Source organism: Bidens hawaiensis, unplaced genomic scaffold (assembly GCF_021521415.1).
Source record: "Bidens hawaiensis isolate Kalapana, Puna unplaced genomic scaffold, B.hawaiensis_p1.1 tig00011661_1, whole genome shotgun sequence".
In the NCBI taxonomy this organism is placed as follows: domain Eukaryota; kingdom Viridiplantae; phylum Streptophyta; class Magnoliopsida; order Asterales; family Asteraceae; genus Bidens; species Bidens hawaiensis.
In genome coordinates, this window is record NW_027491918.1 from 1 (window position 1) to 72089 (window position 72089).

The window sequence follows — 72089 nt, forward strand, 5'->3', positions numbered from 1 at the left end:
GCGACGGGTGTATTACCAGAGTCAAAGAACATAGGCAAGAAAGATACGTTGTAAATCACTGAACTATCAACTTGTCGATGACATACTTTACAGGCGTAATTTTCTTGGCCCACTCCTCAGATGCGTTGACGACCAAGATGCCGACTACCTCCTAAGGGAAGTACACAAAGGCATCTGTGGAGTACACGCAGGTCCACGCGCAGTTGTAGCTAAGCTAAACAACGCGGGATACTTTTGGTCGGGGGATGCAGACGGATGCGCTGGCCTACATCAGAAAAATGTAGGTCCTGCCAGCTCTACGCACCCAACACGCATCGCCCGAAGAACGAACTTGTTCCAGTCACTTCTTCGTGGCCATTCCAGAAGTGGGCTATCGATGTTACAGGCCCATTTCCCACAGCAGCAGGGAACGTTCAGTTCCTAGTGGTAGCCATCGACTACTTCACCAAGTGGATAGAAGCAAAACCCCTAGCCCAAACAACCGCAAAACATATCAAAAAATTTATTTGGGAATTTATTATTTGTCGTTTTGGACTTCCACAGAATTTGGTGATCGATAACGGCACCAACTTTGCTGACCAGAAGCTACAAAAGTGGCTGAAAGAGCTTCAAATCACCCACACCTTTACCTCAGTGGCACACCCGCAGGGTAATGGTGAGGGTGGAAAGAGCAAACAAGAGCATCGTCGACGGCATAAAGAAAAGACTCTTGGAGCATAGATCCGGCTGGGTGGACGAAGTTCCACATGTCCTTTGGCAAACAGAACGCTGAAAAAAGCAAGCACGGGCGAAACCCCGTTCAGCCTCACCTATGGCACTGAAGCCATGGTTCCAATCGAGATTGGTTTACCCTCACCAAGAGTCATAACTCAACCAGAAGACAATGATGCGGAAAGACGGTTAGACCTTATGCTAACCGAAGAACGCAGAGACTTAGCCGCAATGCGTGAATCGAACTACAAGCGACAAATGCAAAAGTACTACAACACGCAGGTGAAACTCTGCAACTTCAATGTCGGAGACTACATACTGCGTAACAACGAGGCTTTCGAACCAGAGCGCCCAGGAAAACTGCCCCGGTCTGGGAAGGGCCATACATTATTAAAGAAGTTCTGGGAAAGGGCGCATACCGGCTCGAAAGGCTCGATGGCACCCCCATCCCAAGAACATGGAATGGAGCTCAATTACGCAGATGTTACATGTAGATCAATTCCAAACTTGTAAAGAAAAGGCCTAGAGCCACTTCTAATGGAAATGATTCTCTTATCCACTTGATGTTGATAGCCTTACCTTTATACTTATGAACTGACCACACTGATATGCCTGTATTCACCGCATAAATAAGTGAGGGAGGAAGTAAGTCGTTGCGTGTGGAAAGCGGCACAACCCGCATAAACACAAAAACAGTAAAAATTTCTAAGGGGAAGATGAGGAAAACCATCACGCAGGTTAGATATAGATGAAGTTTGGTCATCCTACTAAGTGAAAGTGACGGTCCTACCCGCACAATCATGATAGAGGAAACAGAACATTAACCTATTATCTGACACACGTCGAAAGGTTAACTTATTCAAAACACTTAGAAAATTGCTAAGTTAAACTAAATATGCATGAGCAAATCATATAATGTTTACAAGACAAGGCATTTACAAAACATTTATATTCACGATAAAAGCTGTTCAAACATTACAAAAATGGCTAAGGTATCTACCCGCCTACAAAAAGTACAATTCTATCCTAACGGCTTGGAAGAATCAAGGTTCAGGCTTCAGGACCACTCCCTCCAAACCCACTTGAACCCACACCATCAGTTGGCTGCGGCTGTTCAAGGAAAGCTTTGAGAACAGCTAGCCCGTCATCAGCAGCAGCAACTTCATTAACCTTCTCCACAACCGGATGAGAGAAAGCAGCATACTGGTTCACAGCTTGGTCATAGGCAGCCTTAGTATCAACATCGTGTCAAGGAAATTTGGAAGGCGAGATGCCTTTCTCTGCAAATCCTAGACCAAGTAAGAAACCAGCTTTCTCTCCATCCTCATGAGAAGCGTTGAGGGCTGCGCTCATGGCATCATCATAGGATGTGTTCGCGAAAATTCGATGCACAACCTACAAAAAAAAAACTTTTCTAAGTATAAAGAAAAAGAGCAAAAAGTAAAGAATAATGGAGCTATGCGTACATGCGGAAACGCTTCTCGTAGAAGCCAATCCTTATTGGACAGAGCCTCCTGAAGGGTAGCTTAAGCTTGATCGTGGGCGCGTTCGGCCTCATTCTTGCTAAGGTTGGCTAGCAACACCTCCTTTGCAGCAGCCTCCTCAACACCTTTAAGCTTACACTCAGTGCGATCAAGCACACCCTTCTGGTCCAAGAGCTCCTGTAGCTTCTTGGCGTCCTCCGGAGCCAAAGCCTCATGAGCCTGCTGAAGCTTCTCTAGTTTAGCTCTTAGTTCTTCATTTTCAGCGCGTAGAGACTCAGCAACAGCTTCAGCTTTTGAGGCCCTTTCAGTCGCATTGCGCGCAGCTTCCTTGGCCAACCTAAGCTATTCGTTAACAACTTGAGTAGCCTTGGAACGGGCCTCATGCCTAGCTTGCATTTCGGTCTCAAGATCCTTGAAGGCCTTCTCTTTCTCAGCAGCGGTGGCGGCAAGCTTCTTATTTTCCTCCCTCAGCGATCGCACCTGAGCCCCCTCCAAGCTACGCGCAGTCCTTAACTTATCGTTTTCATGAAAAGTAACTCGACACGCGGCTGCATCCGGGCGAGGAGAATTCGGAGCTCGGTGGACAACCTACCTTCCTGGTAGCTAATCATTGCCTCCCCCAATGCACCACTTGGAGCGGCATGGCGCGCCCAATCGACGCAGTCTGCAGCCGTCCTTAGAGTTGTTCCTCGGCGGATATTCCGCCTTGGAGCATACACCTCATTGGAATCCGAAACTGCAACAACAAAAAACAGTTAAGAAAAAATGACTAAGGATGGATAACAGGCTAAAGTAACCCCACGCACCTGTAGGGTCGATAACAGGCCGATAGCCGCTAAACCCATCACCCGAACCTAAAGGATATCCATCCAAGAGGTCAAGGAGATGGGAAGGAGGCAAAGATCGGACCCCCTCATCAACAGAGGTAAGTCTAAAGGTCCCAACTCCAAACATACCTGAAGAACTGGCCAAGGACGAAGTAGTCGTTGACGCCGAATGTGACACCGTAGAAGTCACAAAGGTAGAGACCGTTGGGGATGAACTCATATGAGATGAACTCATAGCCGCTGCAGTCGCCGCAGATGAGCTCATCGCAGAGGAGCTCATGGAAAAAGTCACCGCCGGTCCGGTGAATGACATGGTAAATATGGCACTGACGGCCGGCGATGAAGTTGAACTGCTCAACGCAGCAACAAAAGTGGACGCCATCGTCGGCACAGCAGCCACGACAGACGACGTCATAACCGGAACAGTTGCTTCAACAGTATAAGCAACTGAACCAGTACCAGAAACAGGCGCAGCCGCCTGGGTCATCACCTCGGATAGGTTGACCAAACCTATCGTCGTGGGTCCTGAACTAGCTCCTCCCGCACCACTTTCTTCAAAAGCAGATAAGTCCACTCCTGCATAAAGAACAAATATATAAAAAAACAAATGCGGAAGGAAATGCGGAAAAGGTACACAAAAAGTATACTTACTGGTTTTCTTGATCTTGAAAGCCCTGACAGGCGGAGATGAACCCGATGAAACTGGCCTCTTCACGCCAGTTACCTTCGCAATGGTCTCGTCACCACCACCAAGGTTCCCCGCCGCCTCCTCACTTTCAGTCTCGGAATCAGACTGATTCCCCAGGTCAACGATGGTAGCAACCTTCGTTTTGCCCTTCGCGCCAGCCGCCTTCTTTTTCCTCACAATAAAAGGCCCATCTGCGAATCCCTCATCAGAAGATGACAAGATCAGAGGAATTCCAGCGGAAGTTTGAGCATTAAGAGGACGAGGATTAAAGAACTTCTTACCTGGCCGAGCGGCGCTTAAAATGTCATGGCCTGGCGGATAGACCTCTACGAATCTATCCGCAGTCTTCTCCAAAATGGGCAACTCGTTCTCATCAAGGTCACGAGTACCCAACCGCGCGGGACCACCTGTCTCCCGCGGGTGCAAGAGCGACTGTAAGTCGTTCCTCTCTGAAATAAAAATGATAACAATGTTAGAAGGAAATCCTAAACCAACACAAAAGACGGAGCATACCATAAGGAATATAGTTCAAACCGTATTCAAGAACGATGGGTATCTGCGGCATCCCAGACCCGGCATCCTTCCACACGCGGCTCATCCCAAGCATAACCATCCCAGACTCCGCGAAACGATAAACAGGAGTCCGAATCTGGGAAATCTTGGTGAACCACTCCGTCTCCTGGTAATTGGAAGCCGGAAGATTAGGGAGTGCCCTCCCATTCTTGAACGTCATCGCAATGGGAACGACGCGAGCGGAAATGTAGAAAAATTCACGCTTCCATGAGCGAAGACTACGCTCAGTAGCGCAGATCTTCAAACCCTTGATCCGAGTGACAATGGTATACCAACCCTGGATGCACCTCCAAGTATAGAAGGTCATCAGGCGGTCGACTCGAGGCTCGATATCCAAAATACGGCACACCCATTGGAAATGGCGAACCTTAGCAATTGCCATTGGGTGCACCTCTATCAAATGAACATCGTGTTTCTCCAAAACACGGTATACGAACTTCGTTAATGGGAATCTTAGATTCCCATATAGGAAGAACGAAGCGTAAACCCCTATCTTGCCCTTAGGGGCGTCGTATACCGCCTGGTTGGCCTCTGGAAACTCCGGCTCATAGGGCTCCAGCATAAACTTCTTGACAATGTAATGGTATACATCGACAGAAAGAGTACACTGACACTCGCCAGCAGTTCTCTTATCGTCCTTATCGGACGTTGACGTCGGGTTCTCGGAGAAAACATCAGACTCTTCGACGTTAACCTCTGGGTCATGAGAAGAAGACATTTTTTAATGTTAATGAAAGAAAGCGGTTTCAAGAGAATGCTCGCCGGAAAAGATGAGTATTCGCCGGAAATCGCTTAAAAGAAAGAAGAGTGAAGTGAGGATATTGGACGAAATACCCCCTCTCCGCCTTATATACTCATCGCAATGAATGCGATGAATTTAATGCGGATGAGAGAGAGATAGCGTAGGAGCAATGACACGGCGACACGTGGAAAAAGTAAGCTCGCAACAGATGTAAGAATGAGGCGTGCCATGAAGCTCGCGCCCACGCGCCTGAAAAAGCGTCCGGATTGACCACATGCTGTCACGTCGTCATAACTTCCTGCACGTCCTGAAACCGTCAGAAGACGCCAACGTCCTTTCAACCGTTTGGACTGTCCTTATCTTTTCACCAACCCTTCGAATTTCAAAAAGATTCAAAAATAAGAGGGAATATACCCCCCTTACCTTGGAAACAAGAAACCATAAGACAAGTGCGGGTACAGTGTCAAGGCGAAACCCTTCACATACTTAGCACTTGCAGAGAATTGAAACCAAGAAGATCAATCTTATGGGCCATGCTTGCGGAAAGGGAAATAACACCCCCGCATGGCGGGACGTTGAGAACTAGATTGTTTGAAGCTTCAAGGTGGAATTGGTTGTTTAACATAACTGATCACTATGTCTAAAACTACCAAAACCTCGTGGAGAATCTACACAAGTGAAATTCAACGCTCCCGACTTGCGAAGAGGTTACACACTTACCCGCATCATACCCAAAGATCAAGCAGAAAAAGTCGGGAATTTTCTGCAAGTGACATTAGGAAAACTGCGGGAAGAATCCCCACAGAGAATCTTAAAAAAAAAAAACGAAAACCCCCTTTTAAAGCCCCTTGTTTAAAGTCCAAAAGTTCCCCTCACTTATTAACAATTCATGAGAGGAACAATGGATTGGGGGGACTTGAAGAGGTAGGTCCCCGCAAAGCCCAGTTGGACCCGCAAGACTCACCTTGAAGAGGTACGTCTGCGCAAAGACCAACTGGATCCGCAGGACCCACCATGCTCAGAGAGATGAAGACCTTACACGCAGTAAGCCAACTGTTCCCGCAGGAAAGCCTCCCTTGGTACAGTACCCTGCCTGTCCCCGCAGCTGTGGGTACAAGCCAAGAAGGAAGGCTACCCGCACTAACAGTAAGGCTACACGCATAAGGCACTAACTCTTAATACTTCAGTAATGTCACCTGAAGAAGGAATGAGCAGGGCGGGAATAATCCCGCCCAAAAGAGCCAGTCCGTACGCTTCTAGAAGATCTTTTGTACTATACCTACCAAGGTATGGACAAATAGACAAGATCTGACAAAAGCAACCGATGAACCAATCACAGGGTGACAGCTCACCGACAATAGTACGAGGAGGAGCACGCTCCAGTACAAAATGTCACTATCAGCCGCTGCCTACCCACCAACTCCCATCGTGGCACGAACGTAGCCTATTGTTGGTGGAAAAGGAATATTATATACAGCTGGCTGTACCTGCTTGGAAACCTACATTCGGCTATAAATACTCCAACACCTTGGAACGGTATCATCATCTTCTCTCTAGCTATTTCTCTCTATATACACTTATATTCAGAGCAACTTAGTCTGATTCTCACGCCGGAGGGTGGTCACAAGGTGGAACCCCCCCTTCTCAGTGACGATCTTACGGTGTCTGTTTTGCAGGTTGAGAAGAATAACCATCTTCGCCGGACCTAACCCTCGTGGGAAACATCTACTTAACCCTAAGATTATCCTTAATCTGTCGGGGTCATTTAGTGTTTCTTCAATTGGTTAAACGATTTAACCCGCTAACCTGATATTGACATGATTAACACCTATTATGTAACGAAAAATAGAAAATTGAAACCATTTTATTTTATATATTTATGGGAGCTCATGCAAAGCGTGGCGCAGAATGTTAAAAAGTTATTGGAAGTGTTAAGTGTTCAAAATCTAAAAGAATAACCCTTAACTTTCAAGAATGTGATTTCCCATAACACAAAATATTAGAGAAATTTTGAATATAAGTGAATGGATGACGAAGTATGACCTTAAATAAGGTTTATATTTCAATGCTCGTTTCAACTTGAGGCACAAAAAAAAAATACAAGAAGGATGTTCAAAAATGCAGACATGTTCTTTTATGAGATGAAACGTAGGTTGAGCAAGACCCCCCCCCCCCCTCACCCAGATTACAATTTTGGGTTCATATGACTTTCGGTACTCGTGTTGGTTGAGTGAAATGTAATATTTTTTTAAAACAAAAGGTTACGTATAAGTTTAATAACGTATTATTAGTTTAAATGTGAATATTTTTTCAATTGCACATTATCTGATTATCTTTTATTTCTAAATGATCAAATACAATAAAGTTTTATCAAATATTTGTAAATGCAAATATTCATTATCAAATATTTTTCTTTAATAAGTTGCCTTCACTAACTTCAGATAAAAAAGAACACGATTATGATAATTTTTTCTCAACGTTATGATATAATTTTATTAAATTTGGAGTTGCACCCAAAATAAAACACTATTTTCTTTTTATAAACTATACCAGGTGTTTGCACCTTGACAAACTGGACCAATACCAACAAAGTAATATAGGTTTGCTGGTGTTGATGTTATGAGGACTAGTATCGTTTTTTTATATATATATATATACACACGTATATATCTAGATCAATGTAAAACATATATGAAATAAAATATCAAAAACTAAATGTGCGGTAATCTTTAATTTAAGTTCAAAAGGCTGGAAATATTTATTCTATAAAAGTAAAGTATTAATGGTTAAATTTTGGTAATAGAAAAAGGTGACAATAAGATGTTTTACAGACTTCAAAAATACAAAAAGTATGCGCATCCGGAGAATCGAACCCCGGTCAGTACCGTGGGAGGGTACTATGATACCACTACACTAGATGCGCTTTTGTTCAAATCCTCTTCCAAAAACATAAATAATAACATGTCATAATAAGACTCTTCATTCACCTTATTATCATGTCACATATATGAGTTTTATGTTGAAGCATAATAAATTATAAATTATCACTTAACCATCTCCTCAAAAACCAAGTGTATCTTCAGTCAATAAAAATCAATGCATGTCTTGCTCTTGTGTACAATTTGAACCTTAAGTTTTTATTCGGGAATTTAACACTCTTTAAAACCTTATTACAAAATTCAATTTGTCTGGAAGTTTTAGTGATTCCCTCCCAAACTTTAATGATTTTTGCATTGTTACATATGTCCCTTTTTTTATCGAAACAAATAGATTATACACTGCGAGATTTTATAGAACAAATGTACACAGGGGCGGATCTATAATGGGCTCAGGGGTTACCCGGGTTACCCCTCAACTTTCTTGGCGCAGTATAAAACTAGTGGAAAATTTCTTTTATGCTTCTTCGTATTATGCATTAGGTTACCCCTAAGCTAATATTAGGATACCTCTAAAGATTTTCACATAATAATAAGTTCATCAAATTTTGTTTTTTCCGGCAAGAAGAAGTTACAGTGGCTCATTTGACATAGGAGATGATCGAATGAATTAAAATTTATTATTTGAAGGTACATTTAAGTCTAATATTTATTAAATAAAGGCCCGTCAATTTCTTTTTACTCCCATTTCAACCCTACATTTATTGAAAAATGAAAAAACTATATTAAATAAAATTCTATTTACTTCAGGTGTTTTATTTCATTTATTACCTTTACTTTATTATGTTATTATTTTATTTTAAATTAGTAAAACAATATTATATAATATGGAATGTGAAAAATATATACGGTGACACCCTAGTTTAAAAGTTTTTGGTTTTGAATTTACACACGTAAACAACATAAATTTTTATCAACTACGTATCCTTCGTATATATTTAATTTTGTTCAAAAGTAAGTTGTGTAAATTAGATTTTTTATACATATATATTAGTTATATATATTAAATCATAACAAAGCTTATACATATTATATTTCATACGCAAACCATTGTACTTTTGCTCCTCGGCTTTGGGCCTTGTCGAGTTGTTGCTTTGGTGTCTCTCGCGATTGACGTAATTTTGCTATGTACTTATAAATTAATTTTCTTTTATCTTTTGTTTATGTGACCCGGCCTAGACCTACCCTATCCCATCTGAATGGACCGAAAAAATTAATATATAATGGTTGACAATTGACCTTCCAAAACTTCCGACCCCATAAAAAAATTCGTATACCACTAGTCCACTAGGTTCAAAAAAATTTTAGGTTACCCCTGAATTTTTCTTCTAGATCCGTCATTGAATGTACAATTACAAAACAGCATAAGAACAAGTTACAATATATTATAGATTTAATTATTAAAGCATGCGTGCATTTCTTTTTGTTTGTGTTTTTTTTTTTGAATGACAAGCATGTGTTCGTTATATGATGTCAAGTTGAAAAGCCTAATCTTGATACTTAAAGCGAAATATACGTCTACTACTAAGTATTCAAAGTAGCCACTACATTCATGTTTATATACAAATTCAATGTTAGTTGTGAAGCACATCACAATGCTGATAGTTATTGTTGTTGCGGCAAGTAAACACATGATACAAGCTGGTTCGATAAAGTCGGTACTGTGATGAACTTGTACCTCCAGTGAATGTTGTTGTACTTCGGACTCTCAATCCTAAGTTCTCGGATCGGTAAAAAAAGTACATGCATGTTAATATCACTTCGAAGCTCATCTAAAATAGATAAAATAAATTAAGGGATATTGATTTTTAATACTCCAAACTTTCACTCATTGGACAATAACACTTTCAATTAACGACTTGTCTCCCACCACTCCCAACTTGTAACTTATTTTCTTATATCACTCCTGAACTTAACGGACCCTAACCTCGTTAGTTTTTTTTGCTAACGTGGCATGTTTTTGCTGATGTGGCATGCTATGTGGAAAATACCTTCTTAAAAAAATGAAAAACATAACAAATACTATATATATACACACAGATATACACCACCACTGTTTACACCGTAACAACACCACCATAGACCTCCACCACTTATGGCCTTTATCGCAACCTTCACCACCACCGCTAGCCTTATTACCTTCACCACCACCAGCCTCCACCACCTCCATCACCGCAGGTCAAAATCCCAAACTCAAATGTGGTTGCCGACGTCTCTGTGTTTTTCGGCGAGTTCCACCGTTAAAAACAGAGCAACAATTCAAGGTAATCCTCTGCTTGTCGGAAAAACGAGTTGCAGGTTTCCTGTCAGCACCATATCCATCATTTCACCGCCCACCGCCACAACAACCACAACCCCCACCCTCCACCACTACTAGTGTCTCAGCCAACCACCTTTTGGAATTGTTTGCTTGCAGGAAAAATGAGTTGCAGGTTTCCGGCGAGCACCATCTTCATTGTCTTTCTACACCTCTGCACCGTCTCCATTGTTAGAAAGACGAGATAACCGGAAAAATCAAATTCGTTGGAAAACCGTGGTCTCCGGAAATGGAGGTTGTTGAGGTTTTATGTTGAAGAAAGGAGATGGTGTGGGACCAACAACCTACTTTTTATTAATAAAAAAATCCAAGTCATCAAGAAAACTAACTGTGTTAGGGTTCGTTAAGTTCGGGAGTGCCAGCAACAAATAGGGTGAAAGTTTAGAGTGGTGGGAGACAAATCGTTAGTTATGAGTGTTATCATCCAATGAGTGAAAGTTGGGAGTATTAAAAACTAATATCTCATAAATTAATAAATCGAAGTATAGTGCTGCTAGTCTTGATTTTATTTGTGTGTGTTTATACACTAGTGCATAAAATTCTGAACATTATGTTATGTGTAACAACTAACAACCTAATGCCCTATGCCAATTCAGCTCGTTTGGGCGTCGAACACCATGTCGCCTAGGCCTTTTTTTGGGGTGTTTAAGATGGGTGAGTCGAACAACGGGCGTCAGGCACATGCAAAGAGCCGTTAGGATCGTCTTCTAATTAAACAAGCGCTTAAGCTCAATTTAAAATTAAAAAACTTTTAATGTATAAATAATTTTATTATTCATTCGATCTCACACACTAATTCATCCATTTTTCTCATTATCTACATACATTACACTCTTCATACACTATTCATCCAACCTACAATCATGAATCCTTACGACCTAAACAACTCATTATTGAAAACCGTCAATCAAACAAAAACCAACATTGAGTAGAGTCCTGATTCTACCACATGTACACATGAAAGTTGGACTCTAGAATAAGGCATTGCATTGGCATAAGCTTTGGTCATGTATCACACGACTTAGGGGTGTGCAAGAAACCGAAAAAAACTAATCCAGATCCGAAAAACCGAAAAATCCAAACTGAAACAAAAACCGACGGTTTGGTTTTATGTTTTTGTAAAAACCGAACCGAACCGAATACCTAAATTTTTGTTTTTTTATATTTTATATTTAATAACTTATAAGAATTTAATAAACATTGGTAAAATGTTTAATACTCTATTATTTTACAATTAACAAAATTTTTATAGCTAAATTAATTATTTTTTAAAAACTTGCTTTTGAACTAAAATTTTCAAGATCAAATGGCAAAAACAAAAAAAAACCGATAACCGAACCGAAACCAAAATGAAAACCGAAAAACCGAAACCGAAAAACTAAAACCGAACGGTTTCAAATACTCCAAAAACCGAAGTTCTGGTTTAACTAAAAACCACACCACGCACACCCCTAACATGACCCCAAGATTGGTGATATTTGTTTTATATCACTTATTATTTTGTATATTTTTTTTTAGTAATGTTTATTTAATATTACTTATTCCTTTTTTGTATATACTTTTAGTAATGTTTATGATTTATTCGTGACGTGAAATAATCAAACGAGCTCAGTTGGTGAAAAAATTCACAAAACAATGGGTCGGGGGAGAATACAAAATCCTTGTTATAAGGTTGGAAAATATCCATAACAAAGATTCTAACAACTGTTGTAGTCGTGCTTCAGTGACTACGATGTTTATCTAGATACATGTCAAGAATATAAAAATGACATGGGAATGGTGTTTAATGTTGAGTAACCTTAGGAGGTTTTGAGGATAAAAAAACATACAAAGAGGCCGTTCAGTTGATGGGACAATCGTGTAAACGAACAAAAACATCACCGTCCAATGATCATATTCATATTCTATCTCAAGTTGTATAAATGAAACAGATGGCGAACTTTAAAACCCCATAGGAAACGATTTGTCAGCCCTTGAGAAATAGCAACAGGAAACAAGCAACATCTTAAAGCAAACCGAAACGTACCCAACTGAACACCGGTACCGGTAATAGTATTAAATTTTATAGTTTTCTGTGTCAGTATGAGTCGGTTTTTTCACTACTAGTTTCAAAATGGTATCGTGCCGTCATAATCTGTATGGCATTCAGTTTGTTTTTACTCATTTAGTAGTTAGTACCAATACATTAATACTGAACAAAGGTTGTTAAAAGAAAACAAATACTTTCTTTTGGAAGTAAGTAATGCAAAAATAATATTAATGAACAGCTGACAAAATAAATTGCTTTTAAATATATTTGACAAGAAAAAAAAAGATATAATGATACCACTACACTAGATGCGCTTTTTTGTTTTCAAACTTTCGATTAAATATATAATTATATAGATGTTAAGTTCTTTATTTTTTTTAATCATGTGTTAAACTTTCGACTACATGTATAATGTGTTTCTTCAGTTTAATGATTAAATCGTTATTTATATCTAAACACAAAACGACTTTAACTAACTTCATATACTTTATAAATAAATTGATAAACTTGGACATGTTATATATTTCATTGTGTTTTTAATTTTATTTGTTAGACCTCTTATCAGTAAACTATAGCACAAATCAACCAATTGTTTAGGTAAACAATTTACAAAATAGTCATACTAACATTTTCCTTTTAGGTGTGTGTCGCTGTGCCGGAAGCAATGTTTTTGAAACTACCAGTTGGTTCGAAAGTACACTGGTTAGTTTCGAGAGTAATGAACTAAATGAACAGACCAATTTTAATTAGCTAACAAATATTCAAGTTCAACACTTCACACGATTTTAACTTAGATTGACATAAACTATTCAAGCTCCAAAGTTAAAAGAGTAATAATACAAAAACTTGTAGCTAGGCTGCTTCAGAAGCTCCCGCCTCTATCCGAGAAAGCAAGTGCCCGATAGCATTTGAGTAGTTAAAAAACTACACACAGCATGAAAAACAAGTAAAGAAAATATTATATAAAAAAATTAATAAAATAAAGAAAACTACCTCTTTACTGATCTCTTCACATTTAGCGAGTAGCCTTTGCTCTTTGGCTGTTGCTGATTCTTTCTCAGTATTGATCTTTTCAATTATAGCAGCCCCCTTTAAAAAGTTTAAAAAAAAGGTCAAAAACGAGTTTTTAAATTTTATTTTATTTTTTTATAAAAATTTGAAACACACATACCTCTGCAGCAAGAGCTTCCACTTCACGATGCCTTTGTTGCAGACCGTGACTGTTATATTCAACTTGTGATCTCACGTTGATTAGTTCTTTTGAAGCCTCTTCACATTTAAGATCTCTTTCTTTTTCTAACTGCTTTAGTAGTTCTTCTAACTGATCAACTGATAAAAAAACAATATGATATTAAAATTTTAAGTTTTCGGTGGTTTATGAAGTTAATATAACAAGAAGCACCTCTGCCTTGAAGTTCAAATGATTTGGCTTCAAGTGATTTGTCCAACACGGCGTCATCACTATTCTTAGCTTTCAGGATCTTTACATCTTTCTCAACCTGTTTTGCTGAATTCACCTGTTCTAGAAATAGGTAACGTCTTTAAAATTACTATAATTTGAATCTTAAAATAATAATAAATTAGGAGGTTGTGTGAACTTTAATAAACATGAAGTTTTCTTGACATGTACTTCTTTTAGCCAACTCTTTTTCTAATGTAACCCGTTTGAGATAAAACACAGCCTAAATTGACCAATTTATAAGTAAATGAATTGTAGTTGACGCTTGTAATGAAACATAACCTGCTCTTGTAATGCCTGCATTTGCTTCAAATGCTTGTTCATTTTCTTGCTAGCCTGAGAAAATAACATACATACAAAGATTTCATTATCTTTTTACATCAAACTATATAGGCAAGGACATTAGTATTAATGTGTCTAATTGCAATTGGAACATAATCACGCAGATAAACTTTATGAGCTTTGAAAATGTTGCTTTCTGATCAATGGATGTGCCTGTGTGAGGATTTAACAAAAAATTCAAGCAAGTTTAATTGTACTTCCCTCATAAAGAAAACTACTGCACTATGAATCAACCTATTTCGGTACTCTAATTTGACTTTACCGATCTACGTAAGCAACTGTAAAGTTCTAGTCGCAGCAATCCATGTTGGATTCAAAGGTATAAGCCAGTGTTTGGATATTCACAAAAAAGAATAAAATTGTTTTGATGTTCAATATCTCTACACTTACTATTGAGGGGGTCTTTGGTCTTCAGTGTTCAGTTAGTAATATCTTAAAATAATCGACTAAATGCAGACTAATGTTCAGTTAATAATATCTTAAAATAATCGACTTAAATGCAGATTAAATGGTTATGAAAAGTTTAAGCCTTTTTCAAAGGTTATCCAAATTAAGGACTAAATGCATAACGAAGTGCAAACTACATGAATCATTGGTGTCATTTATTATACCTAGGGACCATTTCAAAATTCTGACCAAAATATCAAGACCGTTTGTGTAATTTGAACTAAAATATCGTCAGTCTGTTTGAAGTTTGAACAGGTTCCCAATGGAAGCAACTTGATCCAAAAGTCTTCTAATATTTATCTTATTACGAGATAATTAGTAATTTTTTGTGACAACTGACAAATCAACCAATTCATTGTTTTGGGCACAGAAAAAGCATTAGTTTGCAAAATCCTGCTTTCAACAGACAAAACAAATCTATCACATATACGATGTGATATTTATTGATTTGCAACACTTGACAACATACATAAGTCAAATCAATACAGTTAAACTTAGAGATCCCAGAACTCTAGAGGACTCAAATTCATATGTCCAAATTTATTACATGGCATTGCCAAACTTCAAGATAATCATTAGATATATTCATATCACAAAAAGAAAAGCAATTTCACAGGTGAAGCCCTAAGATTTGAAAACCAAGAATAGCTACAAAAAGAAGAAAAACCATAACTATCAAAATACCTTTGTATATAGTTCGAGAGTGGCAGTTTTTTCATGAAAAGACTGCATTGCTGCTCTTTCTGCATTCTTTACATCAACTTGAGCCGCTTTCTTCTCCTCCAGTGCCCTCTTTCAAATGTTAAAACAAGTTAAAAAAAAGTTTGAAAATGTGTGTAGTGAGGTGTGTGTGAGCGCGCGTGTGTGCAATGAAGAGAGGTGTTTGGGCTTCCAATTTTCATAAATATGTTGTTAGATCCTATCTCCAAAAAACATGACTTAGCTAAATGAGGCATTCCTTAAAATATCTAAGCAAGGATGGAAGACAATGCACAAGTCTTTTGAAAATGTTCAGTTTGACCTATAGATGCATTTCAACAGACTTACAATCCCAGGTGGGAAATTGTACATTTTCTACTCATAGAAAACCTACAATAACTTAAACATGCAAAAGAAGAATAACTTGTACCTGTAGCTTATCCGGAGACTGAACAATTTTGGAACGCAGACTAGCATTTTCTTGAATACTTTGTACCAAAGCAAACTCAGCACTAGAAATCTGAAGAACATCATAAGAGATTGTAAGATGTTAACAATAGTTATCAATTTAGTATTTTTTTAGGGTTTCTTTGTATTTGACCCATGGCCCAAGGACATACAAATTAATTAATTATCATCGCAAGATGCTAGTTTCAACATAAAATTCAATACCAATTACATTGATTAGACCCCATAACATAGTTCATGTAGAATGTTCATTGATGACACATGTACATGGGTCCGTCAAGACAGAGTCAAAAACCACATAGTAGACCATCAAGAAATGTGTGTTCATTGATTAGAGTGTGCAGAACATGTAAAAAGACTACACAAATAAGATTCAAGACATTTACTATCAGTTAGTGATAAATAGTCTTTACTCTTTAGTACCAAAGTTGCAATAGACAGATTGTTGAAGTAGTGGCATTTGAGTATCATGATTCAATCTTTTCACTTATTAATGAGTTGGAAAATATCATGATACTTTATCTAAAAATCAAAGCGCCAACAACAAACATACCCTCTCATCACGTTCTTTAGATTCATCCTTCTTTTTACCAATTGCAGCTTTTAAAGACATTTGGTGTTTATTCAGAGCTGTAATGGTCTGTTGCAGCTCTTTGATTTTGACTTCAACTTCTTGAACAAGAGGCATATCCCTTTCTTTCAATTCATTGAACTCTGATATCTCTGCATTTAACTACAACAGATACAAATTTAGTTGCCTCAACTTGTTTCAATCTGATTGATTATCTAAAGAAGCATGTCTCTTCTACCTACATTTATTATTTTAGCCTCCAGTTCTTGTCGTTGTGTGTCAATAGCTGTCAGCTCCTCCACAACTGGTTTTATTATATTCATTCTTGTATCTCTAGAATGTTTAAAGAAGATCAAAGAAGTTACAAAGATGACAATGGTATAACATTTATTATTGTTAGAAGTGGATAGTACTTACAGCTTAGAACAGGCCCATACTAAGTTCAAAAGAAACTTACTAAAATCACATTCATAAAACTATCATTTTTAGCTATGCCTGTAAATGAACCAACTGAACACAAACATATAATCGAATAAATTTTTGTGTTCATGTTCACTCGTCTAAAGCCTAAATGAACAGTTCACGAAGACAAACGAATATAAACAAACAAACTTAAACAAAAACAATTGAGCGGGTGTTCGGGATTCCTTACTTTTTCTCTTTATAACTTTTTGTCATAAGTTAATAAGTCAGAATATCCTGACTTACCAAACACCTTATTAACTTATTAACTTTTCTCAAAAGTTAATAAGCTAAAAGAAGCTTAAATAAGCAATCCCAAACACCCCCAAAACAAACTTAAACGAACACAAATGAACATAATTGACCAAACATAAACGAAATCAAACAATTATTAGTTAGTACTCCCTCTGTCCCTCTACAAGTGTCATGGTTTGAAAAACACAAATTTTAAGAAAGTTTGAATGATTGCATTTTTTGCTTAGCAAATGTTTATAATGCCCTTGACATATATAAAAAGACAAAATTTAAAGTTTGAATGATTGTATTTGTGTAAGGGTAATTTTGGAAATTAGTTAATCAATTTTGAAAGCGGACATTTGTAATGGGACAAACTAAAAAGGTGTGGACACTTTCAAAGGTACGGAGGGAGTATTAACGAATACAAACGAACAAGTCTAATACACCACAATTCATAAAAAAAAACACACATCTATACACACGCAATTTAAACGGGTCCCTTTTATGCTTATATTTATATAAATAAAACTACTTACATATTTATTAAAATTTTATCAAACATAAACGAATGAACACGAATAAACAAAACGTTCACGAACATAAATGAATGAACAGATTAATCATCCAATTCCAATACACACCACTCAAATAATAACAATAATAATAATAATTGAAACAACAATAGGATACCTATGAAGCGAAAAATTGAGAATGGCACTAAGAAACAACTCGGTTCGATCAGCATCGGGCTTAACGATATCCTTGAGCGTAAACTTCTTCGGACAATCGAGTGCAACCACAAGTTCCCTAACCTTATTAAACAGATTAATCATCCGAACCGAATCGACATGTGAGTCCGGGTTCTCGAGTTGCTCTAGGTCAGTGAACTCCACCAGTCCGTTATCCTCCCTGCAAATTAAACAACAAATAATTAAAAAAATAACTGAACAAATAAATTAGGGCATGTACTTACTGGATGATGCCGATGTTGATGAGGATTTGAGTGTAGAGGTTGTATATGAAGTCGGATTTAGGGTTTACGAGATCGGATTCCGTTACGGAGATCTGGAAGTCGGCGAGTACGCCGATTATGTCTCGCCGTGGCAGCCGAGGGTAATCGTACTTTGACATCTTGTTAATAATTTTGATTCGTACACTCTGTGTGTGAAAGAGAAGGAGTATAACAATTGAAAAGGTTTTGCAGGCGCTTTTCCCGCCAGAGGAAATTCAGTTTTTTCTAATTTGTTGGGGGCCTGAAAAAGCGGTAGTTAGCGGTATGGTTTTCGAAGTTAATGTGGGCGGGTTAAGTCAAAGTAACGGACTCTTCAAATTAGAGAGTGTGGTGGCCTAAACACAAAAAAGGTATATACAAAAAGTCTTAATGGAAACCCGTCTTTGCTGGTCATGAACTCATTCTTTAATACCGGGTCACATTGTGTTGACTAGATGTAGATTTGAATTAGGATATAGCTCATGCTTGCTCACTTGACGTCGTTGTGGATAAAGACCCTATTCACGAGCCACTTTGCTGAACATTGCCCTTCAATTTTGGCCATTAACGTTGTAAGTGGGCTGAAGCCTAGCCAATAGAGTCCCCAATAACCTGACCCTGTTGTGATATGCACGAGTAACGTGGCAACGAACATGGTCTAAGATATATATTATCTTTGTTATGTTTTGAACTTTTGATACATTAAATAACCTTAGGCCTATTGATGCCTTCATTTAAATCACTTATCTTCAAATACAAATCTTTTGTGGTTTAAAACTATAGGGGGGGGGGGGGGGGGGGGGGGGGGTTGACTAAATGTGTGCATAAAAGAAGTCTATTATGACCTCTTAAACACATACTACAACAAGTGTACCGCTAACAATAAATGTTTTATTATTGAATCTTTAAGATGTCAATTTGGTGCTATATTGTAATATACTCTGGATTAATAGTTTGCTTTTAGAGAATATATTACGACCTATACGAGAGATTATGTTTTTATGGAGTTAGTTTTGAGTTTTGACTGTGAGAGAAGTAGAGTTATAACATGCTAGATGTATTTTCATGTAATCATGTTTTTAAGAATCACTACTATCTTTTGTGGTTTAAAAATAAAGGAGGGGGGTGGGGGGTGGGGGGGGGGGGGGGGGTGTTAACTAAATGTGTGCATAAAAGAAGTCTATTTTGACCTCTTAAACACATAAGTGTAGCGCTAGCAATAAATGTTTTATCATTGAATCTTTAAGATGCCAATTTGGTGATATATTGTAATACTAGTTTTTATTTCTCGTATTACGGGTGTTGTTTTATATTATTTGTTTCTAATATTTATTTATTTTTTGAATTGTATGAAAGTTAATAATATACTTATGGTTTAATAATAAATTGTTTTACAAATAAATGAGATCTTATAACCGGGTTTAAAAGCTATACGGGTTTGATGAGGCCCAAGACTCGTTTATTTTTTACTATAAAACTGGTTTTTTTATTATAAATAATATATATCTTTTAAAATAAATCAGATACTAGTTTTTAGTATATCCCTACTTTATAAGATTTTTATATCAAATAATTGATGAGATTAGTTTTTAGTTATAATCCGTTTAAGAAATATTTGGGTTTGATGAGACTCATACCTGTGAATTCGGGTCAAATGCATGAGAAACCTCCATTTAAAAATCAAGCAAATCTGGTGACTCCAAAAAAGGGGAAGCGACCACATTACGACACATATAATTTTTATGTTTTCGTTTATATATATATACGGAGTTGTTTTATATTATTTGTTTCTAATATTTATTTATTTATTTTATTGTATGAAGATTGATAATATACTTATGGTTTGATGATAAATTGTTTCACAAATAAATGAGATGTTATAACTTGGCTTAAAAGCTATATGCGTTTGATGAGACCCAAGACCCGTTTATTTTTTTTACTATAAAATTGATTTGTTAATTATAAATAATATATATCTTTTTTTTAAAATAATTTATATATTAATTTTTAGTATCTTCCTACTTTATAGGATTTTTATATTAAATATTTGGTGAAAATATTTTTTAAATTAATGAGATGTTATAACCCGTTTAAGAAATATATGAGTTTGATGAAACCCATACATGTGAATTCGGGTCAAATGCATGAGAAACCTCCATTTATAAATCAAGCAAATCTGATGACTCCAAAAAAAAGGGGAAGCGACCACATCGCGACACATAGGATTTTTATGTTTTCGTTTATATATGTTATAGATAGATAGATACTATGGAGTCTATGGATTAATAGTTTGCTTTTAGAGAATAGATTACGACCTATATGAGAGATTATGTTTTATATGGAGTTAGTTTTGACCGTGAGATGAGCAGAGTTCTAACATGCAGAGTTCTAACTACGATGGTGTTAGTCTGATGATCATCCTTCAGTGAGAGGGAACAGGTCATTCCTGACCATCCCAAACCCCTCATCACGATTTCCTTCACAAAGTTTCATCCCGATCATATGACCATTTTTCGGATTATTCGGCTTCGTAATTTGAATGTTTCTCATGTGGCCCGTGTTGTAGACCTCATTAAGCTAGTCGGACGATGGAATATGGACTAGCGATTAATAGGAGTGAATCAGATTACAATTGATATGTAATTTTTCCAATAGTGTGCTAGCTTTCTATACATCTATAACAAAATGTAAACATATCCAGACTTTTAAAAATAAATGTAAGGTATCAAATAACCATAAGTTATAATATAACATCCAAGATTCCAAGTACACTCACACAAAGATGACGACGAGGTCAATTATGTAATTTGACTAGAAAATTGCAACAAAACAAATAAGAAACATTGCAAAGTATACATTTAGGGTGCCTGTCTTCTTATAGAAAAGCATCTTTTTCCAGCAGCTTCAATACATCATGATGGTTGTTCAGTTTAGCCACATCAATAGGTGTTTTTCCATCCATGTTTTGCAGAGTACTAAATCCATAAAAAATAAAAACTTTAAATTCAAACTGAAATTAAATTCAACTAATTATGCAGATGGTTTGATAAGCTTACACTGCTGCACCATTGTCGAGCAAAACGGCCACACACTCTTTCCTGCCATAACCAGCTGCATAGTGGAGAGCAGTGTTCTTGTTCTTGTCTAATGCATCCACTTTTGCCCCGGCTTCAAGAAGCACTTGAGCACATTTCAACTACAATCAAAGTTAAATCCATCACAGGTCGGTTTGAGTTAAGTTTATATCTCTATGAGCGAAACTGTCCTTAGTAGACAAGAAGTGTTTGGGATCAACCTGAGTCAACCCGTAAAACAAAATCACCCGTTTTGACCCACTGCCTAATGCCTATATGCCCAATTTGTCACAAAACCTTACCTCGCCATATCCACAAGCAAAATGCAACGCTGTCCTTCCCTCAGAGTCTTCTTCATCTTTATTGGCTCCAGACTCTAAAGCCGCCTTCAAACCCTAGTTATTTATAAAACCGTCAATAAACAACAATTTTTCGCTAAAAGGTAACAAGTTGAATGTTCAAAAACTGCTAAAATGTATTTTTTAATACATAAAATTATTTACTCAAAAACGCCTTAAACATTGTGAACAAAAATGCTTTGTAGGGTTTTTAGTCAACCCAACCAGCCCATTTCAACCTCTGCCCATCCTTTCTGCCAACTTGCTTAGAAGCTAAGAAACTACTGGGTTATAAAGAGGTGGTTCAGAATTGATTGTATGATGATGACACACAAGTTAGAAAAATAAATAAATACTCCTTGCCCATTTCAACCCAAACATGTTTTGACCCGAATTATTTTCACCCAAACCCATTCTGACCAGAACCGTTTTGACCCGACCTGCCTGTTTTTCCAGGCTCACTTATAGATGAATTACCTCAACATCACCAATACTAGCAGTTTGATGAACAATAGACTCGTCCTCATTTGCATCTTCCTCAGCTTCATCTGCAACTGGATTCCCAGTGGAAGCAGTAGCATCTTCAGTGGCTGCAAGACCCATTGCTTCACCAAGTTTCTTTAGAACATCTGGATCATTCCAGTACCTATTTTGTGGTGGATTAATAAGTAATATTATATTTCAGAATATATATGTATATAATGATTCATAAGTCACCATTCACCCACACAAAAAGAACTTACTTCATCATTGCTGTTGGACCACCAGATTCTATCTCTTCTAAGATCGGTTTCAAAGATGAATCTTCTTTGATACGTGCCATGCGTTCTTCAAGCTGGTCCTTTTGAGCTGGGTTAGATAAACTTTCAAGCATCTGAGACATTGATGGATCCTGCAAATAAAATGCTTTTGATAGTCATATGGTGTACAATCGTTAAACTGTTAAAAAAAGAATCAACAAGTTAACAATAATGATAATGATAATAACAATAATAAGAGTAATTTACAGTTTTTGTCCTTTATGTATAGGGTAACATGCAGATCATGTTCTTTTAACTTCAATGATAATAATAAAATAATCGTCCCTAAGTTCATAGGTTGTAATACATTACATCCTTTTCAGTAACTTGTGTTAATCTTGTGAAAATCACGTATTTGTCCTTTAGTTGTAAAGGATAATGGTTATTTTTAAAAAGCTAGCAGAAAAGGTTAACACAATGTATTACAGCATATGAAATTTAGGGACGTATTTTGATACTTATTGAATTAAAAGAACATGAGCAAGTTACCTTATACATAAAGAATGAAAACTGTTAATTATCCTAAAAACAATAATAATAGTACTACTAATAAATAATAATTATCATAATACCTGCATCATGGCACTGCCAAGGCGCTCAGCCATGTTCATGAATTGTGGGTTTTGCATGACCTGCTGCATGGTGGAATAATATTGCTGTGTGTCAAACTGGGGAACACTGTCATTAGCACCATGAAAAGTTTGTTGGAGTTGCTCGGCCATTTGGTTGAATGAAGGGTCTTTTGCGATTTGTTAGGCTAATTCCTTAATGCTGGATCCTGTAACCGCAACAACAATGCATAAATCAAAGCTTTAATGTGGGTTAGGTGTAGAAATGGTAGTACACATGGCTATGTAACTGGTACGCTAGATTCTTTTAATTTCATTAAAGGTAAGTCCCATATAGACAACATGATACGCCAAATTCAAACATGTAACACGACTTTTATGTGAAGGAATCGTAAACCGTGTTGAGTGTTGGTTGCATATATTTTCTCTTCATTTAAAGGTCGAAACCAAATTATTTGTAGCCGAAAGGCCGAAACCATATAGTTATGAAAATACAAATAAAAACATCGGTTATAAGTTCAGATTTAACCCATAATCGAACCAAGCCATGCTCAGCCTTACTGTACACACACATATATATAAACTATTATTAAGCAATCAATGAGAATGAAAGAATGGTTTATACATTAAGTAGACCAGCCATAGATAAGAAGTCAAAAGGATTTCCAGGAAATCCAGCTCCAGGAATGGAGCTCATAGGAGGTACAGGTGGCGTGGAGCTTGATTCTGAGGAAGTTTTCTTCGTGGCTGAATCAGATTTCTCGTCTGCATATTTAAAACCAAATAAATATATTTTTTTATAAATCATGCTTTAAACCACACTTCCATATTTTCAAAGGTTCAAAGACGCGATTCTTAAGAAAAAAAAATCAAACAAGATATTAAGAAATAACAAACTTAGGTAGGCTATTAGATCATTATAGACTCATATCATCATCATCATCGTACTCAGTATATCCCACCAATAGCAAAGCTATGGTAGGGTCTGAGGAGGGTAAGATGTAGACAGCCTTACCTCTACATCTTAGCCTCCTCAGACCCTACCATATGTTATTTGATATTTGATTTTTTTGCTCAATTTTCTAATCAGATTTATTTTTTAGTTTTTAAAGTTTGACCGCGATCTTAGGAGGTAGAATAATATGCTTTACAATGCTGCAAAAATCGCTATTTAAGTAGTCGCTAATCATATCCTTGCCAATTCTATTTTAGTTAATCAACAACACTAATCATTAGTTAGTCAAACCCGTCCCTAATTCCGGCGAAGCCCTATCAATTCTGGAGATTCTAATGACAGTATTCCCCAGTTTTAAACATGGGTTAAAACTTACTTCAAAAAAATACATATAAAAAAGTGTTATTTGTGCTTTTTGTAACTGAAATTTACATAAATATTCCGATCCGATTAATCACTAGTCGGTACCCCATACAACACTGATGTCGTATAATACCTTCCGACTATCTTTGTCCAATTCCTTAAAATTAAAAAAAGAATGTTTTGCCTCTTTAAACTCTTCACCCTCTTGCACACTCAAAGTATCAAAAAAGCAAAAAGAAAAAAAAAAGAATATTCATTACACTTTCGTACTAGCATGTTCTCATACCATAAATCATGACCTCCATGAAAGCAAACTCAACCTTCATAACTTCATAATTTACGAACCCAATCCAGTATTAATTCTTAAACAAACACATAATTTCATAAAATAAAACTAATTTAATTACAACAAACAAACAAACTAGTAATCTAACATATCATCAATCAATCAAACTTATTCATTAAAATCATCTTCATCACTAAGTAACATAAGATAATAATCGAACACATACCGCCGGAGGTCTCGGGTTTGACAGCAGCAGCAGCAGCAGCAGCAGGAGCATCTTTCTCATTCACCTAACAAAACACACACACACACCAATCCAAATCAATAACAAAACTAAACCCTAACATAAGTCAATCAACAGTTCTACAGATCAAGATTCAATTTTTTTCAATTCAGAAACCCTAATTAGTAAATACGAGCTAAACCTACACGAATCAAACGGCGAGAATTAAAATAAAGCAGTCGCAATCATAAAATTAAGATTAATAACAACAAATTGAGAGGTTTGTTTACCTTAGACATATCGATTGAATTGAAGTGATGAAAACAACAATAATACTAATAATAATATTAATAATAATAAGATAATGTGTTATTGATAATACTCAGGGAAGAAGAAAGAGTATATATTATAGAAGGTGTGAATGTGTGGGCCACATCATTGGGCCTAAAGATAAGTCCAATGACAATTTTTTATTTTTTATTTTTTTCAATTGTTTAGTGAACTAAATTACTCATTAAATAATTAACCAAAAAATAAAGAAAAAGAACAAAAGTACTTTTAATTAGAGGTGAGAAAAAAAACCAAACTCGGAACCGGACCCAGAAAAAAAAAGCTGAATCAGGTTTTTGTACTCGGGTTTTTACTACCCGAACTAGTACACGACTCTACTGGTAAGATACGAATATGGTATGCATTTCAATACCAAAACTGGTACCCGGAACTAGACCCGATGTGTACTTGGTAATAGGGGTGTGCACGGTTCGGTTATTAGAATTAACCCAACCTAACCGATCGGTTATCGGTTCGGTTCGGTTAATTTCGGTTAATAACAAGTATCAAACTTGGGCTAAAATTTTGCTTAAAAATACATGAATGAATGTGTTAAATGCATGAAATGAATGCATAACTACATGAAATGAAGGTTTTAACATATGAAATTGAGATATTAATACATTAAATGGAGATATAAATACATAAAAATGATAGTATTAAACTATTAATGCATATAATACATGAAATAGAAGGAAAAAAGCTTGAAAATATTTAAAAATGAAGAGTACGGTTCGGTTCGGTTAATTTCGGTTAATTCGGTTTTCTGTTATATTGGTTCGGTTTCATCGGTTTTCGGTTCGGTTACGATTAACGATTATGTTATTGCTCACCCCTACTTGGTAATACCCGAAAACCGGGTTTTATCGAGTTTTTCCAATACCCGTAACCATGTTTTTCAAATACCTGATTTATATCCGAAATTACTCGAAAAATACCCAAAATAAAGTGCAGGCCCTTAAAAAACTCAATCTATACCCGAAAAATAGCCGGGGAAAAGCACGAAAATAGGGTTTTTGCAATACCCGAAAATAGGGTATTCAAATACCCAGTTTTAAAATGCCTAATTCTATACCCGACCCGAACTCATTGCATAGGGTATGGTTTTAGAGACGATACCCAAACCCCAACCCGACCCGGGTATTGCCAATACCCAGTAATACCCGAACACAGTTCCATATCCGATACAAAGTAGAAAACCCTGATTTGTGCACCTATAGTTTTAATGTATGGTTAGTAGGAAAATGAATAACTGAATCATATTGGAAATAAAGCAGTAACTGAATCATAGGTTCCGCACTTACGCTAGATTACACTAACAGTTCTTTTTGGAATCACAATTTAATCCTTGAAGGGACACACTCTAATCTTTAACCTAGACGAAAAAATTGAGATCACTAGTTTGATTTCGGACCTAGGGCGGGCAAATTCGGTTTTTTCGGGAACCGGAACCAGTTTCGGGTTTGGTTAACAAAAGTCAAGAACCGGGTCGGGTAGGAACTAGTTCCAGGTATGATCGGTTTTTGACAGGTTTTGCTGGGTTTTTATCGGGTTTTGGGCTGGGTCAGGTTTGGGTTTTGACTGATCAACTATATATAGGAGTACAATATGTAGAACAATGAAATCCCTTAAGGTGTAGTGCATTACTTATCAATTACATATAAGTGCACAATAAAGATAAACACGAGGAAACATAATCAAATACAATCTCCTGACTATAGTAGTAGAATAATAATTGAACTCTAATAATATATTCTATCATATTCACCTTAAGGTGAATATGATATGAATAAAAATGTGAAGATTGTTTAAAGTGATAGGCTTGAACTTTAAGATCAATATAATTGTTGTGTTGTTTGACACATAACTGTGAACAAATGTGAATAATGGTTGTACTATAATGGTTCATTTGTTTCATGGCCATGTGTTTACAACTTCTTATCTTACTTGACTTTATACCTTCGAAATTGATGTGTACTTGCATTTTCGTTTTGATGATTGCGCATGGCATTGGTGAATGGTGAGGAACGAGTATAAGCATTATAACGAACTTAGTTGACTCGTGGTATTTATTGTACGATATAGCGAATTATATTATCACTTTATGGTTTAAGATTCTACTCCAATGAACACAAGCAACACCAATCTTAGCTCGTTTACAAACTGAGACAATATTGACCCACCTTCGAGCCGCGAGCTATTTGTACAGCCATACTATCAAATGGTTGCTTTAGTAGTTAATTAAATACTATCTGAATCATAATGACACAACCAAAAACTATACAATGTTACAAACTACCCATAACAATGTTAAAATGATTTATAATTAATATAACACAACTAAACTTACTGTTTTCTCTTGGTTCTTTCTACATTAAGCAAATTATTATTTCTTTCCTTGTTTTTGTTCATGGTGTCAGACTTGAATGGCAAGACCGTAACAGGTGTAGCGGGAACAGTGTCCCAACGGTCGCTTAGAAACCTCATGAACTTCTTAACTGTTTCCTTTCTGAACTCGAGTTCACGTGTGAAAAGATCAAATATGAAAAAAGAAAGAATATACTTGAAAGGGATGATGAGGAGAATAGCAGAGCCAAACAAGAGCACCATCGCGACTTCGGTTGTTATCTGCAAATTTTTCAAACAGTTATCCAATAAAATGATTATTTGGCCCTTAGATAATCAAACAATTAGAAGCAGCATGTTTGTTTGTATAAAGATTGAGATAATCAGTTAAACGTCCCGGTAACATACTTGTCAGGTGTTAAATGAGTCGTGTTCACGGGTTAAACTCGACATAAACCTGGAAATATTGTCAAATACGTGAACCCAAACACGGCACGAGTTTAACCCAACTTTTTGTTTTTTTTCCTTTTTTTTCTTTTCGCATATTAATACTCAAAAATTACAATAAAAAATACTAATGTATATAAATGACTTTTAAACTATAAAAGTGATGCTCATTTCTCTTTAATGTTTTAAATTTTGGCATAAAATACTCGATCAGTTTTAAGTTAGGACACAAAGCACATATATTAAAAAAATAAACAAGTCAACCCGTGAACCCATCAGGTCGATCTAAATATGACCAGTTTAGCTTAGCATGTTAACAGGTTCAACCTGCAATTGACCGAACCCGTATAGTCTAAACCCAAACCCGCAAATTTCACGTCAGATTCATGTTTTCGAGTCAGTTTTGGACTTGAACCGAGCCAAAAACTGAAATTTAGGTTTTTAAATTTTTGAAAACTGTTTGGTTTTGGTCTTTTCAGTTAGGTTCGGTTTTGGTTTCCAGGTTTTGCCATTTGGGACGAAAAAAATTGGCCCAAAAAAGGAATTTGGACCTAAATCTTTTTGTTAATTACTAATTATTTGATCAGTATACATACATCCAGGCTTAAATATTTGGGTTACACTGTTTATTAAACTCTTATAAATTACTTATAATTCATAATAAAAATCGAAAATCCAAAAATTCGGTTCGGGCCATTTTATTTTTTAACTATATGCAAAACCGAAACTGAACAAAAGTTCAGCTTTTACGAAAACATAAAACCAAACCATTGGTTTTTGCTTGCGTTCGGTTATTCGTTTTGTTTTTCAGTTCTTTTTTGTTACAAATCGGTTTTTTGATTTCATGCACACCTCTAAGATTGTCATTTAAGAAATTCACACCCCTACCTGTGGTTGGCCCGCAAGAAGAATCGTACGGATTTTTAGAAGGGAAACATTAACGGTCTGCATATACTTCTCTAAATCACGCATGGCTTCTTTTACAGCTATGATCTTCTCTATTGTATTCGACGGTGGTTGATCATGTATGGTAACTTTACCAAAATATCTTCCTAAGCGGCCCAGTTCCCTCAATCCTTTAACTACCAACATAAAAGCTGCTGATGCCATTAACGTTGTCGGGAACACATATGACAGCAGATTTCTAAACACAAAAAGATTAGCATCATAAGTTGCAAAATGAGCTTATTTAATAAGTCTAGGTGTTTAGCGCGTTGTTTTAGATGTTTAAGTAAATCAAGGAAGAAACTTTAGTTTAAGTTACCGATTTATTTTATATAAAAAATAGGTAGTTTTAAAATCCATTGATGATTTTTTTATGTTTGAAAATGATTTACGTATTGGTAGATTTTTCCAATTTTCATTTAACACATAATTTAGTTTTTCTCTGATAATAAGTAATATGTAACATTTCAAAAAAATCAAAATACAAAGTTTGGTTTTCTTGGTCTACATTTCGATGTAAATTTTTATTAAAAATCGAGTTGTATCCCATAAACCAAATGTAAACAAAAAAGACTCGTTAGTCATCAATGAGTTTTAAAACAACCCATTTTAAAAAAGATCTAGTGTACCTGAAAATGATTGCGTAAATAAATGCAAGAAAAGATGCAGTCAAGAGTGGTTCTTCCCATCTTCTAAGTTTCTCAAAGTTCTTGGCTGCCATTGTCAAAGGAAGTAGAAGCTCCTGAATACAAGTTGGAAAATACGATTTGATCATCGTCGTCAGAACAAAAAATAATCCATACCGACGACGTGACCAATAACCCTCCTAACTATCACATTGCCATTATGGATTATTATTGACCACTGATTAAAAATTTGGATTTTTAAAATAAAGAAAGATAAAAGCTTAACCTTAAAAAGGTCGATGTTACTAGGGATCCCTTCAATCATGGCGGCATCAATGGTGGCTTGTGTACTTTCAACCACCTTGTATCTATCCTTGCAAATAACCGCCGCCTTTTCCACCAAATTCTTATCACCAACAACGTGATCTTTACTAACCACAAGATCTTGTCTCACCAAAGAGTTCTTCCAAAACACAACCGAACCATTAGAATTCCATGATGAATGTTTCATCCACCTCCTTAAATACACACTTCCATCAATATCATACACATGGTTATTGTAACCTTCCGATACCTCAGAGTTGACTTGCTTCAACCTTGTGATCAACGGTCCACCCCAAAAGTTGACCGCCAATGTTTGGCGGACGATTTCACCATAAGGCGCGTTTTGTAAATATGAAAATTGAACAAGCTTTGTAGGCTCGTCTAATAGTTTTCTAACGAGTTGTAGAGCTTGAAGTCTTGCAATGCCATTAATAGCACAAGCTATTGCCTTTTGTTTACCGTTTTTAGCACCATAAACGTTATGTACTAATTGATCATTTTCCTTGGGTCCAAAGTCTTGTATGAATTGGTGTACACAGATGACTTCTTTAATGAAAGCATACCATACGTCTCGTCTCATTTCACCTCCAAAATCAACATATTCAAGTATCCATTTTTCAGAGCTAACAAGAAACACAAGATAGATTTATGTGACTTTATAAAGATTTAGAAAAAGTATAAATATAAACAAGAATCTTGGTTGGTCAAGATGGATCATTGAAGCTTACTCACTCGGAACCAGAAGAAATGGAAACAGCTGAGTCAAAAAGGTCAGAGCCCAATGGTCCAACTCTAGCTTTCTCTACATGTGAACCGGTGCCACTAAGATCCAGTCTTATTGCATCTCGTTGGCCCCTCAATCGAATTTCCTACAAGTTTAGAGTGTGAAATGGTGAAAATGTGAAATTCGAGAGGTCGTTTAGTAACCCGTATATGTAAAAAGGAGTCAACTTGGGTCATGCTTTATTGATAAATATAAGTAAAAACAAATTAAAAAAAGAAACGGGTCAATAAATTTAAAAGGTAAAAGCTTATTCAAGTTTTTACATCCTTTTTATAGAAAAAACTGGTCACGCTTGTAATAAATTTTGCACTTATTTTCAATGTATTAATAAAAAAGAAAAAAAGTGATGAGTTTTGCTCATAAAAAGACAAAATGTTTTCGAACGGGTCAGAACGGGTCAAAACGGGTCTGGTCAGATTGACCTGCATAAAGCCTCAAAGTTCCGTTTAACCAAAAAAAATTATAACTTGTAACAATGTAGACTTTTGTGATCAAGATTAACACATTAATTATTTAAATCAAAAGGATAGAATAAAAAAGTGATGTGATTTGGCCCAACCCAACCCATTTTGACCCGTTATCCAATCTACCAGACCCGTCCATTTTCCAACCTCTAGATGATTAAATTGTTAGAGATTTAGTTACTTGGAAGTAAAGTGCTTTATCGGTCAAAGTTAGCTTTCCGGGCCACGCCATGTTATTCTCCCATTTAAGAACAGGTCTTTTTCTGCTTGAACCGAGGCATAAGATTCTCTCACCAGAAGAAATAAAAAGATTCTCCTCAAAAACATTTGATTTGTGACCTTCATGAACTCTGCAATACCAGAAAAACCGTCATGTATAGTTGGCAAAAATGAATAAAATCATTTAGTTTTTATCTTTTGAGCCAAAACACTTTTTTTTTCCTTATTGAACTTTAAAAATAAGTTTACTAAACCATTAAGGAAGTTTTATGCATTTTTAAATACACTTCTCCATTCATTGTCCCATTCAACCTGTAAAACCAAAATAACTGATCCGAACCCAAAACCGATGGTTTGGTCTTCTGTTTATGAAAAACCAAATTGCCAGTTTGGTTTCGCTTTTCATGTTGGAAGTCTAAATAACAGAATCGAACCGACTTTCATAACCAAACCAATCCCGTAAAAACTGACTTTTTATAGATTATGGTCTTTATATTTTAATGTCAAGTAGTTTATAAGAAATTAATAAATAGAGTAGCCCAAAAATATTATCAATAAATGTGTAACTAGACGGGTGCCCGCGCGATGCAGCGGGAAACACATACCTTAGTAATCATGTGATAGATTTATGGGTGTGTATTGTTTATTTGAAATCGTGAAACCGTTTGTTGGTATATTTGGATTAATCATTCTTATTTTAAACTCAAATTGTTATCAAAGTGCAAACCAAGTCGGAACAAAATCGTTGATAATGATTCGGTTTGGTTGGTTTCAATTTTCAACGTTTCGGTTTCAGTTTCCAACGACAAAATACAATTACTAATGATTTGGCCCACGGTTTAATTCAAAACGATCAAAATTGGATCACAAAAAATGTCATCTTTATAACTTAACAAACTATGGCAATACCATACTCAAATTAAAGAGAATAAAACGCTCATTTATATAGTGCAATTTAAAAAAAAAATTATCATACGAAAAAGTTATGACCGTTTGAAAATCGCGGGGAAAGTTGGGTTAAAAGTGAAATTAAAAAGAGTAAAAAGGCAAAAGATAGAGGTTAAATTTGTAATTGTTCTCTAAATTTACAAAAACCTGATTAAAGATGAAGGACTAAGATTGTAACTATCATAGAGAAAGATGTAAAACACGTGATATTTAAGTGTTAAATTACCACTTTGTCCCTATTTATAGTTGTACCATGTGCTTAAGCAATTGTAAATCCCTTAAAATCTACCGTCTTAATTTGCCCTTGTTTGGTGTATTATATACAATATAGATAATTAATTAACAAAAAACTTAAGGCCCAAAGTTTCAGGCCCAATTCATTATTTTGGGCGGTTTTTTTCAGCCAACAAATTTCTAGCCATATGGCAAAACTGAACAGAACCAATTGTGAAAACAAAAAACCGAAACCGTACAATATTCAAAAACACAAAACCGAATTTTGGGTTTTTGGTTCGGTTTGAGCCCAAACTGACCCATGCACACCTCTACATAAAGGGTAAAAATTGCTGCATGTGATCGAAGATGAAAAATAAGAAGAGTCCAGGATTGTAAAAGAAAATGGTAGCATGGAGCTCACTTGAGAAGTTGATGAATATATGTTGACCACACATGGAATGAGATGCCACTTTGACCATTGGCAAGAGCTTTGAAAAGGTTATTGGCCGTTGACCAGTCAGCTAGCCGGGAAATATGAGGAGCAATGCGAACAAATGCTTCTTCTCCTACAACCTTCCTCTTTGAGATTAAAAAAAAAAAAAATTTAAATTTGTAATATCTTTTGATTGTGTAACTATTTAAGAACTTCCTAATGCATAACAAATCACATATCCTAGTGGTGGCAAAATGGCTAGGTCAGGTAACAAATAAAAAACATGTGATTTTGTATCGGGTCAAACAGGATATGTTGACCCAGAACACACTAACTTAATTTTGTAAATAATATCAAATAGGCAAATACAATTACAAAACTCGTATTCTAATCGATAAAAATCCTTTTTTGTCAATTAAATGATTTTGGAGATATTTCAACCCGTTCGATCGATTTGACCGGTTTCCTTTCTAGCTAATTTTTTTACACTACTTGGCCCGTTAAAGATAAAAGCACAATCTGAATACAATCTGTTCATAAGTAAATTAGTAATAATTATCATAATCTTTTTAAGACACACAAACTGAATCCTATTATATGTGTGTATAGCGCTAGCATAAATCTTGATTATGAACATATTAATTAAAGAGAAATGAACCTGAAATGAAACTTTATCGGTGATGTTACCCAAAGAATCTTTCCCGTAGCTGTAAGGATTCTCCCACGCAAGCATGGTTACAAATATCAGTCTTTGAAAGGCTTGATCCTAAACAAAAATCCAAGATTAATATATATACGACCAACTTTATATATATTTATGGTGCATATGATAAAGTTCAATGTAAGTACCAAACTTTTCTAGTGATTTAGAAATTTATATCAATTATGAAAATTTTGAATTAAATCTACAAACCTTAAGGCAAGGATGAATTTCAGAGCCGTCTCTGCACAAAAACTTAAAGCAGCAGTACTCCACCAAATTACGAGCATTGTTAAACACATTTTCAGGGACAAGAGCTTTAAACATCATCTGCATTTTCTTCCCAGTCAACCCATTCATCCTGCGATTTCAAGTTCCATTTACAACTTATTAAAATTACAATTTTCTTGAATAAGCATATAGTTTTAACTATTGAAAAATAATTTAAGAACTTCATTCAAGTCTATGGTTACCTACTAAACTGCTCAATGGAAATAATGGCAGCTAAAGAAAGATTCCCCATTGGTGTTCTTGTGTCGATGGTGTGCTCTGTCATTAAAAGCTCCTCCATGTCATCAATCTCATATGTATTTCTGATTGTGGGATTATTATCCTGAACATTTTTTACGAGTGGAGAAGCCAAATCATTCACAAACCCTGTAGTCTTTGAAACCCATATGTTTATCTTGTCTTTCCAAAGACCTGTCACAAAAAAACTTTATTTTTACTGCTCGTGCTTAAGATAGAGCATCACCATTGCCTTTGATAGCTGATCAAATGCAAACTTTTATGCGTTTTTAAAACAAACAACACAACCATAGTTTAACAAGAATATGACTACATCCCTACCGATTTTGGTACTTAACCCCCCCCCCCCCCAAAAAAAAAAATAATAATAATAATAATTAGAATAAATAATAATAATAATAATAATTAATAATGAAAATAAATAAATAAAATCAAACCAAAAATCAAATCTTTTAGTTCACAACTGTATGATAAATCTCTCATTTTTCACTGATAAATTAGGCGAATTAGCATAAAAAATAACAAATAGCAGAACCCACAAACGAAATTGAACATAAAGAAAGCATATTTACTGCTATCTAAATCATGTTCCTGAATCCAATCTGATAAATTTCACATTTTTCACTAACCCATTAATCAAAACTTTGTTTTTAGTCGGATTGGGTTTGCTATCCAAAAGGGGGTTGCGGCGCAGCTTGTTGCCCGCTTACCTGCCACTTCATTGTAAATCGTTTGGATGTTTCTATGAAATATAAAAGGAGGAAATTTAACATAAAAAAATCAACAAATAGCAAGAACCCACAATCAAGAAACAGAATTTAAGCAAATAGGTCAAGAAACTGAACATAAAGAAAGCATACCCACTGCTGTTTATATCATGTTCTTGAATCCAATCCAATAAATTTCACTTTTTTCACTAACCCATTAGGCAAATTAGCATAAACCACAACAAGTAGCTGAGCCCACATAGAATTGAGCATAAAGAAAGCATACTCACTGCTATTCTTGAATCTAATCTGATAAATTTAACTTTTTTCACTGACCCATTAACCAAATTTAACATAAAACCAACAAACAGCAAGAACCCACAATCAAGTAACAAAATTTAAGCAAATAGGTCAAGAAACTGAACATAAAGAAAGCATACTCACTGCTGTCTAAATCATTCAGCTTTATCTTATAATCATCCAAAGATTTGCGGAGAATCTTGAACCCATTTTTGTTATCTGGTGAAGATGAGTTCTTGGCACAGGAAACAATAGTATCCCTGTGCTGAGAGATTGGTTGGAATGGTTTTAAGAATCTTGATTGCATTTTTGGGGATTTTCTAAAAAAAAATGTGAAAGTAGTTAAGATTCATGCATATTTGAGTGTATAGCTTTATGAAGAGGAAATGGTGGTTTTGGCAACTTGGATATTTTATAACATATTTGTTTAGGTAAAGTGAAGGGATTGTGGATTTATGTTTGTTTGTTAATAAAAAGACATTGTTTATTTCTTTGATTATTATGCATTACTCAACTCGCATTGATGTGGAAGTTAAGATGTTAATAAGGTTTCTATTAAAGTGGGATTTCGGACTTGAGGATTTTCTCGAGACATGTGGTGGGCTTGGGCTACCTGGCGCTGTCTGTGATCGCGACGTATAAAGTCGTTTTATATTATTGGGTTATCCCAATTAGACGGGTTATATTTATTTTCTTTTTTTATTTGTTAAAGAAAAATATGTTCACTTTGTGAAATTCATATATATACTCAATAAAATGAAATAAAATGTTATATATACCTCTAAAGATTTCGGTATTTCATGTTGAAGAGGTAGGTCCCCGCAAAGCCCAGTTGGACCCGCAAGACACACCTTGAAGAGGTACGTCTGCGCAAAGACCAACTGGTTCCGCAGGACCCACCATGCTCAGAGAGATGAAGACCTTACACGCAGTAAGCCAGCTGTTCCCGCAGGAAAGCCTCCCTTGGTACAGTACCCTGCATGTTCCCGCAGCTATGGGTACAAGCCAAGAAGGAACGCTACCCGCACTAACAGTAAGGCTACACGCATAAGGCACTAACTCTTATACTTCAGCAATGTCACCTGAAGAAGGATTGAGCAGGGCGGGAATATTCCCGCCCAAAAGAGCCAGTCCGTACGCTTCTAGAAGATCTTTTGTACTATACCTGCCAAGGTATGGACAAATAGACAAGATCTGACAAAAGCAGCCCATGAACCAATCACAGGGTGACAGCTCACCGACAATAGTACGAGGAGGAGCACGCTCCAGTACAAAATGTCATTATCAGCCGCTGCCTACCCACCAACTCCCATCGTGGCACGAACGTAGCCCGTAGTTGGTGGAAAAGGAATATTATACAGCTGGCCGTACCTGCTTGGAAACCTACCTTCGGCTATAAATACTCCAACACCTTGGATCGGTATCATTATCTTATCTTCTCTCTAGCTATTTCTCTCAATATACACTTATATTCAGAGCAATCTAGTCTGATTCTCACGCCGGAGGGTGGTCACAAGGAGGAACCCCCCCTTCTCAGTGACGAGCTCACGGTGTCTGTTTTGCAGGTCGAGAAGAATAACCATCTTTGCCGGACCTAACCCTCGTGGGAAACTACTTGACCCTAAGATTATCCTCAATCTGCCGGGGTCACTTAGTGTTTCTTCATTGGCGCCATCCGTGGGACCAAGAAACTCCGGTAACCACAACCCCAGCTACTGGGGGGAACACCGGTGAATACACGATTTTTACGAACACTACCCCGGTTACCCAAGCCGAGGCAAGTGCAGTAAACAATCCTCCCCTGGGATTCATTGGTACCCAGGTAGAGAAGCAGCAGACGAGGCTTCCCCGCCAAACACTAGATCAAGTTAAAGCTTGGGCGGAAGCACGTCATAAAGAATTCCAAGCTGAGTTGGATGAACGTTTACGTTCACTCCAACAGGCCAATGACGAATTCGGAAGCACTCGACAACAGCTCAACGTGAGCAATGATTGCGAGTATTCGGATGATGATTGGGAAGAATCTGACAGTGACGCAAACCCTCGTCATAAGGCGAAAGGGAAGCGTAAAGAAGCAGACTTCCGCTCGAAAAGAAGTTTTGGAGAAACTTTCAAGCCAAAGAGCACGGGGGGAAACCCACGTGACTTCTCCAAAACTTTCAGACCAACTGTTGCAAATGCGGGAACGTCCAAATTTGCAAGAGACATTGCGGAAGCAATTGCTCCGAAGAGTGCCAAACAGATGTCCAACATAGGCACTTATGATGGCATATCTGACCCGGACGCTCACTTGAACAGATTCATAGCGGGGGCAACCGTCAGCAATTGGACGGAACCCACGTGGTGTTACATGTTCCAGATGACGCTCGTCGGAGCAGCCAGAGCGTGGTTTGATCGTCTACCGGTCCACCACATCTATGATTGGGCAGACTTCCAACACAAGTTCAGCCAACACTTCAGTCAACAAAGAAAATATACTGAAGAGCAGTGGACGATCCTCAACTGCGTCCGAGAGGAAGACGAATCTTTGCTGGACTTTATCACTCGCTTCAACTCAAAGAAGCTGAGTCTGGGCACTATAAGTGAAGATCTTGTTCGCGCCGCTTTCATCCAGGGCGCTGAGTACCCAGAGCTTATCCGCACGTTGACGGGTAAAGATGGCATGCCATCCACGTGGGATGCGATCATGACGGCAGCTAAACGCTTTGCCGAGACGGAGAAGCAACTGGGTAGAAATCTTCCCCAGAGCACAAATCTCTACACGCAGAGGACCAGAGAAAATAACGTCCGCACCGCCCGACAAAACAAAAAGAGGAAGCTTGGTATTTGCCAGTCAAGGGTAAACTTTGACACCTCATCCAGCTTTCGCCCTCTATTAGGCGGAAAGGATAACACGCACTCATCGAACCGGAATCCCAAATGGACACCACTCACCAAAAGCGTCACCGAGATATTTTCCACCGAGAAACTCCCATGGCCAAAGGCTCCAATAATCCGACAGCACCATAACGCTGATCAGAGCAAATCCTGTGACTTCCACGGGACAAAAGGCCACACCACAGAGGAATGTACATCTTTGAAGGATATTGTCGAAACATTCGTCAAAGATGGAAAACTTACACACCTCGTGGCGTCAATCAAGAACGGAGGGAGGAATGACAATCGGTACAAGGGTAACGGACGAAAGCCCGTCGACATCAGCATTCACATGGTTCATGGCAACGTCAGAGGAAGAAAACGACGAACAACAGAGCCAAGTGCGTGGAAGGAAGCTGAAGTGCGCTTCCCGCGTGTGCCAGGGGGGCCCAACAAAGAAGGCCCCATAGTCATCAAAAGCCAGCTGGGGCACTACATCACATCCCGCACTCTTGCTGATAACGGCGCTTCGTCAACGGTCATGTATAGGCAATTCTTCGACAAGCTAGACGACGAAGACAAAGAACGCCTAGAAACGGTTTACGCCTCGATGGAAGGGTTTGACGGCAGCACAAACACCCCCTTGGGTATCCTATCTTTCCCCGTCACTCTCACGGACGGGAAGTACTCCCGCACAGAAGACGTGGACTTTGTCGTAATGAGGAAGTCACACCACACATACGACATTCTCTTCGGGAGAGATGGGATGGCAAGATTTAATGCCGTGGTGTCTTCGGTCCATGGCATGATGGGATGGCCAACAGCTGAGGGTGTCGCGATGATGACGGGTATTCCCCAAGTATGCATCGCATCTGTCTCATCTAAACCCAAACCAAAGATGGCTAAACCGACCATTACCGAGCCAGAAGAATGGGCCTTCAATGGCAAATACCCTGACCAGGCCGTTACCATTGGCCCAACAATCACTAATCCCACACGCACCTTACTCAAACGCTTATTACAAAAAAATGCTGACATCTTCGCGTGGACACCAGCTGACATGACTGGTGTACCCCGAAGTAAGGCGGAGCATAAGCTTAAGTGTGACCCGGCTTTTACGCCGGTCATACAAAAGCGTCGCGTAATGGATGCGGAACAGGCTAACGCGTGTAGAACCCAAGTCAAGGAACTCCTTGACGCAGGCATCGTACGCGTTAGTAAATATCAAACATGGGTTGCAAATCCCGTCATGGTACCGAAATCCAACAAACAATGGCGCATGTGCATAGATTTTAAAGACCTAAACAAAGCATGCCCCAAGGATTGTTACCCATTACCCGAAATTGACCTTAAGGTAGATTCGTTAGCACCGTTTCGCCTTAAATGCTTCCTTGATGCGTATAAAGGGTACCATCAAATCCACATAGCCGTTGACGATCAGGACAAAACCGCATTTCGGACGCCCGATGGCACATTTTGTTATCAAATGATGCCATTCGGACTTAAGAATGCCGGGTCCACATACCAACGCCTGATGGACAAAGAGTTTCATGCCCAAATTGGGAGGAACTTGGAAGTTTACATGGATGACTTGGTCATCAAAAGCCTTGAGCCAGAAGAGATGTTGAAAGACATCGAAGAAACTTTCAACACGCTCAGAAAGATAAACATGAAGCTCAACCCGAGAAAGTGTTCTTTTGGGATGGAAGAAGGGAAGTTCTTAGGAGTCATCGTTACCAAAGATGGCTTCAGAGCGAACCCTGAAAAGGTCGAAGCCATTATGAAAATGGAATTACCTACTACCATCAAACAAGCTCAGACACTGAATGGACGACTAGTCGCACTTAACCGCTTTTTGGCAAACCATGTGGATAGGTCGTTCCCATTCGTGTCAACATTGAGAAATTGCTTAAAGAAAACGCACTTCCGCTGGACACCAGAAGCGGAAGCAGCTTTTCAAAAGATTCGGTCACGCTTGATCGAACTCCCAACACTCACAGCACCAGAAGTGGGGGGGGGGAATTAATTCTCTACCTCTCCGCCACAGATAGAGCAACCGGGGCAGTCCTACTAGTAGAACGAAAAGGCATCTAGATGCCTATCTACTATGTTAGCCGCATCTTGACAGACGTAGAAACCCGGTATTCTACCCTGGAAAAATTAATCTTAGCGCTTGTACAGGCTTCACGCAGGCTAAGACGATATTTCTAAGGCCACCAAATCACCATTCTCACCAACTTCAAACTTGCAAACGTTCTAGGCAAACCCGACTTGTCAGGGCGCCTAGCCAAATGGGCAATTGAATTGGAGGAATACGCGATATAGTACAAGCCAAGACCAGCCATAAAAGGCCAGGTCTTGGCCGACTTTATTGCAGAAGTCCCCGCTTCGCGGGAAAAAGAGTGCCAAGAAGAGGCTCAACCCTCTCCAGCACAGGACATTGATGATGTCTGGCGACTCTATACTGATGGAGCAGCCAACAACGAGGGTTCAGGCGCAGGGTTAAAACTAACTAACCCAGCAGGCCAAGAGTACACTTACGCTATTCGGCTGGATTTCCCAAGTACGAATAACGAAGCGGAGTACGAAGCATTCTTGGCCGGGTTAAGAATTGCGCGTAAAATGGGGGTGAAAAACTTGGAAGCCCACGTGGATTCCATGTTAGTAGCCAACCAGATAAACGGGACGTACACGGCTGTGAACGACACAATGGCCCTGTACCTCGCACAAGCAAAAACCCTTATGCGCGATTTCAACGATTGCAAAGTTATGCACATCAAGCGAAGCGAAAACAAATCTGCGGATGCGTTAAGAAAGCTTGCATCGTTAGCATTCACCAACCTGGGAAGGGATATCCGCGTTGAACTCCTTGGAGCACCATCAGTCCCGCACAAGGAAATTTGTGTCATTTAAACCGGCACGGAAACGTGGATGACACCAATCGTAAATTACCTTGCGGCGGGTATACTACCAGAGTCAAAGACACAGGCAAGAAAGATACGCTGTAAATCACTGAACTATCAACTTGTTGATGACATACTTTACAGGTGTAATTTTGTGGGCCCACTCCTCCGATGCGTTGACGACCAAGATGTCGATTACCTCCTAAGGGAAATACACGAAGGCATCTGTGGAGTACACGCAGGTCCACGCGCAGTTGTAGCTAAGCTAAACAACGCGTGATGCTTTTGGCCGGGGATGCATACGGATGCGCTGGCCTACATCAGAAAATGTAGGTCCTGCCAGCTCTACGCACCCAACACGCATCGCCCGAAGAACGGACTTATTCCAGTCACTTCTTCATTGCCATTCCAGAAGTGGGCCATCGATGTGACAGGCCCATTTCCCACAGCAGCAGGGAACGTTCAGTTCCTAGTGGTAGCCATCGACTACTTCACCAAGTGGATAGAAGCAAAACCCTTAGCCCAAACAACCGCAAAACATATCAAAAAATTTATTTGGGAATTTATTATTTGTCGTTTTGGACTTCCACAGAATTTGGTGAGCGATAACGGCACCAACTTTGCTGACCAGAAGCTACAAAAGTGGCTGAAAGAACTTCAAATCACCCACACCTTTACCTCAGTGGCACACCCGCAGGGTAATGGTGAGGTGGAAAGAGCAAACACGAGCATCGTCAATGGCATAAAGAAAAGACTCTTGGAGCATAGATCCAGCTGGGTGGACGAAGTTCCACACGTCCTTTGGGCGAACAGAACGCTAAAAAATGCAAGCACAGGCGAAACCCCGTTCAGCCTCACCTATGGCACTGAAGCCATGGTTCCAGTCGAGATCGGTCTACCCTCACCAAGAGTCATAACTCAACCAGAAGACAATGATGCGGAAAGACGGTTAGACCTTATGCTAAACGAAGAACGCAGAGACTTAGCCGCAGCGCGTGAAGAGAACTAAAAGCGACAAATGCGAAAGTACTACAACACGCGGGTAAAACTCTGCAACTTCAATGTCGGAGACTACATACTGCGTAACAACGAGGCTTCGAACCAAGAGCGCACAGGAAAGCTGGCCCCGGTCTGGGAGGGGCCATACATTATTAAAGAAGTTTTGGGAAATGGCGCATACCGGCTCGAAAGGCTCGATGGCACCCCCATCCCAAGAACATGGAATGGAGCTCAATTACGCAGATGTTACATGTAGATCAATTCCAAACTTGTAAAGAAAAGGCCTAGAGCCACTTCTAATGGAAATGATTCTCCTTATCACATTGTGTTGATAGCCTTACCTTTATACTTATGAACTGACCACACTGATATGCCGGTATTCACCGCATAAATAAGTGAGGGAGGAAGTAAGTCGTTGCGTGTAGAAAGCGGCACAACCCGCATAAACACAAAAACTGTAAATATTTCTAAGGGGAAGATGAGGAAAACCTTCACGCAAGTCATATATAGGTAAAGTTTGGTCATCCTACTAAGTGAAAGTGACGGTCCTACCCGCACAATCATGATAGAGGAAACAGAACATTAACCTATCATCTGACACGCGTCGAAAGGTTAACTTATTCAAAACACTTAGAAAATTGCTAAGTTAAACTAAAATATGCATGAGCAAATCATATAATGTTTACAAGGCAAGGCGTTAACAAAACATTTATATTCACAACAAAAATTCAAACATTACAAAATGGCTAGGTATTTACCCGCCTACAAAAATACAAATCTACCCTAACGGTTGGAAGGGATCTCACGGTTCAAGCTTCGGGACCACTCCCTCCAAACCCACTTGAACCCGCACCATCAGTTGGCTGCGGCGATTCAAGGAAAGCTTTGAGAATAGCTAGCCCGTCATCAGCAGCAGCAATTTCATTCACCTTCTCCACAACCGGATGCGGGAAGGCAGCATACTGGTTCACAGCTTGGTCGTAGGCAGCTTCAGTGTCAACATCGTGTAAAGGAAAGTTGGAAGGCGGGATGCCCTTCTCTGCAAATCCTAGACCAAGCAGGAAACCAGCTTTCTCCCCATCCTCATGAGAAGCGTTGAGGGCTGCACTCATGGCATCGTCATAAGATGTGTTCGCGAAAATCCGATGCACAACCTACAAATATATATATATATATATATATATATATATATATATAAACTTTTCTAAGTATAAAGAAGCGTAAAGCAAAGAAATTATGGAACTATGCGTTCCTGCAGCAACGCTTCTCGTAGAAGCCATCCCTTATTGGTCAGAGCTTCTTGAAGGGTAGCTTGAGCTTGATCGCGGGCGCGTTCGGCTTCATTCTTGTCGAGGTTGGCAAGCAACACATCCTTGGCAGCAGCCTCTTCAACGCCCTTAAGCTCGCGCTCAGTGCGATCAAGCATACCCTTCTGATCCAAGAGCTCTTGCAGCTTCTTGGCATCTTTTAAAGCCAAAGCATTATGAGCCTGCTGAAGCTTCTCTAGTTTGGCTTTAAGCTCTTCGTTCTCAGCGCGCAGAGGCTCAGCAACGGCTTCAGCTTTGGTGGCCCTTTCGGTCGCATTACGCGCAGTTTCCTTGGCCAACCTAAGCTGTTCGTTAACAGCTTGGGTAGCCTTGGAACGGGCCTCATGCCTGGCCTGGATCTCGACCTCAAGGTCCTTGAAGGCCTTCTCCTTCTCCGCAGCGGTGGCAGCAAGCTTCTTATTCTCCTCCCGCAGTGATCGCACCTGAGCCACTTCCAGGCTACGCGCAGTCTTTAACTTGTCGTTTTCACGACAAAGTAACTCGACACGCGGCTGCATCCTAGCTAGAAGGATTCGGAGCTCGTTGGACAACCTGCCCTCCTGGTAGCTTGCCATTGCCTCCCCCAACGCACCGCTTGGGGCGGCATGACTCGCCCAGTCAACGCAGTCCGCAGCCGTCCGGAGGGTCGTTCCCCGGCGGATATTCCACCGTGGAGCATACACCTCATTGGAATCCGAAACTGCAAAAACAAAAAACAGTTAGGAAAAAAATGATAAGAATGAATAATAGGCCAAAGTAACCCCACGCACCTGTAGGGTCGATAACAGGCCGGTAGCCGCCAAACCCATCACCCGAACCTAAGGGATATCCATCCAAGAGGTCAAGGAGATGGGAAGGAAGAAAAGATTGGACCCCCTCATCAACAGAGGTAAGTCTAGAGGTCCCAACCCCAAACATACCTGAAGAACCGGCCAAGGACGAGGCAGTCGCTGACACCGGAGGGGGCACGATAGAAGCCACTGTGGTAGAGACCATCGGAGATGAACTCATAACCATGGTCGTCGCTGCGGAGGAGCTCGCAGAAAAAGTCACCGCCGGCCCAGTGAAGGATGTGGTAAAGATGGCACTGACGGCCGGCGGAGATGATGTCATAACTGGAACAGTTGCTTCAACAGTATGAGCAACTGAACCAGCACCGGAAACAGGCGCAGCCGCCTGGGTCATCGCCTCGGATAGGTTGACCAAACCTATCGTCGTGGGTCCTGAACTGCTCCCTCCCGCACCGCTCTGGAAAGCGGATACGTCCACTCCTGCATAAAGAACAAAATATTAAAAACAATGGCGGAAAGAAATGCGGAAAAGGTACACAAAAAATATACTTACGGGTTTTCTTAATCTTGAAAGACCTGACAGGCGGAGACGAACCCGATGGAACTGGTCTCTTCACGCCAGTCACCGTCACAACGATTGGTTGCTCGGAGGTGACAGCCGTCTCAACCTCCGAGACAATGGTCTCGCCACCACCAAGGTTCCCCGCCGCCTCCTCACTTTCAGTCTCGGAATCAGACTGATTTCCCAGGTCGACGACGGAAGTAACCTTCGCCTTGCCCTTCACGCCAGCAGCCTTCTTCTTCCTCACAAAGAAAGGCCCATCTGCGGATCCCTCATCAGAAGATGACAAAATCAGAGGAATTCCAGCAGAAGTTTGAGTATGAAGAGGACGAGGATTAAAAAACTCCTTACCTGGCCGAGTGGCACTCAAAATTTCGTGGCCCGGCGGGTAGACCTCTACGAATCTATCCGCCGTTTGCTCCAGGATGGGCAACTCGTTCTCATCGAGATCACGAGTACCCAATCGTGCGGGACCACCAGTCTCCCGCAGATGCAAGAGCGACTGTAAGTCGTTCCCCTCTGAAATAAAAAAGATAATGTTAGAAGAAAAACCCTAAACCAACACAAAAGACAGAGCATACTGTAAGGGAAATAGTTCAAACCGTATTCAAGGACGATGGGTATTTGCGGCGTCCCAGACCCAGCATCCTTCCACACGCGGCTCATCCCGAGCATCACCATCCCAGACTCCGCGAAGCGATAAACCGGAGTCTGGATCTTGGAGATCTTGGCGAACCATTCCGTCTCCTGGTAATTGGAGGCGTGAAGGTTAGGGAGCGCCCTCCCGTTCTTGAACGTCATCGCGATAGGGACGACGCGAGCGGAGATAAAGAAAACTCCCGCTTCCAAGAACGAAGACTACGCTCGGTAGCGCAGATCTTCAACCCCTTGATCCGAGAAACAAGGGTATACCAACCCTGGATGCACCTCCAGGTGTAGAAGGTCATCAGACGGTCGACGCGGGGCTCGATGCCCAAAATACGGCACACCCATACGAAATGGCGAACTTTAGCAATCGCCATTGGGTGCACCTCCGTCAAATGCACACCGTGTTTCTCCAAAACACGGTATACGAACTTCGTTAATGGGAATCTTAGATTCCCATATATGAAGAACGAGGCGTAAACCCCTATCTTGCCATTTGGGGCATCGTACACCGTCTGATGGGGCTCCGGAAACTCTGGCTCATACGGCTCTAGCATGAACTTCTTGACGATGTAATGGTACACATCGATAGAAAGAGTACACTGGCACTCGCCAGCAGTACTCTTATCGTCCTTATCGGACGTAGACATCGGGTTCTCGAGGTAAACGTCAAACTCCTCGACGTTAACCTCAGGATCGTGAGTGGAAGAAGACATTTTTTAAGAAAGTTAAAAGAAAGCGGTTTCAGAAGAATGCTCGCCGGAAAAGATGAGTATTCGCCGGAAATCGCTTAAAAGGGAAAGAAGAGTGAAGTGAAGGTATGGGATGAGATGCACCCTCTACCCCCTTATATACTCATCGCAATGAATGCGATGAATTTAATGCGGAGGAGAGAGAGAGCGCAGGTGCAATGAAACGGCGACACGCGGATAAAGCAAGCTAGCAACAAGTGTCAGAATGGCGCGTGACATGAAACTCGCGCCCACGCGCCTGAAAAAGCGTCCTGATTGACCACATGCTGTCACGTCGTCATAACTTCCTGCACGTTCTGAAACCGTCATAAGACGCCAACGTCCCTTCAGCCGTTTGGATTGTCCTTATCCTTTCACCAACTCTTCGAATTTCAGAAAGATTTAAAAATAAGAGGGAATATACCCCCCTTACCTTGGAAATCAAGAAACCTAAAACAAGTGCGGGTACAGTGTCAAGGCGAAACCCTTCACATACTTAGCACTTGCAGGGAATTGAAGCCAAGAAAATACCTTGGAAAACAAGGAACCGTAAGACAAGTGCGGGTACAGTGTCAAGGCGAAACCCTTCACATACTCTTAACACTTGCAGGGAATTGAACCCAAGATGGATCTTATGGATCATGCTTGCGGAAAGGGAAATAACACCCCCGCATGGCGGGAACGTTGAGAACTAGATTGTTTGAAGCTTCAAGGTGGAATTGGTTGTTTAACATAACTGATCACTATGTATAAAACTACCAATACCCCGTGAAGAACCTGTACAAGTGAAACTCAACGCTCCCGACTTGCGAAGAGGTTACACACCTACCCGCATCATATCCAAAGATCAGGCAGAAAAAATCGGGAATTTTCTGCAAGTGACATTAGGAAAACCGCGGGAAGAATCCCCATGGAGAACCTTAAAAAACGAAAACCCCTCTTTAAAACCCCTTGCTTAAAGTCCAAAAGTTCCTCTCACTTATTAACAATTCATGAGGAGAACAATGGACTGGGGGGACTTGAAGAGGTAGGTCCCCGCAAAGCCAGTTGGACCCGCAAGACACACCTTGAAGAGGTACGTCTGCGCAAAGACCAACTGGTTCCGCAGGACCAACCATGCTCAGAGAGATGAAGACCTTACACGCAGTAAGCCAGCTGTTCCCGCAGGAAAGCCTCCCTTTGTACAGTACCCTGCCTGTTCCCGCAGCTATGGGTACAAGCCAAGAAGGAAGGCTACCCGCACTAACAGTAAGGCTACACGCATAAGGCACTAACTCTTATACTTCAGCAATGTCACCTGAAGAAGGATTGAGCAGGGCGGGAATATTCCCGCCCAAAAGAGCCAGTCCGTACGCTTCTAGAAGATCTTTTGTACTATACCTGCCAAGGTATGGACAAATAGACAAGATCTGACAAAAGCAGCCCATGAACCAATCACAGGGTGACAGCTCACCGACAATAGTACGAGGAGGAGCACGCTCCAGTACAAAATGTCACTATCAGCCGCTGCCTACCCACCAACTCCCATCGTGGCACGAACGTAGCCCGTAGTTGGTGGAAAAGGAATATTATACAGCTGGCCGTACCTGCTTGGAAACCTACCTTCGGCTATAAATACTCCAACACCTTGGATCGGTATCATTATCTTATCTTCTCTCTAGCTATTTCTCTCAATATACACTTATATTCAGAGCAATCTAGTCTGATTCTCACGCTGGAGGGTGGTCACAAGGAGGAACCCCCCCTTCTCAGTGACGAGTTCACGGTGTCTGTTTTGCAGGTCGAGAAGAATAACCATCTTTGCCGGACCTAACCCTCGTGGGAAACATCTACTTGACCCTAAGATTATCCTCAATCTGCCGGGGTCACTTAGTGTTTCTTCACATGTGTACCAAATAAAAATATTATATATACTTCAACAAACTAAATAAAATCCTACACACTCAAACTTTAAATTTACATTTCAAGCCATTTTAATCCTAAAATATCAAATTTACATATAGTTGTATTTAAAGCAAATTATTTTCCTTCTTATCAGCTCAGGTGGTGTAAAATATTATATTTCATTCTCTTGGATATCTTCAATTAAATATTTTATTGTTGATTAAACTCAGATGTGTCAAACGTTAAATATAAAAAAATGTGTTTAAAAAATAATATTTTATTGATTATTGTTATTAAATAAATATGCCCTTGCATCTTTGAAAAGGTTTGTAGCATATCTGAAATTAACTTTTTTTTTTCATTTTCATATATCAATATCTTTTCTTTTCTCAAGTCCCGAAATAAAAAGCAACTATTTATAACCCCACGAGTTTACAATCCGTGAATTACATGTAAATAATGAAGCTATGAAAACTTACACGGAGTGAATTATTAACAAAATACAACTGATATTCACTTGTAATATCTTGTTAATGGAATTACATATAACATCACATTTAATAATGAGAAACGAAAAAGTTTAACTAAAAAAATTTTAATTCACAAATAACTATATTCTTTGTATGCTACATTTCATGTGGCATATATGACTTTAAATCTATTATGTTTGGCTTATTTTATTACATGGACTAATACAATGTTATTGGGCTGAGGGGGTTTTGTGGAGGTAACCCTAACTGGGCTAGGCCCATTAGGGTATCATGATGGTGGCCATGAGGCTCTCTATATAAGGAGGTCTCCACCTCCTTATTAGAGGGTCATGCTCAATAAGAGCCACCACCACTTTTTATGTCTGTAAACAAGAGATTCCTCAGGATTTCTTAGCAGTCACCTCCACACACCCGAAAAACCATTGCAGCTCTCAAGCAGCTGAAGAAGAAGATCAAGACGTGGTTCGTTCATCTCGAAAAACCGTGGAAACATCGTCATGGATCAGGTCAGATTCATTTCATGCTTCGACATTGGCGCCATCCGTGGGACGGCAACGAACTACCCTTCGATCTTCATCTCGGCTGTCAGATCTCTCCCAGGAAAAAACCCAGATCTGGAAGTTTACAGAAAAAGGCTTCAAGGCTTGTTCTATTAAATCTCAAAAAGATCCATAGATCTAAAAGAGGCTTCCAGATCTGTGCAAAAAGAAACGGCCTGATTCGAATGATCAGGTCTCCAGATCTGTGATGGTTTTAAATCTGCTCCGAGCTTCAGATCTATCTAGATCTGATTTACAGATCTAGATCTAGATTACAGACCTGGATTTTAGGTCTAAAGTTGCAGATCTGACTCTAAAATTGCAGATCCAGAAATTACCAGATTTCCGCCGCCATGTACGCGCGCCCGCGGATTCTCACTCCGCAGCCGTGCATATGAAGCCGCGGAAACCACCATCTGGGTTTTGCGTAAGAGACCTCCGCCATGCACGCGCACTCACGAGTCACCACTCCATCGCCGTGCATGCGCGCATCAGGCCTCGCGCCAAACTTAAAGGTTGGGAATCCTCATAATATCCCATATGGCTACGCGCCAAACTTAAAGGTTGGGAATCCTCATAATATCCCATATGGCTACGCGCCAAGCTTAAAGGTTGGGAATCCTCATAACATACCATATGGCTACGCGCCAAGCTTAAAGGTTGGGAATCCTCATAACATACCATATGGCTACGCGCCAAACTTAAAGGTTGGGAATCCTCATAATATCCCATATGGCTACGCGCCAAACTTAAAGGTTGGGAATCCTCATAATATCCCATATGGCTACGCGCCACACTTAAAGGTTGGGAATCCTCATAATATCCCATATGGCTACGCGCCATACTTAAAGGTTGGGAATCCTCATAAACCCATACGGCTTCGCGCCGAATACAAGACCGAACGCGGCTCCGCTCCGTTCAACATGCACACCACCATGATGCTTGAGCGCAGTCGCATATCACATGCTCATGCACCACGTATGCTCACGCATCACAGACGCTCACGCGTATTACATATGCTTACGCATCACATGCTCTCACATCAGTCTACGCGCACGAGCACGCAACATCTGCGCGTGGCGCGGGACATAAAGTCTACGCGCACGCGCAAGCTTCATTATTATTACAGCTCATAAGACGCCTCGCGCGCAAGCTGTTATTATTATTGCTCGTAAGTCGCCTCACGCGCAAGCTTTATTATTATTATAGCTCGTAAGTCGCCTCACGCGCAAGCTTCATTATTATTACAGCTCATAAGACGCCTCGCGCGCAAGCTGTTATTTTTATTGCTCGTAAGTCGCCTCACGCGCAAGCTTCATTATTATTACAGCTCATAAGACGCCTCGCGCGCAAGCTGTTATTTTTATTGCTCGTAAGTCGCCTCACGCGCAAGCTTCATTATTATTATAGCTCGTAAGTCGCCTCGCGCGCAAGCTTTTATTATTCATGCAGCTCATAAGACGCCTCGCGCGTAAGCTGTTATTATTCTTATAGCTCGTAAGACGCCTCGCGCGCAAGCTTTTATTATTCATACAGCTCATAAGACGCCTCACGCGCAAGCTGTTATTATTGTTATAGCTCATAAGACGCCTCGCGCGCAAGCTGTTATTATTATAGCTCGTAAGTCGCCTCACGCGCAAGCTTCATTATTATTACAGCTCATAAGACGCCTCGCGCGCAAGCTGTTATTTTTATTGCTCGAAAGTCGCCTCACGCGCAAGCTTCATTATTATTATAGCTCGTAAGTCGCCTCGCGCGCAAGCTTTTATTATTCATGCAGCTCATAAGACGCCTCGCGCGTAAGCTGTTATTATTCTTATAGCTCGTAAGACGCCTCGCGCGCAAGCTTTTATTATTCATATAACTCGTAAGACGCCTCGCGCGCAGGTTTTTATTATTCTTATAGTTCGTAAGACGCCACGCGCGCAGGCTGCATTATTCTCATAGATCCGTAAGTCGCCTCGCGCGCAGGCTTAATTATTCTTATAGCTCGTAAGACGCCTCGCGCGCAAGCTCTATATTATTCCTATAGCTCGTAAGTCGCCTCGCGCGCAAGCTTTATTATTCTCATAGCTTGTAAGTCGCCTCGCGCGCAGGCTTTTATTACAACATGTCACCATCATGAAGAAAACCTCCCAAAACTCAAAAGACAATAAAGACAAGGCCAAAGAAAAGGGAAAAAACCGCCTCACACCTTATAAAGTCCAGCGCTCCACCTAGACGCTTGCGCGCCCAGGAGCAACGCTGGACTTGGGGGGCTTCTAGGGGTATGGTACTAAAACCCGGTTCTACGACCCTAAATCTATTATGTTTGGCTTATTTTATTACATGGACTAATACAATGTTATTGGGCTGAGGGGGTTTTGTGGAGGTAACCCTAACTGGGCTAGGCCCATTAGGGTATCATGATGGTGGCCATGAGGCTCTCTATATAAGGAGGTCTCCACCTCCTTATTAGAGGGTCATGCTCAATAAGAGCCACCACCACTTTTTATGTCTGTAAACAAGAGATTCCTCAGGATTTCTTAGCAGTCACCTCCACACCCCCGAAAAACCATTGCAGGTCTCAAGCAGCTGAAGAAGAAGATCAAGACGTGGTTCGTTCATCTCGAAAAACCGTGGAAACATCGTCATGGATCAGGTCAGATTCATTTCATGCTTCGACACCCCTCTTTATCAAAAACCAAAATCTTAATCCATCTATATTTGTGATTATGAATCACGCAACCTATAATTGATTATATGTAAAACCGGTTGAACAGCCCATGTATTATACTGGGTGAATAATAAAAAGAAAATAATAAAGTGTTATCTAGGCCAGTGGGTATACACCATTTTAGATCAGTGTGAGAGGTACTACGTGACACCTAAATTTAAGAATGACCTCATTTGAACACCACTCCCTTATATATCATCTCACGCATGAAAAGTAGAATGACCATGGTCTCATGTCCACCTATATACTATCTAATCCAATCAACTTTTGTTTTTGTTTTTTTTTCTTTAATATTTTTTTATATTTATTAAATAATAAAATGGTGGAGAATGAAGAATGATGAGATGGAGGAAAAACTGACGTAACGCAGACATAACAAATAAAGGAGAATGATTCAAATAATTCATACCCTTTAGCATTAGGAACATCTTCTTATAGTACCTTCAGTGCATATTAGTGTAGTTTTTGAAAACAATACAGTATGTTTATTCAAATATACTGTAACTTTTGTAACCAAAACTTGGTTGCCCGGTTGGTCCATCACAAAGTCAAACTCAAGTACTCAAAATTAAGATTGATTTACCAAACCCAATTCAAACACTATTAACATTTCATATGATTCAAACAATATCAACATTTCCCCATTTAACAAAGTACCACATCAATCCGACTATTGACCACCCTCATACCATAGCCATTTACATACATATATACAATTTTGTTTTGAACGGCCAAGCGCAACTGGTTGCCAGGAACACTGAAAGGCTTACCATACGTGTGTATTACCCATTAGAGATGAAAGGTAACCTCAGTTAACCAGTTCATTGATCAAGATTGTCACCTCCACTTCTTTTTACTAGATTCCCAAGTCTCCTTAAACAACACATAATTGAAGAACATTTGATACCAACAAAATATATGGAGCTTTGACATATTCGAACAACGGCACATAGATACGGTGGACAAAAAAGGATTCAAGCTTGAAATACTACAACAACAAAAGATTGACCATATCACTAGAACTGAAGACCATGTTCTCGAGCTGCGTCAGCAAGCGCCTGAATATGGCCGTGATACGGATAACCGCCACGATCAAAGGCCACGGATGTTATCCCTTTCTCAATGCATGATTTTGCAATAGCTTCCCCAATTTTCTTAGCCACGTCCTACGTAAAAAACTCAAGATATTAACACCAAGTGTTGTGACACACGCATACACCTAAATAAACACATGCATAGAGGTCCAAACGAGAGCAAATAGGCACCAATGTTTGGCCCTTTGATCTTATTTCAGTAGCATACACACGCACACGTATAAGCCTACTACTAGTGATAACTATAATGAGATGATAAGCATATTTCGCCTTTGGATGCACCTATTAGTTACTGGAGTTTTACAGCTCGTGTGCAGTTCACCATTTGGGCAGAAATTGGTGCAAATAAAAAGGATAAGGGTTTGAAACTTGATGACAAAATCTGCATTCTGTGACAGAGGTGTAAACAAGCCGAGCCGAGAACGAGCTCAGCTTAATTCAAGCTCTTTTTCTAAAGCTCTAGTCGTTTTTCCAAGTTTGGGCTCGGCTCGTTTATTATTTATTAACTATTTTTAATTAATCTTGAGAGTCACGTTGCCCCCACTTTACCCAGACTATATTGTTTTATTCGGACCCACACTGAACAAGTTCAGGGTTTGACTTGGACGTTTACCCGTGAAACTGTATCGCCGGCTGCCACCACAAGAGTAGAACTCTATGGCGTAGCACACGGTGGGACGAAAACCTCGCAAGGCCTAGCTCAAACTCTTAATTGTCATATTCCATTAAAAGTAACATAAGTGGGGATCGAACTTGGGTCTCTACTGGAGAACCAAAACCTTCCTACCACTAGGCCACAAATGAGGATTTGTAGTGATTAAGTAATTATAAGAAAAATGTTTTACAAAATAATAAATATTCATTTAAGTAAAGTGTCAAAATCGTCCTTAAGGTTTGGTCAATAATGCGATTTTCACTCTAAATAGTTTCTTTTTGCATATGGGTCATCGAGGTTTCCAAGTTCTTGTCAATAAATTCAATTTGTTAACTCTGTCTATTTTTCTCGTTAACATAGGGATATAATTGATTAATTTTTAATATTATTTTTTTATTAAAAAAATAAAATGACATAATTGGCCTTTATTTGATGTTAAATAACTAACATAGTTAACGATTTGGACCTAATTAGCAAAAAATATGAAACCTCAACGGTCCAGATGCACAAATAAATCTTTTTAAACAAAAATCGTATTATTGACCAAACCCCAGAGACAATTTTAGCACTTTACTTTATTCATTTTACATAATACAAATATTTTACTTTTGGCACTTCTTTAAACAAAAAATTGTGAGTGCATTGTTAGCTCTGTTGAAACTATGTGGCTAGAGTTGATGCCTTGGGCAGTAGGGCAAGAAAGTGACTCGCCCGGTTTAGATCTATCTCATTGGGGATTTAACCGCAAGAAACATGTTAAAGGGTCACAAAGATTGAGTTCTGAGAGCGCTTTGACGACCAAGTCAGTATGATCTTTACATGATAAATAAACATAAGTGCAAGCATAAACAAAAAAATGCCTTTAGAGACTTTAAGTGCGAGAGTATGGACACGAGAAAGATGTGGATAAGGAAGTGAGACAAGGAGGGGATGTATGGACTATTTTCTTTAACATCGATGTTGGGACTAAGCGACTTAACTCTAATGGTCGGTGTTGACATGGGTTTTTAAGAATTCGTCCAACTTGAGTTGAGTCCACTACATAGATACCCTCTAGTCTACATGCACATTATACCAATAATATTTGTACATTAATACCCATGGAAGATATATATTCGGTCCGTATGGTAGTTTCGAGCAAAGGGAACGCCATCAATCTACATTAGCAAAGTTCACCGCATAGTTGATGACGAAGATAAAAAAAATATCATCTCTTTAATACTTTCTGTCCTCACCGCCACCATCATCAAAACTCACAGCAATGCAATTTCATGTTCAATTATCCAATTCCATATTCGGTAAAATAAGGATTATTAATTAATAATCAAGCAATTTGTGTGTGAAAATGTCTTTGTCATACAAGTAACAAATTATTTGTTAGGTAACAACATATATTCTAAAAACAAACACATAAGAACATAACAAATTTAATAAAACACTAATACATATGGTTTCAGGTGAGATCCATAATACAATTCCTACATCTCGCAACTCTCCCACGATATCACCTATTCGGTTATCACAACTTTCTCCTACAATATCACCTATGCGGTTCTCACATTTCTACTTAAGTTGATTATATATACAACAAAGGTTGATATGTATTCAATATAGAACATATTCTAATCTACATAAAAAAAACTACTAGAACCCGATAAAAAAAATCAGCTATTTTAATTAAACTGTGATACATAAGACAATTATATAGCCTCTAAAGCACCACAGTTGAACGAGCGTCTATAAATCTAAAGATCAAACATACAAGATTTCAAGCCTAAACAACCAACCAAGATAATATGCCCGACGCACACCCGAATCACATAAAAGTAAACTTCTTGATTCTTTTTTCTTTAATAAAAATAAATAATAAAACCACAAGCTATTTTCGTTTAATTGAACCCCTTGTCAAGAAAAAAAAACAAACCCAACAAAAAAGCCAGATTTCTTTGCACAATGGAAGCAAATTTCCCTATCATCTCCTATCTCTTCCCAGAAAAACCCCACAAGTCAAGAGGGTAGAACAGGCATTTTAAAGAAACACGGAACCAACCCGTATATGTACTACTTATTTCCTGTTTCCCTCCAACTGCAATCTTTTCAAAACTTCCAACTCCATATGAAGAAAAAAAAACAAGAAAAAAATTAACCAAAAATTTTAACTTTTTTTTTTCCAGTAAATTCATGATTCTATCCTCGAGTTGGAGGAAATATCACCGTTCTTCCCCATCTGTGTCATCAGTAACTTTGTTTGCGCCCCTTTAAAGATCTTGGAGGCTGCCTGCAAATTCAGATACTGCACACACAAAAACAAGAAGCTTAATTTAGAATTTCAATATCAATGCTTTAGGTTTTTGACTTTAAGCAAACTGGCATTTGTTTGACCCATTCAGGAAAGAAAATATCTGACCCAATTTGAGAGGCGGAAAAAAAAAATCCGAATAGACATGTTGACAAGTAACTGGGTTACATTTGCCAACATCAGGTCATCACATAACTAAAGATGCTATTTAGAAGTGGAAAAACGGTCAGGTCGAACTGGTTGTGCAAACTATTAGAACTAGGGGTTTAAACAACCCTAAGCTGCTCGTGAGCTACTAAAGATCGGTTCCTAAAAGCTCAAATCAAGCCGAGCTTAAACGAGACTGATCAGGAGCTTAAGCCTAAAAATAAGCGTGTTTAATAAACGAGCCCGAGCCCAAGCCCAAGCTTCACTTATCGAGCACGAGTTGTCTCACGAGCCTAAACAAGCCTATAACTTACATATTATTTATTTAATATATATTCGTTTAATAAAGATTATTACATATAAAATTATTACAAAAACACCTAAAATACTTATTATGTTATATATATAATTATAACTAAAAGATATTCATAAAGACAACTATAAATACATATACAAAAAACTATACTATTACCAAGAGAATAAAACATCTCTTAAAAAAGAAAAACTTTAGAAGTTTGTTCCGCATTTAAATCCTGTAGCTTTTCAATTAAAACCATGTATAGTACATAAATGGTTCAATGCATTTTAAAGTTGTTTTAAATAACAGATATTTGGTTTTACCTTACTTACAAAAGCACTTATTTCCTCTTCTGTAAGACCTTCCTCATCTTCACCAGTTTCTTCCCATCCCATTGACCGCAAGAATCTAGCTTCCTCTTCCTCCGAGTAAAGAATGCCATTATTATAATTATTAGTAATAGAAGTAGATCGCTCGGTTGCCACATCAGCATCACCAATGCAAGCTGTAATCTCACTAGACTGTTGAGGCCCGCCTTCAGTTACAGTAACAGCCGAACCAATATCAGTTTCATCAGGCTTGTCATCAATAGGAGAGACGGGTGAACCGGTATTGTCAGGGGTAACAGTGGTCAAAGATTTCTTCCTCATGAGGTTAAAAAAGTCATTTCGGCTCTGAGCATGAGGCGAGGGTCGCTTCTCCAGTGTAGCTACACTGGGCTTGTGTTCTGCAACAGCAACCGCAGAGGGTACACTAAGAGGACTAGTTGGTAAATTTCCGCCTGTTGGACTTAAGTTGTCCTTTGCAGTTGGTGTTGCACCGTTCCGTTCACGTGACGGCTTAAGCACGTGAAGTTTTCCCACAGGAGAAGATGGCTTTAAAGAATCAAACTTTGTGGAAACGGCTCGGGGGGAGTGTGTGTGGTTGATAAGGTGAAAACTTTGGAGCTGTGACTGTGCAACCTTTGGCTTGGGTTTATCACTAGAGTTCAACGCCTATATAATATAAAAAAAGTTTAAACTTTAGAAATTTCATTGTATGTTTTCATATAAAAAAAATGTTTTCTTGCGTCAAATAATTACAATATTAGGCACACCGAAGTTATCTATTTTGTTTCCTATATGTATCTTAGTATGTAAATCAGACAAACCAAACAAAAAATATCACGGTATTTAGCATTCTAGTTAATCAATATTATAAATAGTACAATGGTTAAAAAGCTTTCAGCATGCAATTGGTTCTAAAATAGACGCCCCTATATAAACATACATATATATATATATATACACGTACACACAAATAGATAATTATAGATATATAGACTAGATATATTATAACTGCCAACCATTTTATATGTAATGGGTTAAACTAAAATCAAGAAATGGTGCAAAGACACTCGTACCAAGACTTTAGGCACAGAAGGAGTCATGGGAATCAACTGTCTGGATTGCTTGACCGCGAGCTCTTCAAGCCTTTGAGTCCCAGGAGATAACTACATCCACATAAACAAACATTAAGTACATAATAACACTTATTAAGTTACAGAACTGGCATAATGGGCAGCTTGGTCAGACAAAATCACAGAGGTCTAAAGATGTTTAAGTTACCTGAGGAGCAGTCTGAGCCCGAGGAGGACCCTGAACCAATGTTTCAGCCATGTTCCTTCCCGTTCCCATACTTGCACTCGATTGCACAACCGAATTATTGCTTCCATTACCACCAACCATCACAGGCACCTCCGCCAGTGCAGAGGTCCACCCATCACCGCCAATCGCCGTTGCATTACCAATCGGTAAACTCTGAATCGCACTACTCAAACCATAATCTGTCTGCTTATCTTCTGCACCAAGAGACGGAAAATCCCTCTCGAACACAATCTTTACACCACCAGCAGACCATGAACCACCGCCATTGCTAGCGGCTACTGGTTTCCTGGACCATGACTCGCCACGCTTTGCAGATAAACTTGAGTGTGAGCGTCTTAACCCATCTTTCTCAAACCTACTTGGTAAAATATTGCTCAAGGGATCAGAATAATCACGGAGTTTGCTTTCCGACTTTTCTTTATCAGAATACCGACCGTTACCAAAACTACTGTAGGACCTTAAATGTGATGACCCGTTACTACTAGAAGACCGTCTGAAGTACGAAGAAGAAGGGCGTCCTATATCATTATCAGTTGTGTTAACATGTGACTTATTTCTTGTAGCCTTTGAAACAACCTGCTCATCTATAAAAAAAAATATAGTCAGTTTAATACACACACACACACGCTCGCGCGTCTATATATATATATATATATGGAGGCGAAGAATCATGAAAGAACTCTTCTTTGTGAGAAACTAGAGAACTCCAAACCGCATATATGTAATATATACTACATGTATACTAAATATATATTACATATATACTACATATACATATACCGCATATATATAGTACTAATATCATATATGTAGAGTACGATATACTGCATCTATGTAGTATGGAGTTTTCTAGTTCTCTCCCGAAGAATGAGTTCTATCATGATCCTTTCCCTATATATATTTATATACAATCAAACTGTAAGAGAATTACCAGAGTGTAACAAAGACGACTGAAACTGATGATGTGATGCTGTGCTCTTTAACCATTCGGGTACAAACGTCGGCTCACTTCTTTCCATAGCTCACGACGAACATCATAAAAAACTAACCTAACTTTCTACCCCTTTCCAACAAAATTTACGCGTGTTCCATCAATCAAAGCTTCAAATACCACCCTAATATCTAACGAACTTCGCCACTATTATCAAACTCCGATTAAAAAATCCATCAAACATCATATATACAGTTACGCATACCTCATTTAAATAACCAAAATTTCAATCTGAATAAAGATTGAACCAATTTACAAGACCCTCATCTTATAAATAAGTTCAATCACCACTCCCACGAAACGAAAACCGGCTTATATCATCCACAAACACAACCCTTCAATCCCATTACACAATCAAGCCCTAAAGTTCAAACCTTTACAAACAGGGTAACCAAATCAAAACCCTAAAGATGTTATAAATTCGTCAAATTTGCTAACAATTAACCGAAATTAAAACTAACCCTTTTGAATAAAACGAATACCCAACAAAACCCAATTCGCCGATTCTGTTAATTCAGTGAAATTGAATTGTATGGAAGAAGAAGGTTTTTATTGTGTCGTGTGGATGAACAATTTTTAATGTTACTGTGTATGTGTGTTTGTTGTATGTATCGGTGTGTATAATATTGTTTTGTGTGTGTGAGAGAGATGATGATGAGTATTTCTTGTTTGGTGTTTTTGGCGTGAGGGATTGTTTCTCTTGTGAAACTTCACAGGAAATTGTGTTGTTTTTCTAACCCTAATTAAACTTATTATTATTATTATTATTATTATTATTATTATTATTATTATTATCTTTAGAATATTCTATAACTATATTCAAATATGTTGATTGTTTTCATGAAATTACACTAGTTTCTTTTCATTGTCTCGTATTTGTGGTGTGACGGTTAAGGTGTTGGTGTTACTTAGCAATTAGTAAAGATTAGGATTCAAGCCTTTTATGAGACGAAAATGGTGGAAATTTAAATATTAGTTGTTCAAAAACATGGAACCCAAACAAAGTGATGGTAGCCCAAAGAAGGAATGAAGCCCAAACAAAGAAACTGAACTCTAACGAAATAATGGACACCCTAACGAAGAAATGGAAGAGCAGAGAAATGGAAGGCCAAACGAAGAAATGGTAGCCTAAATGAAGAAATGGTAACCAAAACGAAGAATGGAAGTCAAAATGAAAAAATGGAAGCCAAAATGAAGCAATGGAGACAAAAATGAAGAAATGAAAGCCAAAACGCATATATCGAAGCCAAAATGCATAAATGAAAGCTAAAATACGTAAACGGATGTCAAAATGCACAAATGGAAGCCCAAAATGTATAAATGAATGTCAAATGAAGAAATAGAAGCCAAAATGCGTAAATGAAAATCAAAATGCACAAATGGAAGTCAAAATATCAAATGAAAGCGAAAATACATAAATGAAAGCCAAAATGCACAAATAGAAACCCAAAATGTATAAATGGATGCCAAACAAAGAATTTGAAAGCCAAAATGCACAAATAAAAGCTAAAATGCACAACTGAAAGCCCAAATGCATATATGAAGACCAAAATGCATAAATGGAGGGAAAAATACATAAATGGAAGCCATTCTATGCCAGGTAGGGCGACAGTTCTCACTGAGTAGGTGGATGGAGGTGTTGCGAGTGATGGCGAGTGTGTTCTTTGATTTGACTTTGGTTTGTATTTGTACATAAATGTTATGATTTTGTAGTGATTTATGTCATAGTAAATAGACTAAGGATAACATGTGTACTTAGCCATTTGGATCCAAATGAATGAACGAATGAACATATTTTATGATTGATGTTGGCATACAATATCTTAATATATAGGCACTTCATGTTTTCTAAACCGAGCTCATAGAACTAAATGCTTAAATCAAAAGCTTTAGAAACCTTAAGGTTTTTTACTATTTTCTTGACAAATAAAATTCAATATTCAAAACAAATCGAAAAATGATAATATGTAGGCATCACGTGTGTAAAGGTGGTGGTTTCATCTTTAATTTATTTTGTTTGTACATGTGGTACTTCAATTTTCTCATTTGTGTACTTTCACAAGAAGATAAAAGGTGATGGTGAAAAATTGAAAATGATAGCCTTTATTATCATAAAGACATGTTTTTGTGATGTGAAATTCATCCAAGCGGGATGTAATGATTGATTCGTATCAACAACATGAAAAGCTAGGAATCTAAACTATAGTGACAACAAGTATGCACATGCGCATTTTAGTTCTAATATTCTCCACTTCAGGCATGCTCGAACCTAATGTGACTATGGTAAACTTTTTAGACCTCCAAATGTTCACTACATAATGTATAAAATTAATAATTTTTGTGAGAATTTATTTTCAGTTGAAGTGACATGTAAATACATTAAATCTATGTAGATATGCATTGGAGTATAGGCTTACTTTGTTCAAGTTGAACCAACTTCAAGTGAGATGCTTAAGTGACTCGTTTTTGTAGCATTTGTATTATTTACGGTCGGTAAAAAGTTGGTTTGTTATGGTACCGACATTTGTATAACCAATTTTGTAGTTGCTATGATCTAAGGTACAATAACTAAGGTTTAACAATTATGAATGTTTACTCACTATGTAGCGGCGGTATATTTCCTCTTTTCATAAGGTTTAACAAGATCAGAAGAGCAACAATCCATTCTACTCATAGTTATAATAATCCAACTAATAAGCATGAAACTATTAAAACGGGGTATTACAATCACATAAACTTCATTAAGGCACACTATTCATCAACGTTAAACAAGGGAGGGGGGGGGATACTTATCATTTAAAAACATTGTTATATAGATTTCTTGTGCATAGCCTTCAACATCATATGCTGTAACGGTAAATATATAAACGTGACTTCAACAACTCTAATAATAAATATACAAGATTGCTTTGAACCTACCAAACGTGAAGTAACTTATGTATCAAGGGAGGCGGGGTTGTATTTCTGTTGCCGGATACCTCTCCTGCCACCTCCCACTTCCATACTATATCCGTTATAAATTACTTAATTCTTTTTTAATTCAAGTTCAATTTATGTTTTTAATACATAGTTACAAAAATTTAAGGAATTTATATTTGGTATAGGAATCTTGTATTAGATTCTTTATATAAAAATTTACTTGTAAGCTAGACATTGACTCATGAAAACCTATAAGCTAGTTTGTGTTTAGGAATTAGGACTCCTTAAGTATACATACAAATATTTGAAATCAATGATAGCATTTGCATACACGTATACACACATCATTGTATGATATAACTGTTTTGGTACTTAAGACAAATATTAAAAACAATTTAGTTGTTTAGAGGAAAAATGCAACGTCTCACTTAGATAACAAAGTAACAAACACATTTAAAGTGTTTTATAAAATACAAAAATGATATTATTGCTAATGAAAATCATAAATGCAATACAACACACCGAATCTTCACTTTTAGCTTCAGGTATTCGACTCCGAGATCTTGCTATTCCTGCTAGCCTTATTGCTCTGTCTACTTCTTGGCAGGTAATTGATCACAGCTTCAACATTTAGTTGGAGTATTCATGTTTGTTAGCTTCAGAACAAAACTGTTTGATAAGATAATGTTCGCATTAAAAGGGTGGAGTGAAGGAAAAGTATTATTTATTAGCTTTATAGAGCAAATAAACAAACAACAAAGACTAAGAAGACCACCTTTATTCACTTAACAGATAGTGATAAGATAATGTTCGCATTAAAAGGGTTGGGTGGGTAAGAATCGAATCTATCTATCCCACATAAGTGATATGACATGATCGTATCCATAAGTGATATGACATGATCATACCCATTATCATTTACACAAAACCAATAATTGGTGATGGTTTTTCTTTTCAAATCAAATCAAACCTAATCTAGTTTTAAGTTTTTATTAATTAATAATAATAACTTCATGGTTGATTTGGTAGGTTTGTGTTTAATATGCAGTAAATAAACCAATTTGTTAACTAATCACTTGGTAAAACTGATGCTTAATAGCATTCTTAACATATTCCCTAAAAATACGTGAGTGAAATTTGTAAATTGTGGGATATGGTTATAAGTTGTTGTGAGTAAATGAGAAAGAAAATGTTATACGTAAAAGTTAAATTTAGTGTTTCATTGTTCACACCGTATAATATTTTAATATTTTCTGAATGTGGTTGTGATCGAGTGAAAGAAAAATAAATAATAATGATAAAAGTATAAATGTGTATTATTTAATTGAAAAAGAAAGAGAAATTGTAGTGATTTTTAGTATAATTATATGATATATATATATATATATATGAATATAAGGTAGAGAACTAAATGTGAATGCTCTAATATATTAGATAGAATGGAACAACTACATGCTTCATATGAAATGAAACAGTTAAGATATATCGTGTGGCTTTCCTACCGGCAGTCAAGAGAGCCAAATGCATAGCTTAGAATGCAGATTAGTCAAAGATAAACGCCTTTGGTATTAAGTGGAAAGTCAAGGTAGCCAAATGCACAGTTTAGAATGCAGATTAGTGAATGAGGGTGAAAGACTGAAAGGTTATTCGGTTGTATGTTTTAATTTGCTTTTTTTACTTGGTTGTTTATATCTTTAATGAATTTCACTTTTTGTAATTACCATTGTACGAGTATCTGGGCGGTGTAAACACACACAAAATATGGCATCGACTCGACCTGTTGCAACGCGCGTGCACGATTATTAGTTACACATTGATTATATATAAATATTTCCTTCACTTTTAATTGTTTTCGAGTTAGTTTTTATATAATATTACTTCTAATTGGTTCATAGTAGGGTTTAAATATTAGTGTCGTGTTTTATCTTAAACTCGAGCTAAAACTAGTAAATCAACTTAATGATAATAAATATTGATCGGTGTATAGTATATGATCGGTAGATGATACATACACCTTATTAATTAATATTAGTGTCGTGTTTTAAATGTGTATTGTATCATTATATAATTTATTAATTTTCAATATAATAAAAGATATGAGCAAAACAAGAAAATGGTTACATGTTACTTAAACTCAAATATATTTAATGATTGTTTATTTGTTTTAATTATGTGTGATCCATAACTAATTGAAAAATAAGTATGTATGTGATCAGAGGAAATTTGGAGTCATAAGACTGTCACAAGTTAGTTTGTTTATACGTCTCTAATGGACCAAGAAAGTAATTTATGGGCTTCAAAGAAAATAAACAAACTAAAACATTGCATTGGAGCCGAGGCTATTCACAAAATATAAGAGGAATATTGTTATTCTAATAGAGATTTTATTTTGTGTTCGACTGCGAAGAAGGAAGCTATCGCATAAACACGTCAAACATGTCACGGTCGAAATCGGAAAAAGAGAATTAAAGAAGCAAGCACACTAGCTACTCAATTAATTTAAACCTGAAAGCTAGGAGAAAAGATGCACATTAATTATTCAATAGTTACTATCCTACAATCCCATATTAGTCCTTCAACTATTTACTACCTAACGGTGAGTGAGTGAGTGAGTGAGTGAGTGAGTAAGTGAAGTGTGTTATTATTTTATTAGCTTTATAGAACAAACAAAGACAAATAATGGAATCTATATATTCTATATAACTGGAGATGACATGATCGATCAGTACTTGTTGGTCCGTCCAATAATTGTTAATTATTATTATTAGTATTATTTACACAAAACCAATAATTGTTGGTTAATTTGGTTTTGTTTTGTTTTTTAAAACCGAAAATTATGGCTTATATACCTTGTTGAATAAAATCGAATCAAGCCACAACAAATTATTGTATTCATCGTCATAGTTATTGTTTGAGCCTCAAGTTCACCATCGACTGTTTTGGTTCAGAACCAAACAATTCAAGCTCAACTATAAATCGAAAATTCACTCATAATCCTAAACCCAACACGTACGTGGGCGACACCGATTTAGCCCAACAAAAGGCCAAGAAATTTCATGACACAAATTCAAAAGGGCAAGTGGTGTTCTTCATCATCGATAATTAAGTCAACTTAATATAAAGAAAGGCAAGTCGAACAAACCTAAACCATAGTAATAGTAAAATACTATTTTGTTGGGTTTAAGATGAGCTAGCAACATCTATAACAACATATACTTTGGTATTTACAACCGTTTTTATGACTATATTAATTCTACTAAAATTATTAATTATCATATTCTAACTAATTATCAATAATCAGTTGTGAGTCATTATTACAAACTAATTCTTTTTTCTAACGGTTAACGAATCCTTCAAATGTGCTACTGGCTAAATTCACCACATCGGAATACACTCGCATTTCGATATGAGGAAAACCCTCACGTAAGGCCAACACTAGTGAAAACTCGCCCGAATGCATGACAGTGCGGTGAGATTACATCCGTTCAGTTTAAGGATCCAACTAGTGAACGCCACCTACTCGCCTAGTCTCTCATCATCACCCGATGCCACCGAAACCAAATGATGGGGATGATAATCAAATCTGGATCACATGAAACATCAAGTCTCTCTCTTACTACTTTATCACCAACTCATTGACTACAAACTAAGTAATTGTGGTGTTATATACAATCACTATAATAATCCCTCTTTATGCTTATCATTATTATTGCTATTCGATCACTATTTTAAAATGCCACTTACACAAAATTAACTTTTTCCAAGATAATGTTCTACTACTTCACATGTCTTAGTTTCCAAGAAATGTTTAATAGATTTGGCAAGATAGTTTCCATATTTATAAGCATAGCAAAAGAATTTAACTTTATATTATCACATGTTGTGTCCACAAAGAAAAGATATGATAAAAGTAATATCATCAAGCATGAAAACCTTCATCAAAGAAAAGAATATAGTTAAGGATCTACATACAATTATATATCTTGTTGGTCATCATAGATTATTCGGTTAATAATATTAATAACACTTGCCACTTGGGTCATTAACTAGTGACAAGAATATTTTGAATGGTTTGTGTATGATTTTTTAAAATGAAACTATGACCCTAATTAACATTTAAGGATGCTAATGCTATGACCATAATTTGTTAATTAACTACTATCTCACCGAAACACCCATTTTATATTAAAATCAATAAAAGATTAGGGTTTCTACTTCAGAATCTTCCAATATACAAAATCTTAAAGTGTCTCTTTTGTTAGACCAGGTGGTTTAGCATATATCCAATTATCTTTCTGTCCATCGATCTTTTCATTTTTAAAAGAAAATATTCTCTTTTGTTGAGAATTCACCAAAATACTCATCAAAACACAAAAGTTGAAAGTGCAAAAGTGGACCAATACAAATGGCATAAAGAACCCCTCCTTGCTGACACCTATTAACTTTATTCCTTATATTTGATTCCCTCTTGACTCCAGCTTACAAGATTGATCGATGTTCCATAAATTAACTTTGGGAGTGATATCTTAAACGCATATAAACGAAACTTTTACAAACTTTTTGGTTATTACCTACATCCTCTTAATCTATCATATTATTTTATTTATAAATAGAGGTTTCTCATGTATTGACACGAATTCATGGATATGGATCTCATTAAACCTAGACAGGCATGTTCACGAGTCGAGCCCGAGCCAAGGCAAGCTCGAGCTCGAACTCTTAATCGAGCTAAAAATATGAGCTCAAGCTCGGCTCGGTTTTAAATTGAGCCGGTTTGGCTCGGCTCGATTTGACTCGAGTTTACCTGTAATAATAACAATTATATGCAGCCAGAAAGTTAAACTAAATAAATATGACGTTGAGATCAACACCAACCAAATACAAACTAAATAAATACGTCTAATACAAAATTAAGCAGATAATTGGCGACCGATGGCGGAGGATGAGCGGCGACTGATGGCGGAGGTGAATATGAGCGGCATCGGAGGTGAACATGAGCGTGTAGGGTTAGGATGGAAAATAGAACGTATACTGATTATTGAGTGTGTAAACTATGAAGTCTCATCTCTAAGTTACTCAGTATATGGAATTATGAATATGGACTATGGAGTGAGAAAGAAAATTTGGCTGGATTAAAGGAAAGCCCATGTGTTAAAATAATTGAGCTCGATAATTATATGCATGTATGTATATATATAATAAATTAAAATAAAATAGTTCGAGCCAATCGAGCGCGCTCAGGCTCGGCTCGTTTAGAAATCGAGTCGAGCTAGGCTCGGCTCGTTTACAATCGAGGCAATTTCGAGCGAGCTTTCTCCGAGCGAGCTTCGAGCCGTGAACTTTTTGAACAACCCTAAACCTAGATAACCCTTAAACGGGTTAAAGCTTCTCAATAAATTAAAAATTAATCTAAAAAAAATATTTGATATGAAAATTTAATAAAATAGGGATATACTAAAAGCATACGTGATGGTGTTGGGAGAAATTTGGTATCTAGGGTTTGATTGGATAAAGGATATTAGGTTTGAATAACAAATAAAGTGGGTGGGTAATGACCCATTTGTATCCATATTTAAGAAAATGGGTTAGAAAGTATGAGAATGGATGAGAGTGTGACAAGTGACATATAGTAGTAGTTATTTATTAGAATAGTAAGATTTCTTTCTTACAAGTATGCACACAACCCCAAAACTTTTAAGGAAAAAGGGTCTAGAAACTCACATGAATTTTATTTCTTTTAGAGTTAATAGTAGTTCCCTTCTTCAATTGAGCACGTCACATTATTTAACATATACAAGAATTAATTGTAGCACGACAAGGCTTCAAAGTTTATGAGGTGACAATAGGAATAACGTAAATCATAGAAAATTAGAAAATCAAAAGGTAGATAAAAAACAAGTTTGAGCTTCACAAATCACATATAGTGAAATCGATTTGTGTTGTAATTTAGGGATCTACGTGGATAAATGGGCCAAGCCCCAAATCCCAATCATACATACTTGTGTTTGTGTTTAGAGATGTTCAACGAAACCGGTTCCTGGAACCGAACCGGTGGACCCGAACCGGACCCGAACCGGTTCCTACCCGTTTTTTTAGGAACCGGACCCTATCTGATTCAACCCGATGATCCGTGACCGGTTCTTGCATTTCTGAGTGGGGGCGGGTAGGAACCGGAACCGAACCGGAACCGGTTCTGGAACCGAACCATCCGGAACCGGTTCCTAACCGGTTCTAGAAGATATTGCAAACAGAATGCACAAAGACCTAACATATCTTCTAATCTTCTAATATGAAAGATGATTTAGATCACTTAAAGACGACTTGACCATCTTAAGGTTAATTATGAACATGCATCACCTATCCTTTAATACACGTGCCTTGTATACTGAAATTCATATAAGCTCTTTATTGACTTAATAATTTTCTACTAGTTTAGTTTAATTAGACATGGTATGCTCAAATGATCGACGATTGAGCTCGAATGACGATGAACCGCCCATCGGCCATGGTTCTTCTGCTACTTGGCTATTCAAATTTCAATAAGATCCTTGTTAGATACATCGAATTGTATGACATTGCATCGACTACATATGTTCTTTTTATGAAATTCTTCAATTTTTGATGTTTGTTTGAGTTGATTTTATCTTTACAAGCTATTAATGATGGACTATGCATTAGCCATCCCTCTGGTTCTATATATCATGATTTTCTTTTCACTTGTTTGATCTTTTGAATACTTATTGTGATGATTTAAGAATATAGAATATGAATATAAATTTAATTATTTATATCTATGGATATTTAGTAAAAAATTATAATCTCTCTAACAAATAAACTGATGCATGGAACATATTCCACTAAAATTGTTTCTAGTTTTAGATTTGAATAATTGTCACTATGAAACAATTAGCTAGTGACTCTGGGAACGATCACTAATGGTGGCATTTTAGCCTTAGGAACAAACATATATTTGCAATTCTGTATTCTAGATAAATCAATGTAACACTTCTAAAGGTCAATATTACACCTATACATAAACTTTTCAATAAAATGTTTTAATGACATTATTTCACTAAGATTTCCACTATAACTTTTTCAGCATAAAAAACCCTGACGTTTTCACGCTAATCTACGAAATCATCTAAATCGCAGATTGTGATGATTGATGAACAAATTATCTTGAAAAGGTTATGATGGGAAACCATAAAAACAAGATTTTAACATGATACCACTTACCACCACATAAAGATTTTATTTGACGAATTTCTATGAAGTACACCCTAAAAGCATTGACTTTTAAGACTATAAATCGCAAACGAAAAATGAAAAAAAAATAAAAAAATTTTACACTGTAACCGGTTGGAACCGGTTACGGTACAGGAACCGGGTTAAGAACCGGTAAGAACCGGTTAGATAGGTTAGGGGTCCGAGGGTGGGAGAACCGGTTCGGTTCCCTAACCGGTTCGAGCCTGGAACCGGTTTAAAAGGGGGTTTTGAATATAGGAACCGGTTCCGGTTCCTAGTCCCAAACCGTTTTGAACATGGCTACTTGTGTTGTGTTAGGCTTACTATTAAACAACTTTGTGTTTTGCATGTTTCAAAACATTTTTGTGTCCTCTATTGTGAACAACATGGGTATAAAATTATCAAATTCTAAAAATTATTTGAAAACTTTTTATAAATGTATCATAAGACATCACGTATAAAATTCTAACAATCCTAAACCGTGAAACCAAATCGTTACTAATGGTTCAGTTTAATAGTTCAACGGTTTGGTTTCGAAGTTAGAAAAATCAGAAACCATTACTAACGGTATGAGTCACAATTTAACCTAAAAACCGCGAAAACCGAACCGTGAACACACCGACAACACCACCCACCATATTCACATCTAAACGTTGAATGCTAATATGCTCTTAGTTATATTCATACTTGCACCTAGAGGTGCACAAATCGGTTTTTTTTTGCCCGGAAAAAAACCGAACCGGTTAATAATCGGACCGGTTAATAACCGGTTTTTGTATGTCAAAACCCTAACCGGTCTAACCGGTTAGGACCGGTTTAGAAACCGGTTAGAACCGGTTAATAAACCGATTTTTTTATTAACCGGTTTTATAATAACCGGTTTTTAGGTTAACCGGTTTTTTTTTATTTTTTATTATTTTTTTTTTTTAAATAACCATTATTTTTTCACAGTATAAACAAACCGGTAACTACAAGGCAAACCGGTAACTACAAGGCAAAACGGACTGACCGAAGCAATTATTTGCTTTCGTTGTTAGGGTTCTTTGCTTGGAAGATTAAAAACACATAACTTTCATTTATAGTTTTTACATTAAAAATACAAACATTAAATCGTTATCGCATATTCGTAACTCAAAAATACAAACATTAAAGAATGCTTAGACACGATTACATGAACAACTTGCTGTTTCTTACTCATTATTTGCCTCCATGTTTGCTGTTTCTTTAACTAATTTTCTTCGCTACCCGATCCCGAGTTATTCCTTAGGTAATCGTCGTACGCGGTTTCTTCATCGGTCATTGGTTGAGTGTGTCCTTGATTGACCTCGTCTTCATACAAGCCCGCCTCATACTCCATTTCCCCCTCGAGTGAGCGTTGATGTTGTGCCCTATCTAAAGAGTCCAAGTAATCATTGTAGCAAATCGACATCTCAATAGCTGGTGGAGTGAGTCGAGTCCTCCTAATCGATATAACCCTGCCAGAAACAGAAAAAGCAGACTCCGAAGCTACCGTGGAAGCTTGGACCGTTAGTAAATCTTTGGCCATGGCGGCGAGGATCGGAAACTCATCCTCCTTACCTCTCCACCAAGCCAGCAAATCAAGACTTCTAAATTCATCCGGAGTCATGTGTTTCACAAAGTTGGTACCACCATACCTTCCAAGTTCACTGCTTGGGGTGTTTACCTTTTGACGTTTACCGGCGTCTTCCCAAATCATGTAGTACATCCCCATTTCAAGGTCGGTTTGGGATTGGGATTGGGCAGCAGCTCTTAACGAGTCATGAATTTGGGAAGACGACCCGTATTTTGTAAGGTAAACATCGTACATGTTAGACAAGGTGGTGTTGAAAGCATTCTTTAAAGTTTGGTTATAATAGGGGTTTTGATCGTCGTTTAACTCTAGCTCATCACAAATTTTTTCTATTAAAGCTTCAACACCACCAACATTGATGCAAGGGTTTAACGCAGCAGCACATGTCAAAACAGCGGGTAGTTGTTGAAAATATTTTCTAAATTTTTCTTTCATTTTTACACCCATATCAAAATAAGGTGCACCCCTACAATGAAGTTCACTCAACTTTGTGCACATGACAGCAATTTTTGGTAAAGCAATGGGGCTTGTTGGATAGTAAACCCCGGATAAACTAGTTGTGCAAGATTTAAAAATTTGAAGGACCTCCGTAACGATCTCAATCAATAACCAGTTTCTAGGATCGTACGGTGCACATTTACCCCTACTTGACAAAATTTGATGAAACGCAATTAGTGATTCTTTTTGTTGGATGGCTTTCTCAAACATATCACAAGTCGAGTTCCATCTTGTTGGACAATCCCAATTTGGCCCCAACCATTGACAATTAGCTTCTACACAAAATTTTTTGTATCTTGAAAATGTTTTATTGTTGCTAAAAACATCTCGTAACATTCTTTTAAAATTGTTTCTTTGCGTTTCGATCACGTTTAACCCATCTTGCACGGCCAAGTTGATAATATGTGCAATGCATCGGCTATGAAAAAACGCTCCATCACAAATAGGTTTATACTTTAATTTTAAATGGCCAACCGCGGCCATATTGTTGGACGCGTTATCAAACGAAATTGAAAAGATTTTATGTTCAATCTTGTATTGTCGAATGACTTTATCCAAGAGTTTAAAAATATTTCTACCCGTGTGCGGGTAATCAAACAATTGAAACGCAACGGTTCGTTTCATCATTTGCCACGACTCGGGGTCAACCCAATGAGCCGTCACACAAATGTATGAGTCGGGCGAACCATTAGGTACCGACCACACATCCGTTGTTAAGTTTACACCAGTTTGTAAGTTTGAAAAGTATGAAATTAGTTCGGATTTAGCGTTTTTCCATGCTTTAAGACAATCTCTTCTAAGGGTCGAACGACTTACGTGTTGGTAGCGTGGTTGAACATACTTTTGCATCATCTCCGTGAATTGAGGGTTGTCGAAGTGGTTGAAAGGAAGTGTTTGTTGAATCACAAAGTTTGAAAACTTTTGACGTACCGCTTCAAGGTCGTACGTAAACACCGCTCCTTGATTCGTCATCTCCGGCTGCGAACTACTTCCCGATTCGTCCTTCAAGGCCTTGCAAAAGGGCCTTTGTACATGCGCTTTTAAAGTGGAGTTTGCATCTTTGCCATAAAACTTCAAACAATGTTTGCATCGAGCTTTTTGGCTACCGTTAGACATTTCGCATAGGTCGAAATGTTGCCAAACATCTTGGTTTCGTTTCGTGGGGATGACCCGAACGACCGTTTCTCCCGTGTTCGAGGCACCCATGTTGACGGATGAAGCAGCACTTTGGGAGGCCATGATAATCGACTACGAAATAAGAGCGTATGGAGTGGTAATGTGGTATAATTGAGCGTGAGATAACAAAATAATCGCGTATGAAATAAACGTTTAGAGCGTTTGGAGTTGTATAATCGAGTGTGATCTAACCAATAC

At 38.0% G+C, this 72089-nt stretch overlaps 3 protein-coding genes, 1 non-coding gene and 1 pseudogene across 6 annotated transcripts; all 5 read right to left on the minus strand.

The window, feature by feature from the left end:
- Positions 1 to 7877: 7877 nt before the first annotated feature.
- Positions 7878 to 7948, minus strand: TRNAG-CCC (transfer RNA glycine (anticodon CCC)). Its single transcript has one exon. It is a non-coding gene; the product is annotated as a tRNA-Gly (tRNA).
- A 5076-nt stretch (positions 7949 to 13024) lies between these two features.
- On the minus strand, positions 13025 to 18152 carry LOC143538644 (kinetochore protein NUF2 homolog). The gene is made up of 11 exons (XM_077032156.1): positions 17966 to 18152; positions 17683 to 17901; positions 16536 to 16626; positions 16276 to 16455; positions 15685 to 15774; positions 15240 to 15347; positions 14049 to 14102; positions 13710 to 13824; positions 13479 to 13636; positions 13301 to 13396; positions 13025 to 13231 (listed from the first exon to the last, which is right to left on the minus strand). The coding sequence occupies exons 1-11, from the start codon at positions 18121 to 18123 to the stop codon at positions 13160 to 13162; spliced, it is 1341 nt and encodes a 446-aa protein (XP_076888271.1). The 5' UTR covers positions 18124 to 18152; the 3' UTR covers positions 13025 to 13159.
- Positions 18153 to 20704: 2552 nt separating this feature from the next.
- LOC143538643 (ankyrin repeat domain-containing protein 2B-like) lies at positions 20705 to 24967 on the minus strand (annotated as a pseudogene). The gene is made up of 9 exons (XR_013136280.1): positions 24882 to 24967; positions 24595 to 24658; positions 23385 to 23529; positions 22768 to 23005; positions 22139 to 22287; positions 21873 to 22041; positions 21360 to 21452; positions 21040 to 21179; positions 20705 to 20958 (listed from the first exon to the last, which is right to left on the minus strand). The product of XR_013136280.1 is annotated as an ankyrin repeat domain-containing protein 2B-like (transcript).
- A 2148-nt stretch (positions 24968 to 27115) lies between these two features.
- On the minus strand, positions 27116 to 35270 carry LOC143538645 (uncharacterized). 2 transcript variants are annotated; one of them, XM_077032157.1, is made up of 11 exons: positions 35053 to 35270; positions 33847 to 34075; positions 33587 to 33734; positions 33332 to 33439; positions 32662 to 32819; positions 31039 to 31207; positions 30342 to 30478; positions 29572 to 30232; positions 29289 to 29401; positions 28603 to 28858; positions 27116 to 27549 (listed from the first exon to the last, which is right to left on the minus strand). In XM_077032157.1, the coding sequence occupies exons 1-11, from the start codon at positions 35213 to 35215 to the stop codon at positions 27268 to 27270; spliced, it is 2424 nt and encodes an 807-aa protein (XP_076888272.1). In that variant the 5' UTR covers positions 35216 to 35270; the 3' UTR covers positions 27116 to 27267. The 2 variants fall into 2 exon arrangements, with proteins under 2 accessions (XP_076888272.1, XP_076888273.1); XM_077032158.1 differs by lacking the exon at positions 35053 to 35270 and adding an exon at positions 34474 to 34480.
- A 19570-nt stretch (positions 35271 to 54840) lies between these two features.
- LOC143538646 (uncharacterized) lies at positions 54841 to 58990 on the minus strand. The gene is made up of 5 exons (XM_077032159.1): positions 58403 to 58990; positions 57433 to 58055; positions 57228 to 57317; positions 56149 to 56820; positions 54841 to 55374 (listed from the first exon to the last, which is right to left on the minus strand). The coding sequence occupies exons 1-5, from the start codon at positions 58488 to 58490 to the stop codon at positions 55261 to 55263; spliced, it is 1587 nt and encodes a 528-aa protein (XP_076888274.1). The 5' UTR covers positions 58491 to 58990; the 3' UTR covers positions 54841 to 55260.
- Between the last annotated feature and the right edge of the window lie 13099 nt (positions 58991 to 72089).

What these genes read in the sequence shown, in the direction of transcription:
- LOC143538646 (XM_077032159.1), bottom strand. Translation starts at nt 58,490, where the DNA reads ATGGAAAGAAGTGAGCCGACGTTTGTACCCGAATGGTTAAAGAGCACA. An exon ending in GTCGTCTTTGTTACACTCTG is followed by an intron (nt 58,056 to 58,402) that starts GTAATTCTCTTA and finishes TTTTTTTTATAG; the next exon opens with ATGAGCAGGTTGTTTCAAAG. An exon ending in CTTCTGTGCCTAAAGTCTTG is followed by an intron (nt 56,821 to 57,227) that starts GTACGAGTGTCT and finishes TATATTATATAG; the next exon opens with GCGTTGAACTCTAGTGATAA.
- LOC143538644 (XM_077032156.1), bottom strand. Translation starts at nt 18,123, where the DNA reads ATGTCAAAGTACGATTACCCTCGGCTGCCACGGCGAGACATAATCGGC. An exon ending in CTAAAGAACGTGATGAGAGG is followed by an intron (nt 15,775 to 16,275) that starts GTATGTTTGTTG and finishes GATGTTCTTCAG; the next exon opens with ATTTCTAGTGCTGAGTTTGC. An exon ending in AGTCTCCGGATAAGCTACAG is followed by an intron (nt 15,348 to 15,684) that starts GTACAAGTTATT and finishes AACATTTGAAAG; the next exon opens with AGGGCACTGGAGGAGAAGAA.
- LOC143538645 (XM_077032157.1), bottom strand. Translation starts at nt 35,215, where the DNA reads ATGCAATCAAGATTCTTAAAACCATTCCAACCAATCTCTCAGCACAGG. An exon ending in GCTGAATGATTTAGACAGCA is followed by an intron (nt 34,076 to 35,052) that starts GTGAGTATGCTT and finishes TTTTTGTGACAG; the next exon opens with GTCTTTGGAAAGACAAGATA. An exon ending in TCCATTGAGCAGTTTAGTAG is followed by an intron (nt 33,735 to 33,846) that starts GTAACCATAGAC and finishes TTGAAATCGCAG; the next exon opens with GATGAATGGGTTGACTGGGA.